This window comes from Arachis stenosperma, chromosome 10, assembly GCF_014773155.1.
Source record: "Arachis stenosperma cultivar V10309 chromosome 10, arast.V10309.gnm1.PFL2, whole genome shotgun sequence".
In the NCBI taxonomy this organism is placed as follows: domain Eukaryota; kingdom Viridiplantae; phylum Streptophyta; class Magnoliopsida; order Fabales; family Fabaceae; genus Arachis; species Arachis stenosperma.
The window spans coordinates 122,457,917-122,525,720 of NC_080386.1; the positions used below are offsets into that span (position 1 = coordinate 122,457,917).

Here is a 67,804-nt window from a genome sequence, read left to right on the forward strand (position 1 = left end):
TTCACCAATGCGTCTTCTTTTGGCTGTCAAAGTTGAGTTCTTTCCAAATGAATACTTGCATGTTAATATTAGACTCTTTAGATCAGACAAAGAATTTACTCTCTGAATGCACAACAGAATAGAATTATCACACTAAAATATAACCCCAATGTCACTGTTTATCATATGACAATTAGGATACACACTTACAATAACATATCTACTACCACTAGACATTTTTACTAAATTTATCGAAGAAAGGGAGGAGAAGAAGAAGACGTGAAATGTTTGTGGAGAATACAAATAGTTGCAAATCATTTTATAGTTGTTCAAAATTTGTCGTACTTTATCTTGTTTACAGTGCAAACGAGTTAATTTTTTTAGAAAAAGTATAGGTAACCAACAACATTTTTAAACAATGTGTGAACAATGTGAATTAATAGGGTTAAAAGAGTAAATTAATCTTAAATTTAATTAGTAGCATTAAATTAGAGTGTAGTGTATTTTTATTTAATTGGTGATTGTTCATGTTGTTCAAGATGATCATTGTTTACCTAGCACTCCCCATTTTTTTAATATCTCGTTTACTATGTAAATGAAATAAGCTTGTGCACATCTCGTTTACAATATAAACAAGATACGTGTTGATTGTTGTCTTTCATGTATCACGTGTACAAATATGATACGTACAACTAGAGACGTGGCTTATTTCGTTTACAATATATACGACATATGTACAAGCTTATTTCGTTTACACAATGAACGAGATAAATAAAGAAATGCAAATTAGTAAATAGGCTAGAAATTACTTATACCCGTAAATAAAATTTTAAATTATTTACTTAAAAAATTTCTTCTTTTCAAATTATTTATTTAGATGCTATCATTTTGCCACTGTAGTGCTTTTTTTTTTTTTTATCCTGACTGAAAGGTTCCTATCCAAAAAACGTTTTTAACAAGAAAAATACCAATCCATAAATTGTTTACTATACAAGAGACGCTGAAATTGAACACAAATTTTATCTCTTTTTTTTATTTGATAAATTTTTTAATATTTTTTACAAAAAACATCAGATATCATTCATATTTTAAATTTTATAATAAATATTAAATATTAAGATATAATTTATTTTAAAAAATTTTATAATTTTATAATATTATTACGGACAAAAGTAATAGCATACGTTATTTCGAAAACCAAATTATTGCATACACATGATTCAATTCCAGATTATTTCCCAATAATTAAGTAACTATTTGATTGAGACCTCTTCACTTCAAACAAAATTTCCTTTTGACCCGTAAACCTTTTTTATATTCTGGTGGGTAACGGAACCTTATTTTATTATTTTTTTTGTTTATAATAATGGATAGATATTGTGCAAACATAGATAAAAAATTTGACAAATTAGTGTCTCAAATAAGAAAAGATTTGTCTTAAAAAAAAACATAAAATCTTTAATATTTTACAAGAATTTATACATTAATTTTAATAACCTTAATATCGGTATACCTTCAAATAAACTCAATAAAAAAATAAATACAATTTTTTTAACAAATTAAACCTATACCTGAGGTTCTTAATTATAAAATTATAAGCACGCAATCCAATATAAATTCCATAGGGATATGTAGATTTTTTTTCTGTAAAATTGTCTGACTTATATAAATTAAAGCTATGTGTGGATGAACGTCGCCCACTTTTATATATTAATGCTAATTTTCTTATTCAATGTAATGGGCCAGAAAATTAAATATGCGAAATAAAGCACATATAATAAAGATAATAATATGTATCTGTTTGATTAAATAAAAGAAGGATTATGCTTCAACCTCAAGAATATGCTGGACGATGTTCCATCTACAGATTGTGCAAAAATATTAATTAGTATTGCATCGTTGTATAGTACGTGTATAATATATTGTCATTTTAATTGAAACAATTACTGTGAAAGGAGGGAATTAACTTATGTTAATTCAAATAAAAAATAATTGTTGGTCACTTAACATTTTTTTTAGTATATTACTAATCTGCAAATACCAATTTATCCTTTTTCTTTTTCTTTTGATAAAATTAATCCTTTTATTTTTTTTAACTCCAATTTAGTTTTTAAAGGACTACTAAAAAAATCAACTTTTAGTAGTATGGAGGATAATATAAAATAAAATGTAAACGTATCAGTTATAAAGGGAAAATTTTTTCACACACGTATATTAAAAAATGGTGTTCATAATATTGAATCGATCACTGTAATTTATCTTGAATGTAAGAAACATATTTATATAAAGTGTTGTAAGAAAAAACTAATAATAAGCTCAAAATAATAAAATAATGATATTTAAAAGAAACTAACAAAAATAGAAGGTGATAATTTTATCCTCCCTTCACAAGAGCTTGCATGATAAGATGAAAAGTATATATATAAAAGTTGATCTAGTGATTAGCTTACTACTTCATTTAATTAAGTGTTAAAAATTTAAATTTGTAATAATTTATTAGCCAATAATAAATTTTTGATAGAAGTCTGATTCGCAATAAATTAATTTTTGATTGGTTGGATTTAAGAATATCTTAGAAAATAAAAAATATATATTAACATGCTTTTTAATCCATTTCATTTTTCTCATATCCTTATTATATATAATAGATAAAAAATGACAAATGACATGCTATGTTATTCTGAAAAAATGGATTATTCATGATCAAAGGCAACATATTTCATAGAATTCTTTTTTAAATAACATTTAAAATATTTTCTACAAAAAGTTTGAGACTTTGAGTAGTACGAAATCAGGGCAACGAAGTCATCGGTGGATGAAAAGAATCGGTCACTTGCTGCAATTATTAATTATGAAAAATAAAATAAAATAAAATGAAGGATATAACGTAAGATAATTATTAATGAGAAGAGTGCTTAATGCTCTCAGCTAGATTGTCCTCAAGTGCATAAGTGGAAGTGGGTTCATCTGAACCAAATTACCAACCCACCAGAAACTACTTTTCGAATCTTAAAGCTTTGGCTTCTTTCCTTTTATATCATTCATGATCATCATAACATCATTGGTTTAAGATTAGGAATTCGAATTTTATCTCTGATATAAAAAATATTATGTAGTCTATCATTTGTCTTAGACGAATGATTTACGGTAAAAAAAATTAGGGTAAAATAATATTTTTGTCTCTAATATTTTTTATTTTTTTTAAAATTATTTTTTATGTTTAATTTGATTTAATAGGATAAAATACTAAATTGGTCCTTTATGTTTGAGTGTAATCCTGTTTTGGTCCTTAAGGTTTAAAGTGTCATATTTGAATTCAAAAAAGTTTCATTTAACTTCAATGTAGTCTCATCGTGAAATCAAAGTTAAATAATTAATGAAATGTCCTACATGGCAGCAGTATAAGAACAATGTCGATAATCTGGAGAACAAGTACAAGTTCTAGAGGCACAAAATCAACTATGGATGCATCAATACATTTATTTATCATTCTCCTTAGCTCTATATAAAATATTTCATTTAATTGTAAAAAAATGATAAATAAATGAATTGATGCATCAACGGTTGATTTTGCACCTCTGGAGCTTGTACTTGTTCTCCAGATTATCGACTTTGTTCTCATAATGCTGTTATGTAGGACATTCCGTTAATTATTTTAACTTTGACCTTACGGTGGGACAACATTAAAGCTAAATGAATCTTTTTTGGATTTAAATAAGACACTTTAAACTTTGAAGATCAAAACAGGATTACGCCTAAACGTAGAGGACTAATTTAGTAATTTACCCCATTTAATATTATCAAAAACGTTTTAACTAAATTTCAATTCCATTCCTGCCATTAATTTTTGGCATTCAATAATTAGTCAATATTTTTTTTATTTTATCCTTAATAAAAATTTTAATTTTAACTCTAATTTTTTATAAAATCTTAATATACTTCCTATTTCACCTTCTACCTTCTCATTCTTCTCTTATGTTACCATCACCATTAGCACCTCTCTTCTACCATAATCCTCCCTAACAAATTTATCTTTCAAATTGAAGATCATTGGTGGACGAAATTGTGATCATCAACAATGGCTCCAATGACTTGGTAGCTCTCACACGTGAATTACACTTAGTCACAACTCCGCACAACTAACCAGCAAGTGCACTGGGTCGTCCAAATAATACCTTACGTGAGTAAGGGTCGATCTCACGGAGATTGTTGGTATGAAGCAAGCTATGGTCATCTTGTAAATCTCAGTCAGGTAGATTTAACTAATTTAAGAGATTATTGGTTTAAATAAAAATAATAAAATAAACAGAAAATAAAGATAGAGTTACTCATGTAATTCAATGGTGGAAATTTCAGACAAGTGTATGGAGATGCTTGTCCTGTTGAATCTCTGCTTTCCTACTGCTTTCATCCAATCCTTCTTACTCCTTTCCATGACAAGCTGTATGTAGGGCATCACCGTTGTCAATGGCTACATCCCATCCTCTCAGTGAAAATGGTCCAAATGCTCTGTCACAGCACGGCTAATCATCTGTCGGTTCTCAATCAGGTTGGAATAGAATTCTGTGATTCTTTTGCGTCTGTCACTAACGCCCAGCCTTCAGGAGTTTGAAGCTCGTCACAGTCATTCAATCCCGGAATCCTACTCGAAATACCACAGACAAGGTTAGACTTTCCGGATTCCCATGAATGCCGCCATCAATTCTAGCTTATACCACGAAGATTCTGATCAAGGAATCCAAGAGATATGCGCCCGGTCTAAGGTAGAACGGAAGTGGTTGTCAGTCACGCGCGTTCATAGGTGAGAATGATGATGAGTGTCACGGATCATCACATTCATCAAGTTAAAGTGCAACGAATATCTTAGAACAGGAATAGATCGAATTAGATAGAAAATAGTAGCAATTGCATTAAAACTTGAGGTACAGCAGAGCTCCACACCCTTAATCTATGGTGTGTAGAAACTCCACCGTTGAAAATACATAAGTGATGAAGGTCCAGGCATGGCCGAATAGCCAGCCCCCAAACGTGGTCAAAAGATCAAAAATATGATCAAAGACGTCTAATACACTAGTAAAAAGTTCTATTTATACTAAACTAGTTACTAGGGTTTACAGAAGTAAGTAATTGATGCAGAAATCCACTTCCAGGGCCCACTTGGTGTGTGCTTGGGCTGAGCTTGATCTATCCACAAGCTGAGGCTTCTCTTGGAGTTGAACGCCAAGTTGTAACGTGTTTTGGGCATTCAACTCTGGTTCGTGACGTGTTTCTGGCGTTTGACTCCAGAATGCAGCATGGAACTCGCGTTGAGCGCCAGTTTACGTCGTCTAATTACGAATAAAGTATGGACTATTATATATTGCTGGAAAGCTCTGGATGTCTACTTTCCAACGCCATTTAGAGCGCGCCATTTGGAGTTCTGTAGCTCCATAAAATTCATTTCGAGTGCAGGGAGGTCAGATTCCAACAGCATCAGCAGTCCTTTGTCAGCCTTTTTTCAGAGTTTTGCTCAGGTCCCTCAATTTTAGCCAGAAATTACCTAAAATCACAGAAAAATACACAAACTCATAGTAAAGTCCAGAAATGTGAATTTAGCATAAAAACTAATGAAAACATCCCTAAAAGTAACTAGATCATGCTAAAAACTACATAAAAATAATGCCAAAAAGCGTATAAATTATCCGCTCATCAATCATCATCATCAACTTTATCTAGTTCTTCAAAAAAAAATTGCTCCACCATAAAAAAATTTTCTATAAAATTGGCAAACCCTAGTCAGATCTTACTATTGGTGCGGTAGTAGATTTGCAAGAAGAGCAAGTGGGGAGGATGAAGTGCGTAACATTGCAGCCGTAAGATAGTCCCAGCTCATGATAGAATTTTCCAACGTCGTCGAGGCAGAGCACATGCTCCGATTGTGTGGAGAGGAATTACTTGGATTTAGTGTCACATTGAATGGTTATTTTTGGTGGCACTAATAGGGCAGGGATTTTAAGGGGGAGGAGTGTAACACCCTACCACACAGTGCTTTACACCTAAGATGTAAAATAAAGGTGGCGAGGCGCTATGAACATTCATATCACAAATTTCTATCCCTCTTACAAAATTGATAAAGATAAAGGCGAGGAAAAATTTAACATCTAAAACAATACCAAAAATATCGTAAAACTAAACTAGAGATAAAGTCTCATCTGTAAGGGAGTGAGAACATCGTTCTCGCTGGTTCTCACTATAGGGTTACAGAATTGTTATAATAAGATACGTAAAATAAACTATTTATAAAGTACAATGATCATTGCTCGTCTTATGTGTCTTTTCAAAAACCAAAAATTCACATTCAAAAATCCAAAAATCCTTTTTAAAGAGAACTTGGTTAATTCCTCAAAATCCAAAACCTTTTTCCTTTCTTGTAAAATCTTAAAAGTTTTCCTAGACAGTATGAATGACCAACCTGTTCCAAACATAGATTCATTAAGTCTATGCTGAACCAGTTTGATTTTTCATACCTTACTAGACCATAAACATAAAGGAAGTTACCTAAGCTGTTTAAACGATCATCATATTCCAAGCATAGGTTCATTAAGTCTATGCTGAACTAGTTAAATATTTTATATAGAACTATACCTCAAACATACCAGCCCTGCCTCAGGCCCAAACAACTCAATCAGCATCCAAATCACCACAAACCAAACAATTTCAATCACAAACACAAGTAAAGAGGTTCAAACACAATCAAAGCAGTTGCATCAAATATGACAATTAGCAGTTAAACATAACTATTCACATAGGCAAACTAATTACAATATGCACACCCAAATAATATCACATAGATGCATATGATGAATGTCTGTCCTACTGGCTATGATACCACATTTCGGTTCAACAGCCAACTTTATATTTTAAATATAGAAAATAGCTCAATAATTCTAAAATTATATCTAATTCTAATTTAAAAGAAAAAAATATATTTATATAATACAGCAATGATATTTTCATCTAGGAGTCTTTTGAAGAAAAGTTATTGAACAAAATACAAGCAGAACAATGCAACACTCACGATCCGATAAAAGTAGAAAGGTAGATAAGATTGAATAGAAATGATAATATATGTATAAGATCAGAGTTTCAAAATGCAATTAACAAGCTATAGGCTCAGCTTGCGAAGTAAAGACTGATCAGAGTATACATATACATATATATACACCCCAAAGTAACCCAAAACAAAAAACCGACAACCTGTTTCTCCGAGTCAACCTCTAAAAGGGACATACATAAGATTCAATGTAGAGAATCTATATACATATATAAATATAAATATAAATAAATTACAACCCTGAGTCCCAAGAGTTCTTCGCTTTCTCAGAGTCTCCAGAATATACAGTGTGGTGCTTCTCAACCTACATTTGAAAAATAACAACACCTATGGAATGAGAATCGGAGGTTCTTAGCATGGTAGTGGTGCTCACATACATAATATATAAGGTCCCCGAAAAGCCAGAGGCAATTCTAGAACTCCGACACTCAGATCATAAAACTTAAGGATTTCAAACAGAAAACATAAACAGGGTAATCGTCAAAGTCTCTTAGTTCTAACTCAATTACTAACTTAATTCCAATTCATTCCCTCAATCTATCGACTTCCTCCAATCCTCCAAAACTCTGGTGGAACTGTCCTCGTCACTAGCTCCTCCACCAGACAAGGGGGATCTCAGTTGCACAGACAAACAAAGCAGACAAAGAAAATACAGGTAGTTTACAGATACAGCAAACAAAACACATAGCAGTTAAATATGAATATCAATTAGGCAAACCCAAGAATGAAAACCAAAGCAAACAAACAAATGCACATTATGTATGCCTGTCCTATGGCTGATGAGTCTCATCTGTCGATTATAAAGTCAAACACAACATGTTCGGTAGCTAACCCTGGACAGAACACCAAATACGGAGTAAGTGGAACAGCGCCGCAACCCTTGCATCTTATCCGCGTTCCCAGAGCAGGGAAAAACTTCATCCTGTCTCTTACTCAGGTGGTGTTATAGTTCTCAACTCGGAGCAAGCGATGTCAGAACGCAACCCTTGCATATTATCTGGAGTTTCGAACTCTTAACCAGAGCAAGTAGATAACACCACTGCATCTTACCTGGCAATATCGCTTCTTACCCAAAGCAAGTGGATAACACCACTGCGTCTTACCTGGAGGTATATCAGAATCAAATTCAAGTTCATTTTCATTATTATTCCAATTCATTCATAATCATTCAATCTTTAATTCATTTTCTATACATTATTAACATCTCAACACTTTTTTAACGTATACCCAGAGTGAGTGTTCATTGCCACCGCTTCTTACCCGGTCACCTCTATCTCATTCAATTCATTCAAATTCAGTCACCATCATACCTTAGTGTCATTATCCTCATCAACCCATTTCTATCTCAATTGAAATTCATTATTATCATCATCATCATTACATTAGTTCAGTCAACACTTTGCAAGCTCAAAATCACCACTACACAATCATAATTCATTACTCCGCAACTTGCTTTACTCTTAAGTTATTATCCCTTCCTAGCTTCACCTCATCACTAGGCATACCACTAAGGTCCAGGGGGCTAAAAGAGTAAAAATAGAGGTTTAGAGGTTTAAAATTAGGTTTTAAAACATAAAATTGGCTTTGCTAAGAATAGGGATCCCGCGTACGCGTGCAGGTGGTCGCGTACGCAACCCCTCAAAAATCACTGCTCGCGTACGCGAAGTTTGGCCAAAAATAAGATTTTTCACAAAAGTTCTTAAACCTCTATTTTCACCAAATCAAACTCAACACCAACGTTCTCTATATACAAACAGCACCACAACATACCATTTTCAGCACCAAAATTCCCACATCCTACCACAATCAATCATACCTTAATTTTGAATGCATTTCATTCCAACATGTTTAATCATACCAACACAAGCATTAACATTCATATATCTATATCCAATATTCTCAGTTATCACCATCAACATTATCATTCATCAATCATCTCACCACATCAACTACATTCATATCATAAAACTATTAAATCTATCATGCGTCATTAAATTCAATCATACGTTATCAACTAAACTACCAATCAAACTCCAACATTTTTAATTCAACTTATCCTAAGTCGTCTAGCTTAAGTTTTTACAAAATATTATATATTAAATACGAAAAACAAAAACTATACCTTAGCCGATTTCCTCGTAAAAACCTGGAACGTCACAATTTACTGCCGTTCCACAAAATTTGCGGCTCCAAATGCACACCAACAAAAAATTCAGCTACCAAGTTCGAAACCAATCTTCCAACTCCATAAATTTGCCACCAATACATCTAATATAATCTAATATCATATAAATACCACTAAATCAATATAGGGTTTACTATATACATAATTTCACAAGGGTGAAATATTTCTCACCTTACCAACGAGAAATTGGGGCAAAGCCTAGTGATTCCTCACCATTTGAGCACACCTAACATCATTAAGTCACAAAATCTCAAAGCCCAAGAATCTAATATTTTCAAATTTAAGGAGAGAGAGAGACTGGGTGAGAAATAGCTTATTCCTTGCCAAATTGTTGGATGAATTTTGTAAAGGACTCCAAGACGAACGCGTGGCCACTGACGGCTCGTCAATCAGAGCTCCGGATTGAAAGTTATGGTCTAAGGAAAGAGGAGATGAATAATAGAAAAGGTTGGATAAAGAAGAAGCTGAATTCACTTAAGTATGGGTTGGATTGGGTTGGGCCTTGAGCCCAATATGGGTTTGGTTCGGCTGGTTTGGCCCAATTTTGGGTCAAATTTTTTAAAATTAGTGTCAAAATTCTTATTTTAATTAGCTCTACCTCATTAAACTATAAAATTCTATTTTAAAATTTTTTGGATTAATAATTGATTTATTGGATAATTATTTACTAATTTTGTGGGTTTTACAGGGAGGAGTTCAATGATTGAGATTGAGGCAGATGGAAATTGAACGAAGTCGTTGATGATGATGATTTTGAATTTGAAAGATGAGTTGGTTGGATTGTGTAGGCAATGTCAGTGGTGGTGGAATGCGTGGGTAGAGGTGGTTGTTAATGTTGTTATTTGTTGGGGAGATGAACAGATGATGGTGATGGTAATCCAAGAGAGGGATGGTTGATAGAGGATGAAATTGATGGGATTGGGATTAAATTAGAAATTTTTTTTTAGCGAAGGTTAAAATTAAAATTTTTATTAAGGATAAAATTGAAAGAAAAAAAGTGACTAATTATTGACTATTAAAGAATTGATGATAGGGGTAAAATTGAAACCTATTAAAATATTAAAGATAAAATTAAATCAAGTTAAATGTTAAGGGTAATTTTTAAAAAAATTCAAGAATGTTAGGGGCAAAAAAATATACTTTACCCAAAAAATTATTAGTCATTGTATTAGATGATAAATATCCGAGAGACTAAACTACCATTCTACCTACGAAAGTTGAAAATGCTGACATATCTACCCATAGAAAAAAGAAGTTACCATTTGTACCCATAAAAAATTATTTTTATAGGAAAAATTATCCAAACCCTAGAAAATAAAAAAAATTCCTAAATTACCCTTCTCTCCACACTATCATCTCCTTCCTCCCTCTTCTCTCTCTCTCTCAATGTTCTCAGCAACCCAATCCCAGCATCAACCACAAACCACCGTCTCACCCTCCTCATCATCGTTCACCCTTCTTCGCTAGCAATGTCGCGGACCTCTGCCAGCCTAGGAGCACCACGCCAGCTTCTCCTCGCCACCATCACCATTGACCTCAAACCAGAGCCTACCGCGTCAGAGACCCTCCTCTTCACGCTACCTTATCACCGCCATAGTCAACCCTCTTCACCTCTTTCTGCATCGTAGAACCACCACCAAGAACTGCGTTTCCTTGAGGAAGCCGGCCCTGTCGGCAGTTTTGAGGCCCAAGAACTGCGGCAAGCGGGTAGTGTGGAGTTGGCGGACCTACTCCGGGATCACTGCAACAACGTGGGACATGGATTCTAACTTCTGGGCCTCTAAAGGTGAGAGCTTTGCTGAGAAGACGTGAAAGATAATGTCGTAAGTGTGAAGGACAGTGACGGAGGCGGCGGTGGTAGTGGTTTGCAGTGGCATGGCTGATAATAGAAGCGAGAGAGGATTCGTACCAGTGCTTGTGGGTTGGGAAGATGAAGGGCTTGGCTTCATGGTGGACTTGCACTGTGAAGGTGCTCTTCTTCTCTAGAGAAGTGGCAGCAAGTGTTGTTGTGACTGTGAGGATGAAAGAGAGGATGGTGTGGCAAGGAGCCATTGGAGCAGTGGTGGGGACTGAGTGGGAAGTAATGGTGAGAGTGTGCTAGAAAGGGAAAGAGGGGTGGTGATTGGGTGAAGAGGGTGGTGGTGGGATTTGAGATTAGAAAGGGAAAGAGGGGTGGTGGCTGGGTAAAGAAGGTTAGGGTTAGAAAGGTGATTGGATGAAGGAGGTGGTGTGGTGGTGAAGATAAGGGTAATTTAGGGATTTTAGATAATTTTTTAATATTTGGATAATTTTGTTATGCGAAATCCATATTTCATGGGTACAAATGGTAATTTCTTTTTTCTATGGATAGATTTGTCAGCGTTTTCAACTTTCGTGGGTAGAAATGGTAGTTTACTCTATCCGAGAAAAAAAAAAACAAAATCCATGATATGCAATGTATAATATAATTTAATTTTTATATAGTTGTAGTGTAAAAAAAATGTATACATATATTTAATCACATATCATTATGTTAAAGGGATAAGTATTATTTTTGGTCCTAAGATTTATAATCAAAATCAAAATAAAAATCGTTGCTAACTTTTTTTTATTCAAAATGATCCTCAACATTAAATTTATTTTCAAAATCATTATTTTGGACCAAATTATCCCAAATCAAAATAAATTAAAACGAAAAATTCTCCCAACAGGAGCCCACATCGCAATCACCCAAACCTCATCCTCACTGTAAAGTAGATGTCAATTACTGCAAAATTTGAAAAGGGGAGAAAATTGAAAGATGGAAAAGGTGAAAACCCCAAGCCAGCAGCGATGATACTTTGTATGACGCTAAATATGAAAAATAGTTAGGGAGCTTTATGTTCGTGGGCTCAAGGCAGGACGACCACTACAAGAAAAATGCATAATACCGTCAGATTTATTCATAAAATAAAAAAATAACCCGCCAGTAAAACCTCGCCAGTATAAACCTCGCTGATAACTGATTATCGCCAGATTTATTTTTTCAACTGTAATTTACAACAGAATTAGTGTTGGATTCTCATATTAAGGTTGTGAAAATCTGACGTCAGTTGCCGTCGGAAATTATTCGACGGTAAATTTGGCACACATTGTGATTTCGTGTCATGTTACCGTCAGAATTTTTTTGACAGTAGTCTTTCTTTCTTACTTTGATTAAATTAGATGATCGTTATCGTTAGGTAATTTCGATGATAAATTCGATGGTAGTTTTTTTAATTTTTTTGAACCTATAATAGACCCTAATATTTAATAATTAGGAATTATCTAAAAACAATGATCTATATAATGTGAAATATAAATATACAGAATAAAATGATGCTAAACAAATAAAAACAAAGCCCTAATGACTATGGGTCTTGATAGTCATCGTCGTCGTAATCAAAATAAGGTTTGCTCGTGACATGTCAACCTGCTGTCATGCCTACCTGAACAATGTAATTATATCATAATTTAACCAAAGTTTGATAAAGAAATACATAAGATAGAACTAAGGCTAGTGTGCATTGTAATTATATGATCTTGCTAAATAAAGTTTAAACATACAATAAACTAGTTAAACTATATTTAGATTAACCTTATTCAGATTCATCACCTTCTTCCTCTAGTTCACCCTCTTATTCTGAGGTAATTTTATGATATTCAAACCCGTCTTCTTCTTCTTCGTCTTTATTGATCCCCTTCTTCTTCTTGAATATCGTCGTCCTCTAGTGGTAGTGTCTTGTCATCTACCCTAAAGTCAATGATGTCATCATCCATAACAGTCAACCTAAGAGTGATAGGATCACTAGTATCAACCACCATTTTTGAAGGAATTTGGACATCAATTTGGTAAGGTTCCTGATCCTCTGTCCCATCAGACTCGATGCGACCTCTTAGATAAGTCTTAATCACAACCACCCAACTAGACTTGCATGATCCTGAATAAGGTAAATAGTATACTTATCATGCATTTTGAGGTAGAATAAAAGGATCGTAGTGCTTATATTTTCTAGTCACATTTACTTCAGTGATATTGTAATCATTGTGTTTCTAGTCATAAACTTAGATTATACTATTCACATTTAAATACACACACCTTGGATCATCTCTGTATGAAAGGTGCATCATAAAACTATCGTTTATCCTATTGTTACTATGTCAGGTCATGTGAGGGGTCAAACTCATCGAGGGATACAATTGTTTTAGCCTAGGAATTAGGGGGCAAGTAGTGCATCCTTTTGTTTGAAACTCTCTTTACCCTCTGTTTACCAATCTGTTCTCTCTCAAATTGATACCTCGGTGCTTCACAAAATCTACAAGCAGTTAAGTCTATATGCCCCTTGTAATACAATGTACAACCATTCAAACAACAATCAATTTTCACCAACTTTAGACTTAATTTCGAAACTAACTTCTTTGCCTCATAATGGCTCTGGGGGATGCCAATAATCCTGGCTGGTACTAATTCGTTGCAAATGGTGGCCTACTTATCAAAAGACTCTTAGGTATGATTTGACTCCGGCTTAATACTCATCATTCTAACACAGGCAGACAATTTTGAGTGAACGCATCCCTCGAACAAAAGTTTCACGGCAGATTCTAACAGATGATAAAATCTCTTTGCCTTCGGGTTAGTCTCTTGTTCAGTATCTTCCATATTAGTAACACCAATTGCATCGAAGACCATCTTTTTGTATCTCTCTTGGTTATCTTCCTAATTCATTTCTTCCATGTTTAGTTCTCTAACCACCCAAACCCTTGTTGATCGACTTTTGAACCTATTAGAATTTGATGCAGACTGGTTGATGGAATTTTGGAAACATCCACAACTGAATCGGCAAGTGCACTGGATCGTCCAAGTATTACCTCAGGTGAGTGAGGGTCGATCCCACGAGGCTGATGGACTGAGCAACAATGGTTGACTGATTGGTTTAGTTATACTGACAGAAAAGTTGGTTTGGTGGTTGGAAATAGCATTAAATAGTAATTAAAGAGTAAAAAAACAAATAAGAGAATTGGTGAGAAATCAATAAGAGAAAATAGTTAAGGTATCGGAGATATTTGCTTTTCTGTATTAAGTTTTCTTACTAACTATTTTAATCATACAAGATTCATTTCATGGCAAACTGTAATAATTGACTAAATCCTAATGTCTTAGTGATTTAGTCTCCTCTAACCTTCATCAACTGCCAATGTCTTGGTCACTTGATTCCGATTAGAGGGTTAAGTTCAAATCTAGTTTATGACCACAAAAACCCTAATTATTCAAAGCTAAACAGATTATATGTCATGTATCTAGATTAATTCAAGTAATTAGCAATTTAGGAGGAATTTACTTTCAAGCTGTGTTCAAGTGAGGGACCTCTTTCAAAGGTCACAAGAACACATCTAGAATAAGGATCATACTCTCGTTCCACCCAGATTCATAAAATGAAGAACAAAAGTAATTCTTGAAACTGAATCAATACATTAATTAAAATAGAAAAGCAATACTCTTAATCCATAGAAATAAACAGAGCTCCTAACCTTAACCAAGGAGGTTTAGTGGCTCATGACTTATAGAGAAAACAAGGGTTCTAAAAAGTGTAACGTGCGGAGGTTAGAAGATCCCTCCGGGAGAAGTCAGTCCCAAGGGGTAAATCTTTTTCCTTTTGTATCTAACCTAATTTTGATTTGAAACTAAAATAAAATATTAAATTCTAAATATAAAAAATTTTGTTTGTAAATAAAAATAACTAAAATAAGATAAAAGATAATAATTAAAAGCTAAATCCCACTAAGATTCTCCCTTGGGTGAAGTTGACCCGCACTTCTGGCGTTCAGCACCGGAATTGGTAGTGGCTTGGGCGCTGGTTCTGTCTTCCTGGGCGCTAAACCCCAGGCTTGGCATTTAGCGCCCTTTATGGCAATGATTCCAGAAGAAAAGTATAAACTATTATATATCATTAGAAAACTCTAGAAGTTGGCTTTCCAACACCATTAAAACTGCGTCAATTTGACCTTTATAGCTCAAGTTATGCTCGTTGGAGTGCAAGGAGGTCAGGGTTGACAACATCCACTTTCTTCCTCTTTTTTTGCACAAAACTCTGCCCAATTCACCCGAATTTTACCTTAAATAATAAAAACACCAGAAAAACTTAAAGTAGCATCCAAAGCATTGTTAGCAAAACTGGACCGGCCCAGCTGATTCAACCGGAAAATCGGTGAATCAGACTCTATACCGGTTCGGTCTGGTATTTGGACCGTACAAGGAATTGAACCGGTGCGAACCGATCCGACCGAACCGCTTGGGAGTGAAAATATTTTCAAAATGCTTGAGGTAGGATTTGAACCACTTGCCTCAAGGAAACCAAAACACTCCACAACCACTAGGCGAATATGTTTCCTATTAAAATTTATGCAAATTATAATACATATAGATATCTTTTATCAAATAGTTTATTTTTATTTAATTTATTTTCATTTTAATTATAAACTCACTTATTTTTTTATGATTATATAATATCTATTAATATTATTTTTTAATAAATACTTGTAGTATATAATAGTATAATAGATATAAACTAATTAATAAATTATTAAAATTTAAAAATAATAGTTACTTTAATATAAAAACAAAATAAAAATATTTATGATAGAGTAAAAATAACAAAATAGTTATTGTTCATGTTCCATATTATTTTAAAATAACTTGATATTTTTAAAATGTTAGTAAAAATATGTATTTTAAATTTTAATTTTAAACTTTTAACTATTTTTTATTTTTTATTTACATAGGACCGGGTCAAACGGTTCAACCAGTAACCCACCAGTTGAACCAGTGACCCAGTGACCTAGTGACCTGACCGGTTCGATCACTGATTCGGTTCTGACAACTATGATCCAAAGAGGATTTTAACACTAAAATATAGCTAAACTTACTAAATTCTAACTAAATTTAACTAAAAAATAAGCAAAAAATAGGTATAAGATATTCACGTATCAATTGATTCCCTTCTCATCCACTTTTTCATGTTCTGTTCACATCCAATACTCATCCTTAAACCCATTACGATAGAGGTGAAGTGTTATATCCGAAGTTCTTAACCACTTACAGCCGACACTTATAGCACGAATACTTAGATACTCCTTGAGATATAAACGATTCCATGTTGAAGACATATGCAACAAACCCGTCAACCTTCTCAAAGAACTTAGGTTTTAATCCCCTCCCCTATCATGCATCCACAAACGATGACTCTAAATTATTTTCTAACAAACAACTAAGAATACAACTTATTAAAATTTTTAAAAAATTTGACAGAGTTTTTTTTATATAAAATCTACCACTAAATCCAATTATATTTTCTCACAAATTAAACATATTTTAAACAATTTTAATAAAATTTTAATAAAATTTTTCTTTAATTTCGAGACATCCACCAAATAAATTTATCGCTTTTCTTAGATAAAAGCAGCTGCAAACATGAATTAGATTTTAATTTAGTTAATTATTTTATATTATATGACTTATATATGGAACGCCATATTTATTATTGTTTTAAACATCAAATAAAATACATTATTAATACTTTGGATTTAGGTCTAAGAACATAAAATCAAACATTCTATTCTTTTAGGTTTTAAGATTTTATGAGGATCATCCAAATATAAATGGTAACTTAAGAGTTTTGGTTCTTAATGTTGTATTTGTTTAGAAGCATAAAATATTAAAATATAAATATAAAAACATAAAATTATGTTCGATAAATTAAGAATATATAGAAATATTGTATTTCTAAGACATTGAATTAGTATATTTTATATCTTTTCATTTTTATTAAAAAAGACACAAAAACACTGGATAAAAACACAATTTATTTTTTATTTTTTTTATTATTATCATAAATTTTTTATAATTATATTTTTTATCATTATATTTTTCTTTCTAAATTTTGCATAAAAAAAATAAAAATAAAAATAAAATAAGTATTTTATTATTTTTTATTTTATATTTAATTTATCATTAAACAAAATATAAAAATACTCATTTTTATGTCATGTCGTACTTTATATTTCTGTTCTTAGTATTTAATTTTGTCTTATTTTCAAAATTAAATACAATCTAATATATGTATCAAAGTCGTCTCTGCAACCATTCTTCATCAAGTGAGTTGTTATTCTATCCTAAGAAAAATACAAAAAAAATTGATAGAAGAAGATTATTAATCAATATCCAATAATCAGAAGTCAATTTCAAGGTAACCAACTTTTTAACTCTTTTTATAAATTCAGATTACTTTTATATTAAGATATATTTTTTAATAATTTAACATGTATCATCACAATTCAAATTAAAAAATAAATTATTTATTCTAATATTTTCTTTTATAAATTTACTTTTTTAATTTCAATCATATTAAATATATATAAAAAATTAATCACCAAATCAACTATTTATATAACATATACATCAAATATTTGTTAAATTATATATATTTATTCTTAAATATATATTAATTAATTTGATAATTTTTTTTTGTGTACAAACAATTTAACTTGTATTGAATTCCTTGTATTATGCTTGAAACGGTTTTGGTGGAAATTTACATATTATATTTAAAAAAAAATTCACTCTTCTCTTTTGAAAAATACTAAAATAATATTTTCTTTCGTTCTATTTATAAAATATACATTATCCTCCCTTATAACTTTTAAAAAATCTTCTCTTTAATCTATTTAAAATTTTTTGTGTTAACTAATGTTAATTTTATTTATTTTTCAAAAAAAATAAATTATTTTTTACAAAAATATCCTTTAACAAAAATTTTATTTTTTTATCATTAAATTTTAGTTACTGAAATACTCTTTAATAAATTATTCTTTTATTGATTAAATTATATTTTAACTAAAATATTTTTTTAATTTAATAATTAAATTATTTTTTCTAAGATACCGTTCAATAATTTTTTTAATTATTAAATTGTGATTTTTCAAAATTTTTGTTAATAATTATTTTTATATTTTACTATTAAATTTTTAATATCAATATATATTATTTTAATATTAAATAAAATTTTTTTACCACTGTTAATATGTCTAATAAATAATATATATTGATATCGAAAATAATCTTACTAAGATTTTTTTATTTAACGTTAAAATAATATATATTGATATCGAAAAATTAATAGTAAATATAACTATAATTGTTAAGAAAATTTTGATAAAATTATAATTTAATAATTAAAAAATTATTGAACAGTATCTTAAAAAAAATAATTTAATTATTAAATTTTTTAAATAATATTTTGGTAAAAATATAATTTAATCAATAAAAAATTAATTTATTAAAGAATATTTTAGTAAGTAAAATTTAATGACAAAAAATAAAATTTTCGCTAAATAGTATTTTTATAAAAAATAATTTATTTTTTTTAAAAAATAAATAAAATTAATATTACTTAACAAAAAAAATTTAAAATAAATTAAAAAAAAGTTTTTTAAAAATTATAAAAAAATATACATTTTACAAATAAAGAAAGTATCATTTTAATATCTCACAAAAAAAGAAGTAGAATTTTTTCTATATTTTATAAACTGATGACGGTAATTAACGAACCACTCTCCAGTTCTCTTTTCTCGTCAAATAAAATTTTCTGTTAAAAAATATACAATATAAAAAAGGACCATTTCGATAAAGACACTTTAAATATATTTTTTTAAAGACGTTTATATCTGTTATTATAATATTAGATATTTTTATTAAACTGGTTAATAATTTATTTTTTAATAAATTAAAACAAAATTGGTTTATTATAATAACAATAATAAATGTAATTATTCATATTAATCTGATGATTTATACAATTTAAACCGAATCATATTTAAATTTTTGATAAAAAGATAAATATATTTTTAATTTTTGTTTAAAAAAAATAATCGATTTAAATAAATTGGTCAATTCGACCAGATCTGATAACAATTGAGTTTATTGTTATTATTATAATAAAATCGATTTTATTTTAGTTTATTAAGAAATTCAAAAATAACCAATTTATTAATACGTCCAATAATAATATGACACATAAATATTTTTACAAAAGATGTGTTAAGCGTGTTTATGGAGCTTCCTCCTATAAAAAAAAGCTTATCTTGATATATGAGACGTTATAGTAGTAACATTATTTTCTAAAGTCGCTATGGTGGAATTAATAAATAGCATGCATGCGCGTGGGGAATGAAAGGGAAACGATATTGGATTTCATAGACCATATCGTCATGCAGACGAAAACTTTACAAAATTGCTGCTATTGATAAAATTAAAAGATTAGGTCAATGCATTATTGTGGAACCCCCTTCTCATAAAATATTGTAATCATAATTTGTCGTAGCATGTAAAAGCCAATAATTATTAATTTATTCAAAAAAAATTATATCAAATTATATATAAATAAATTTAATATTTTCACTTATTTCCTATAATAACATAATATAAATTATTTCTAAATACTAAATTATTAAATATACCATATGTTTTAAAAAAAAGTATTGTAAACACTGCAAACTCTATTTAAAACACATTTCAAATATTTAATATTAATATTTTTATGATAAAATTTATAGCTAGCTCCATTTAAAATATTTAATAATTCAGCAAAATTAAAAAGAGTTATTAAATTAATTAATATACATATAAAATTATTTTTGAAACATTAATTTTCATGCATCATGGGACGATGAGGAATATATTATATATTCTGACCTTTTTTTTATCAATGTGTCACTTTTTTTAAATTTATTATTAAAATGTAATATTTTTCAATCTAATTATTTAAATGTAACTAATTTGTTAGAGTGACCGTTGATTTTGATTTTGATTTTATTTTTAATTATAATTAATTATAATAATAATATAAAAATATTTAAGTAAATAATTTCAACAGAGTAACATTTTGTTGTTAAGTTTCGAAAAAAAAAATTTACATTGGTAAAAAAAAAATCATATCCACCTCTAAAATTTCTTGCAAGAAATCTTTATTTTTATCTTTTTTTTTTCTATTCTTATAGAGACATATCTGTCCATTCTCTATTCTCGTTTTGGGATATTGCCAAACTGATTTCCTAATTGGAAGTCGGTGGATTGAAGATAATAATATCATTCATGTCAATTCATAGTACATTGATTAATTAATTAATTAATTAACGAATTGATGAAGTCTTAATGAACATAGTAATTAATTAATAATTAATTAACGACACGAAAATTTAGACGTGTTGCTTACCCCACACATGTACGACACACACTCATGATATCTCAATTTCCGTTAAGAAAAGTCAGATTAAGTGATTAATAAACCTTCTCAGTGGTAGTATGTTTTTTTATGAGATATGAATGATTAGTCAAAATTTTGGAATGCCTACAGAAAGGGACTAGCTAGCTAGTACCCTTTGTTCTGTTGTTTAATTTAGGCCAATTTTCTTATATTTTTTAAAATTATGAAAAATTATCAAATTTAGACTTGACATATAATTTTAGAAAATATTATCATTATGAGATCTATTAGGTAGTATTTGGTAGAGAGACAGAGATTAAAAGACTGAGATTGAGAGATAAAGACTAAGATATAGAAATTGAAATAAATCTCAGTATTCTGTTTAGTGTAAAATGAGAAACAAAAATTAAAATTAAAATAAAGCTCTAATTTAATTTACACAAAGGGCAAAATTGAAATTAATTAATTGAAATAATAATATTTTAGGTATAAAATGTTATTAAAGTTTCAGTTTCTATTTCTAAAAATTTCAGACCCCTATATCCTGACTTTTTAGAAGTATTGAAATTTTAGAGATATAAACAAAAATTTTAGTATCAATTTCTAATCCAACATATATGATATTGAGTCTTAATTTTTCAGTTTCTATTCCAATAGCTCAAAACAAACATTACCTAAGTATATATATATTAGGCAATTAATTTGGATAATGTAAACAACACTATTTAGTTTTCAACTGTATTTTTTATAGATTAAGAATTATTTTCTCACAAATTTGAGTTTTATTTAAAAATTTAGTATTAATTAATAAGTTAATATATAGATTATATAAAATTTAAATTCTCAATAATTATTTAAATAAATTAATAAATTAACTACTAATAAACTAACCTAACTCCATTAGTTACTTTACATAAAGTACACGCAGCATTATTTTTGGTTATCATGAAATCATCGTCATCATATAATAATAAGAAATTCTCGATAAGAATTATTGTTCAATCCTAAAACCATTCAAATACATTGAATCCTCTGTACATATATCTTTAGTACTGCAAAATACTGCTACTAGTAGTAGTATAATAAATCACCAATATCTTTATTTAAACTTCATTTTTGTTGTACTGACACCGATTATTAATGCTAATAATAATTATTCCAGTTTAAAAAACATTCGTTGTCGTTAAATTTTCGTGTTATTATTATAATTTTTGGCGGCTATAGCGTTTTCTCCATTTCTTGTAATTTTTTATTCAGACTAGCTTGTCCAAAAGATATGTTATTATTTTAAAAATAAGTCAGCAATAAATTTTTTTCACTAAAGGTGTTAGGTTCCTACCATTCTTCTTAAATTGTTATATCTTATATATTATACAAGATTAATGTCTAAAATTATAGTATTTATATTTTTATTATAAAATATTTTTTAAAAAAATTTAAATTAATAAAACAAAATACATAAATAATTATATTTTTAATAAATTATTTATCGTACAAAAAAATTATTAAATTTGTGTGATTCTTTTACTCTATCTTTTTTTTTATTTGTGTTACACTAATATTAATTTTTGGAGGAGATCGATTATATAAGATCTAACACTATATTATAAAATTATATATTTTTTTAATTTAATTTAATATATAAGATGAGACATATGAATAATTATGTTTTTAATAATTTTAAAAAAATTCATAACATTGCTTTCAAATGATAATTTAGTTTCTTAAAGTTAAATCAAAGTTATTAAATTAAGACTAGTTTTATTGGGGTTGAATTCAATTTATTATTATCTATTTATTTATATTTTTTAAAATAATATTCTATTATCTCAAATAACAAATTGAACTTAAACCTAAAACCAAAATTAGATCTTATTTTAAATAAATAAAATTTAACCTTAACAAATTAAATCATACTTTTTTTAAAATAAATTAAATTATAATTTGGCGTTATCCATAATACAAAGATCATTATTTTATTTACTAACATGAAACTCTTGCATGCTGGATTGCAATGCCAAAAGGTATAGCTACTAGCTAGCATAGGGTGAGAGTTTGAGAAAGGTAGCCAGCCATACCAATGGCAAAACCGGTAGTTATTATAAGTAATAAAATTAAATATTGTTATATAGTCGCCATTGTAATAGAGAACATCATCATATGATAACAACATTTCGGATATAATTATTGTTTCGTTTAGTAATTTTGGTAGACATTGTTATCGCAAAAAAATTATGTGCGCATAAAAATCGTATAAATATATATTATTTAGTTATATAATTTATTTTTAATACATATTTTATATTTTTATTATAATTTATATTTTAATATATACTTTATATTGATAATTAATTTAATAATTGATTATAATATGTATTTAACTATTTATTATGATAGTTATTATTAGAATTTAATTTTTTTTTTGTTTAAAAATGCATTATTATGTCTACTAAACAACCCGAATAATTGGATAAGTCAAACAATGTTAGTTAATGTGTTTGTTAGGGCATCGATTAGGAAAATTATTTTAAAATAACAAATTGTTTTCTTGATAGGGCAATATCTTCTAAAGTCTTCTCTGAGGCTGTGATCTATCTTTTAGTTTTTATAGAATTTTTTTTTCACATAAAGACTTATATAAGGATAATTACACAGCTTAATTAGATCTAAACTCTTTATTTTTTAAACTTTTCTTTGTGATAATTAGAGACTTATGTAAGGATAATTACAGCTTAGATCCTTAGTTTTTAACTACTAATTAAATGTGCTAATTAGAAATTTTCTATCATTAGATAAAATCAAGGTGGAAAAATAAAAGAAATCTGGAATATATATCCATTATGAACTTTTTTAAGAAAAATTCAGTATGTTGAGAAAAAATAATATACTGGCATAGATATTGTTCAGAATAATTTTTAAGTACATATAGAAAAGTAACATTTATTTTGAAAAAAAAATTACATCATAATTTTAACGAAATATTATAGATCTAATGCTTGTTTTCTAGCATTTTCTCTTAAAACATAGTTTTTCAATTCAAAAAGGCAAATACAAGAGCAACTTCTAGCTAGCAGGGTTCAGTTGATTTAATTTTTAGGATAACTACCTTTGAAATAATTTTTGTTAGTGAATTTTTAAGAAAAATTAATGTATTTTTGACTTGTGTATAAAATATTAATTAATACTGACTAATTGATGGTCCAAAATAATAAAATTTATTTGCTTTGTAGCGCTATTCCTTTTTTTTTTCTTTTGTAGTAGTGGTTTTTTTAAGATCTTGTAGTTTATTACATTGGTGTAAGAATGTTGGTGAATTGGATTGGATATAATAATCAAAGTTTTGATCCGATATGCATTAAACTCATTGAATTAGATCTAATTATGAATAATATCTGTATTTTTTATGTTCAGAACGAATTGAGCATCAGATATATCCGCTAAATAAAAAATATATTCAATAAATTTATTTCTATTAAAAAAGTTAATAAAATCCTTTTTTCACTCTAATAAAAACTTTTTTTATTCTTTTAAATAGATTTATTCTTAAAATATTATTAAACCAACTAACTTTTTAAATAAAAAAATAAAATAATATAATATATATACATAATAATTATTAATTGGAATAAAAAATATATAATACAACATTTACATTATTTATTTATTATTTTGTACGGATTTATAGATATACGAATCAAATTCACAGATATAAATATGATATTCGTGATCCAATCTGATTAAAGAACAGATTGAATTGAATTATATCTATAAATTATAAAATAGATACAGATAAAATACTACGAATTTGTAGAAATGATCCGATTCGTGAACTCTTCTAATTGGTGTCCTTGTTGGGAGTCGACCAATTGAAAAAAATTACTTGCGCTGAGGGTTTTGACCAGTAAATTATGTTGAAATTGTAATTTTTGAAAGTGATATTAATATACTGTTAGTATTATGAATAAATTATGACAGAAAAAATAATGGTCACTAAAAAAACATTATATCATCAAATATTTAAATTCAAACATATTACATCATTTTATTTGAAAAAGTTCAAACACATTCACATTTAAAAAATGATGATTCATGGTGGTGAAAAATAAGGTGGAATTTTTTATGGTAGATAATAGTAACAAAGTTACATACAAAGACATACTATATTTTAACCAAAGTCTTGATTTTAAAAATATTTCATCTAAGCAATGATTTAAAATTTCATAAATAAATATATAAAAAATGTTATATGCGTATAAAAAATTAATTATCAAATCAATCATTATAAATTTATGCATAAATATAAATAATAAAAAATTAGTGTCAAAGACTATTAAAAATTTTTAATTAATAAAAAAAAATCTATCATATCAAAATTATTAAAAAGGACCAAATAAATATTATATTAAAAAAAGACTAATAAATAAGACTTAAAATGACAAAATTATTCTATTATTCTCTTTTTTTTCTATGTGTTATTTGTTCTGTCATTTTATTGTCGCTTGCTTCTTCTTCTTTATTTTATTGTTATAAATTAGTAATTATCAGTTTTTTAGATAAAAAATAAAAACAATTTTAGACATGAGAAATTCACTATGCTGCTGAAGCAAGATTCATCGAGCACCTTGCGTGCATAACAAACTTCTCCAATATTTAAACTTCCATTAATAATTTTGGTCATGAAAAGTCTCGTTATGCTGCTGAAACGAGGATTAATGTTTAACACAATAAGGTTCTTCATAGAAAAGTGCTGGCGAAGAAAAAAATGTTTGAGAAAATTGAGAAAAAAAAAAGCATTTGGACAATAGCATACGATAATTGCTGAAATTGAAATACCATAGCCAACATGTTCTTCGTTGTTGGTTACCAGCACGGTGACGATAGAGATGACAGAAGAGGAGAAAATATAAAACAAGAAACAGAGAGAGAAGAGAATAATAAGATAATTTTGTATTTTTAAGTCTTATTTGTTAGTCATTCTTTAGTATAATATCTATTTAGTTCTTTTTAATAATTTTGATATAATTGATTCTTTTTATTGATTAAAGTCTCTTAATGATATTTGACACTAATTTTTTATATAAATATACATTATTTAATTTATTTTCAACGTGTATTTTATATTTGAATATATATTCTATACAAATAATTAATTTAGTAGTTAAATTTTAATATAAACATAACACGCAATTGTAAAGATATATACCTATCGTAGAGTTTTTTTTTTTTTCTTTTTGGGTATTCACCTACCAATCTATCATAGAGATAGAGTTTTATGCGTGAGTGCTTTAATTCTTTGAAGTGAAATGGACCGAAAATCCGAAAGAATGCGTAGTGAACCTTCAAACGGAAATACCGTAACTGAACAAACATATAGGTATGTAGCATATATAATTCATGAAGCCATCCAACCCTAAGATTCACCATTTTAGTTATAGAATTCTTACTAAATTAACGAATAAAAGAATATTATTTAAGTCTTCATTGTTCACGGGAATGGTTGCTTAAAAAAACTATAGCTATATATAATAGTTATATATTTTATGATGAATTATGATCATATATAAATCAATGAAAAAGGTGATATTGGTCAAATATTTTAAAAAGCGGCCAACAGTTGGACGATATAGTATTCATAAGATTTATTCCCTTTATTAACAAATCTTTTAAAAGATCAATTTTGATACAATATTAGTATTTTATATTGGCATTCAACTATATACATAAGACTTTTTTTTTAATAGATACATAAGACTTTGAGATAGTAGAATATTAAAATGAAAATTTTTTGTTAGTGTGAGAAGATGTATTAGATATATGTCTAAAGTGTCATTTGGGAATAATTTCTCAGTTTACTATCTTTTCTTTTTTTGAAAAAAAAAAAAACATTACAAGCCGGGTTATGTTAAACATAAAATTTTGAGTTAATCCCAAGTGCAAATACATTATTTTTAAACCACGCCCACATTTTCAGTTTTTTTTCTAAATAATATACTTAAGACTCCCAGGCAGCATTTCTTCCATTTAAAAAAAAAGACTCCCAGCATTTCTAAAGATTTTTTATTTTATCCCTCCGTAAAAGTTTTTGACAATTAATTGTTCGTCAAAATTTATTTTTTTCAATTTTATCCTTTTGTTTCTCATATTACAAACCCCTCTCTCTTCCTCCAACCCGCTATTGCCGCCTCCACAAATATTTTTGGACTGCATACACTTGTTTTAAAAAAGAAATATTAAGTTCTCCTAAGTGAGTAGTTGGATAAGGTGAAAAAATAATTATCTATTTAAGTTTGAATCAAGGTGTTGAAACTTATTGCACTCAAAGTTACAAATTGATTAACTCTTCACTTTTTTTTTCAAGGTATTTCCTAATCTGGTAGATTAAAACTAATTCATTACGGATCTAAATTTTATTTAAAAGTCTATGGCCAATAAATTATTACATATACAATGCATGATTCGAAAATTCTCAACATTTTTTTAAATAAACGAATGAGCTCTTTTAAGTAATTTTTTGTTTTTTTTTTAGGTAATAAATTCTAAACCCTAAACCTTTTTTTTTTGGTCATGGATAAACCCTAAACTTCTCTCTTTGTTATTTTACCAAATATGATTTTTGGAGGCAGCCTTAACAAGGCCGAAGCCCAGCCCAAGCCAGTTTCTCACTTTTTTTTTGTCAGGACTTTTACTATGATTTCCAAATAGCAAATAATGACGCTTCTTGGCCCAATAGAGGTCCAATAAACATTACCTCGTTTTTTGTTTGCCATGACCATTACCTCTTTCGATTGGTAAATTTATCCGATTTAAGCTCAAAAACTGCAGACTACGCTTTGTAATTGTCCAAAAATTTCATCCCCACAGAATCATAAATCATTCAAAGAAAAAAGCGAATAAAATGAAGAAAGCAACCAAAAAAAAAAAAAAAAACAGAAGAAAAAAGAAGCATCTGTTGTCTACCCGCCACGTAAACAGAGAAGAACCGCCTTAAAGGGAACCTTTTTATCCCTTCACCTCTCTTTCTCTCTTTGAATTTCTATTATTTCCAAACTGATTAACTGACCGCAAACACAAAAAAGTTAAAAAAAGATGCTGAGGCTCGCAGCAAAGAGACTTACCGGTGGAACGGCGTCGTTAGAGGCGGCGTCTCCGGCTGCTGCTACTTCAGTGGCACGGCGGTTTTACCACGAGAGGGTGGTGGACCATTATAACAACCCACGCAACGTCGGTTCCTTCGACAAGGACGACACCGGCATCGGCACCGGCCTTGTAGGTGCACCAGCTTGTGGTGATGTCATGAAGCTTCAGATCAAGGTTGATGAGGAAACCGGCAAGATCGTTGATGCTCGCTTCAAAACCTTCGGTTGTGGATCCGCCATCGCTTCTTCCTCTCTCGGTTAGTTTTCTTTTTCGTTCATATTCAGTCATTGATCGATTGAACTTTTGTTGAACTAGTTTGGTGCGAGTATGCGAGCTTAGATATAATTATTTTGGTTTTAAAATTTAAACTCGTTATTATTATTGTTATTTAGAAGAGTACGAAAGGAATATTGGAGTTACAAAGGCAAAAAAGAGAGAGGGAGGGAAACCCTAGGGTTCGTGAACTGGAGTGATGGTTGTGATCTTTTATGATGTAGATGAATATTACGTAGCTTCTGGAGTGAAAAATAATTGAATAAATAATAATCAAAAAGGGAAAAGATTCGGAGATTACTGGCGATGGTTCTGTTCTGCTCTGTTCTTAGGTTTTTTTTTTTTTTGCAGCTACTGAATGGGTTAAGGGAAAGCAAATGGAAGAAGTCTTATCAATTAAAAACAGGTAAATATCTTATCTTAATTGCACTTGCCTTGGCTTGTGTAGTTGGTGAAGTTTGTGCCAGTTAATTTTATCCTAATACGAGAAATGAATACGTACGTAATTGTGGCATGTTTATGAAATTATTAGTCACAAATAGTAGTAGTAGTATTATATATATATGAGTAAAATGAAGTATTATGTTCATCATCGAGACTTTTTTTAGTCTCTTCATTTTTGTTGAAGGGGTATGTTTTTCCAAAGTATGAAGAAAGTTATTGGTCATGGCAAATTTATGTGGTTTTGGTCCCGTATGATAAACAACTTTTTTCTGAAAATTGGTATAATAGCAAGATAAATTCCATAGAAAATGAGTTTTTGCTTGTTTAATGCTGAAGTTAACATGACTGGTCAAATACATCATAATATTTTTTGGTGGTTTGATGGTTGAATTGCTAGCTTCAGAGGAGGATCCTTGGTGAGTCTAATGGCTGCGTAAGAATATGTGCATCTTTTGCTGATTAGTGTTTTGAACCTTTTGGTCTGATGGATAATTTACCATCTTCAGGAGATTAGTTCTGATTTTTAACATGGTCATGCTTTCATGATTGTTAGTTTGGAGTCTTTTGACCCGACTTATGGTTATTGTCTACAGTGAAATTGCAAAGCATCTTTCACTTCCACCAGTCAAGCTTCACTGCAGCATGCTTGCGGAGGATGCCATAAAAGCAGCTGTTAAAGATTATGAATCAAGGCGTGCTTCCGCAAATGGTAGCGGAAAGGCCTCAACTTGAGATAAATCTGCTAGTTTCTCTGTTTCTTCACTGTCTAGACTCTAGAATTATGAATGATGATGGAATCCACCATTAGTGTGGTTTCTTGATGGTATCAAATCAATGAGTTACTTGTACAAGAAGATAGGAGATAATCTTGGTTAGAGCTAGCCACAGCTAGATTGTATTATATTTATAAGAAATAACGCCAAGGTAAATACCTCTGTTGATGGGTATGTATGTTATCTGCATGGTTTGTACGCAATAGAATAAAGTGGATACTCTAATAAAGACTATAATTGTCTTAATGTGAATATTTTTTTGACCCTTAGATGATAGATTGTAGGATTAAATTTTAATGTTATAAAAGTATTATGTTTATTTAAAGTGTTGTTAAATAAATAAGTAATACTTTTAAACAAAATTTTTTATGAAAATTGCTTTTGGCATCTTCGTTTAAGTAGGTATTATAAAATAAAGTAGAGCTACACAGTAATTACAGCATAGCACCACATTTTGACACTTTCCGGTTATACTGTCTTCCTCTCTTAAAGAAAAAAGGGAAAAAAATGCTGGCGGTGTGTGTATGAAAAATGCAGTATGCTTACAAGATAATAGAGCAAGATTACTATCAAATGAGACTGCCTGTCTAAACAAGACAACTAATTTTGGTTAAGATAATTTCTAATATCTTGTTAAATGGGATTATAATTCAACCAAAAAAAAAAGTCGCGTTGTCAATTGCTCTCCTTCAATCATCTCTTTATAGTTCAATAACTTATTTGTTATATACAAATATAACTAGACAAAAAAGGCATCTGATGCAAATGAGTTATAATTTAAGGAAAACTCTAGGGCGCAGCAGTTTTATTGAATTTTGGTTAGCATGCAACTAGCAGAGAAAGGTGAGTCATTGGATGAAATCTTACACCAATCTCACACTATCAAATTATCATTGATGGCTAATTGATGGCTAACAATCACAAAAATTACTGGCCCCTAGCATTGCTCATAATTTAAATAACTTAGTTTTTTTATACTCATGGCAAGTTCGAGTCTCTCTATTTTAATAAAAAAATAATTATATGCTTCGGGAAAGGTGCATCCCAAAGTGGGGAATTCATTTCAACGGTTGCTATTGCACTTACGATGATGTTTTTGTCTCTCATATGTCTAGAACATAGCCACCTAAACAAGGGTCAATTAACAATTATTCTTGAAAAAGACATCAATTATGACAAAGACAAACCAAACAAATCTGAAACGCCAAAAGAAAGTTCCAAAACTAAGCAACGCTAGAAACACAAGACAACACAAAAGAAGCTACAGCGTTTAACCATAAAGGTATGGTCCACACGGTCTGTAAAAGCAAAAGTAGAAGACCACAACAACATTCCTTCCTTCACTCACTTCCTAATTCTTCTCACACACACACAACCGCAGCCTTATTACGCACACAATCCAACAAGAAATCAGTGATAAAGGACTCATAACATGGCAGCTTTGCATAACCAGGAAAATAGTTGATATCAATCACAAGGTACCTCGTGCAATCCTTGGCATCTCTAATCACATCAATATTGAACAGGTTAAGCCCTGTTCTTTCCCTCAAAGCTCTTGCCAACTCCTTTATCAAACTCTCTTCTGGCATTTCAGCTCTCTCAATATTGCTCAAATGATTAGCACCATCCCCTATGTTAATACATAAGAATACACATATCAGCATTGTATTGTTAGAAATATAATCATTCCTATCTTTTTCTCTAATCGTTTTATAACCAAAAATCGTGTTAAATCTATAGTTGTGTTTCTGAAAAATTAATAATTGATATTTGTTAAATAACGTAACATATTTGATTAAATTATTATTTAACGATTTTCAATGGTAAACTTCAAGTCACTGCAAGAAACAAATACGTCAATTATTACCATTGTTATCTTGAATGGTGAAGTTTGATATCTTAGAGAATTTGAGGGTACCCTTTAAGGCCTTGGCCTTATCTTCTGGTATGTCAAGCAAGGACGTTCTCTTAACGCACCTTACATGTTCCCCAGCAACATAAACCTTGAACACAACGCCGCCATGGTTCACGAACTCTTGAAGCACCACCGGGGTGGCGGCGCCGCCGGCGGTGTTCTTGTTCAACGTTTCTCGGAGCCCTTGGGCGTCGAAAACCAAGCAAAGCTCGTGAGATTCCATGGTTCCATCAGCATACAATGGCTTTGCAATAACTGGGAACCTCAAATTCGAATCCATTACCATTTCCTCCACTGAGTTCTTAGTTTTCTTCTCATCATCAACGACCACTTGGTGCGGAACACCAACGGTAGCGTTTTGGAGCGAAAGTGGCAAGTGGGACGCGGAATCAAGCATTGAAACGCGGTTTTGGAGTTTTTGAACGAGGTGTGGGGGATCAATGATGATGGTGGTGGTGTTGGCGCCATGTTTGGACAGGTATTCGTGAAAGTTAAGGTTGTTCCAATGTTTGGGTTGGAGCTTTTGAATGATGCAATGGAAACGAAGATGAGGGTGTTGTTGGATCAAGGGCTTGTTGATGTCGATTGGAATGAGATGGATGCCTTGTTTTTTTGCGTGGTCAATTAGAGAGGGTCGTATCAAGTTCTGGATTTTTTTTGGTTCCAAAGCATAGCCTATGACATAGCTCTCATCATGAGTTTGAGTTTCATTTTGGGATGCTTGTTCTTGTGGCATGTTTGGGAAAATGAAGATCGGAAATTTGGAATGAATGGAGAGTTAAAAGTGGAGGAAGAAATTAAGATTGGAATGTGGGATATAACAAGTATTAAATAGCGGCGCACTTGCATATGAAGCTCAGAGATGGCTCGAGTTGGATGCAGAAAAAATATTCTATTTATTTTTTAAATTTAATTTTGATGTAATGTCTATTAAATTTTTATTTTATTTTTATTTGTTATCTTATTTTTTTTTAAAATAAAATTTATTATTATTATTTTTTTAAATTAATTATGTTTATCTTTTTTTAATAGAATTATCTAAAAATTTTAGTTGTTTTAATTTATTTTAAAATTTAAAATTAATTTAATGATTAATATAAATAGACAATAATATTATATTAAATGTATAAGTGATCATCAACAAATTAGTACATCAAAATTAAATTTTTATTTTTTTATTAGATATTATTAATCAATTTTTGAAAAACAATAAGCCAAATTCATTTAAAGTTATTTTATTATTTTAAATAAAATTATTTTAATTATTATCTCCTTAATATTATTTTGAGTTTTTGAAATTTATGAGATCACATTATAATATTTTAAATAAGGTAAAATTTTAGATACAATCAATTTTAATGAAGTTAATACTTAACAACCATTAGATAATTTAATTAATTTGATTAAATTTTTATTTAAAATATCAAAAATCAACTTCATCTAAATTTTCACCTTTGAATAATGTGAAGTGATAACTGAATACAGCTGTGTGATTCAGTGAAGGTGGTTTTGTTGAACACACTATGAGATTCGAAAATGAAGGGTCGGCGGTGCTAGATCCAAGGAACTTAACCTTGGAATAAAAGTGTAATAAATTTTTAGTGGAGAGTCAACGATGGCAGTGATAATGTCTACGTTGTTCTTTCAATCCGGTAACGTATACAATTTTTTTATAACTGATGTTATTTTAATATCAATATTTTTTATTTCATTAATTAAAAAATTAAATATATAACTAGTTAATAATAATGTTTTTATATAAATATAAAAAATTTAATGTATAAATAATATTATTGTTGTTTTTAATTATTTTCTTTTACCAATATTCATTCTTATTTGCGTTTAGAAATTAATATAAACGATGTTATTATAGATGTTTTGAACGCATAGTTGTTAAGAATATAAAGGAAAAATATTAGTAGTGATGTATTTATTATTATTATTATTATTGTTCCGTCCTGGATGAGCCGAGGTCTGCGTAGTCTAGAGTGATTACTGGATTCCCGGTCCGAGCTATAAGTCGTCAGGGAACAGCGTTGTGGATGACCTCGGAACCTTGAAACACGGCGACGGGAGCACCTGCAAAAAGGACTCCGACGCTCAAGTAAGTGTGTGAATAAAGAGATAAGAAGTGATTAAAACTGGAGTAAAGTTTTTTGTGACCTGCCCTTGTGGGTAGCGTTGGCTGATTTTTATAAGTGCGTCCTGTGTAGATGAGATCTAGTTTGTTTCGATGTATCTGGTATGGGCCGTTGTTAGTATCCTTGACCAGAGGCGTAATCTTGCTTCAGGAGTGGGTTCTGTTGTTACGGATAAGAGGCCGAAGATAAGAGGGGTGGCCGAAGATATCGCTGATCATGTTAATGACTTAGCAGGGTAGTGTTAATTCGTTTACTCAGGGCTGATTTCTTGGGCGAGTTTATCTTGTCTAGCTGGTGATAACTCCAATGCCGAGATATCGGGGAACACGTCATAGCCCCCAAGCTCGGCTGGTGTTGTGTTAGGAACATTAGCTGAGCTTTTGAGAATTTCGAGTTTTTTTTTTTGTTTGTTGTTCTTCGCACGATTTGAAAATGTATGGTGGGTTTGGAGGGTTTTTTTTTTTTTTGTAACCGGTCCTGTTTAGTACCCTGTGTCAATTTTTATTGCACATTAATGCTTGTTTTGGTTTCCCACGTTTGTTGCGGTTATGTTTTTAATGTTGCCCACTAAACTAGTGGGCTTTTGCAATAACCACATCTTTTGGAACTTACGCTTCTGTTGCTCTATCTTCTCATCGTTTTTTGTCTTTGCCATGTCTTCGAAAGGTCAGTTCTCTTTCTTCACTTTTTTACTGTTACTGCTTTTTTGTGGATTCATGGCGGGGGAAAAATTGAAAGAGAAGCTTCAGGCTGTTGAGGTTAGGGAGGGTGATCCTTACCATTGGGTTAATGAAGATGTTAGGACTCGTTCATCTTCTTTCGTTAGTGTCGATTCCCTTTCTGACCTGAAACGATTGAACTTCTCAAAAAATGGTTCTGGGGTTACTGTTGAGCTTCTCCCATGTTCTAGTGACGATAGGGTTTATGAGAGGAGGGGGGATTGGTTGTATTTTTACATGTACACCCCATGTCTGGTTGAACTTGGTTTAAGATTTCCGTTTTCGTTTTTCGAGTGTGTTGTTCTTACCCAACTGAACTGTGCTCCGTCTCAGCTACACCCTAACTCTTGGGCGTTTCTTCGTGCTTTTCAAGTTTTAATGGATTATCTTTCCTTCCCTTGTTCTCTGAATTTGTTTTTCTCACTTTTTCAAGCGAAAGCTACTCGAAAGGGGTTGTGGGTCTGCCTTAGTAGCTTTCCTGGTCGTTCTGTCTTCCTTCTCTATAAATCTTCTTTTAAGAACTTCAAGTCCCTGTTCGTCAAAGTCCGGTCTGTTGAGTCAGAGTACCCATTTTATCTAGATGATGAGCTTTGTGAAAGATTTCCTCTTTTTTGGTGTGCCGAGCCAAATCAGATACTTGAGGCGTGTGAGAGGAGTGAGGAGGAGGATTTTGTGTTGGATTTTTTAGTTGAAAGTGTTGCTGTTGGGGAGTGTATGTCTATTTCTGATATTTTGCGTTTGTATGATTCGGGTGATACCGAGGGTTTGAGGGCTTACATAGGTAATGTTTTTGTCTGTCTTTCGTCCATGTTGCTACTCGTTTTACTCTGCTGACGTTTGTTGACTTCTTCGTAGGTGGGCGAGTACCTCTCCTAGATCCGTCGAAGTTGCAATCTTTTTTGAACAAGAAAAAAGAGAAAGGCGTCGGGCCTGCTGAGCCTAGGGAGGGAGGTGATCAGGCTTTTTCATCCGTTAGTCGCCCGGCCTCATCGTTCAAAAGGAAGAGGGACGATGTTTCCTTGGAAGTTATTTCTGAGGTTGATCAGGAAGTTCATGGTGGTGATTCTGCTTTTGATCGGCAGAAAAAGCTTCACGGCTTTATTGCGGGGTCGAGTTCTCATTCGTTGTGGAGTGAGAACTACAATTTTGCTGAGCTTTCTGACCGGGCTTCCCAGTATCCGGGAGACATGCTTATGACTCGTCGGATTGGTATGGAGGGACTTTGCAAATTTATTCAGGTTTGTGCCGTGCTTATTTGGGATCTTCTTGGCTCTCTCTTAAAAATTTTTACTTATTTGTGATGCTTACAGATCGTCGGTTCTTGCTTGATGTGTGTTGGTCGTACCGGCGAATTGATTGGTGCCGAACAGCAAAAAGACGTGGATAAGGCTGAGACTATGGAGAAGTCGTACAGGTCAAAAATAGAAGCTTTGGAGAAGTCACTGAAGGAAAAAAATGATGCCCTTGCTAAAGTGAAAGAGTCGGAAGAGGAGGTAACTCGACTGAGGGATCAGATTCGGCAATTGCAAGGTGAAGTGAAAGAAAGTGATGTTGCGAAAGGGAGGCTCACAGCTCGTGTTCTCGAGTTGGAAGAGAATGGTATGGAGATGTTCTCCTATGGCTTCGAACGGGCTGTGAGTCAGATTTCTTTGTTGGCTCCCGAATTTGATACCGATCTGTTAGATATGACGAAGGTGGTTATAAATGGGAAGTTGGTTGTGGATGGGTCGGCGGAGGAGCATGATGAGAATGTTCCTCCCCCTTCTTAGTTATATTTGTAAGCGAATGTTTTGTAGATGGAATGTTTAGTTAGTTTGAACTGTATTCGCTGGTTCCGACCGTGTTTTAGGTCGGCTTTTGTTTTGTTTGTTTGGAACTTGCATGATTATGATAACGAATATATTTTATAATTCATAGTTGTGTATTGTAGAATCTAGAATGTTTGGATAAACTTTGAACACTATTGGAATATATTGTGCGTCAGGCCTCGTTAAAACCCTCCTTAGGCAAAAACCCCTTCTTGGGAAAAAAGCTCTAAGGGGGAAAAAGAGTACCTTCATCCGCCATTTGTACAGATCAAGATTGGTACATTTTCAAGGAGGAGATATTCCAAGTTCCGGCTATTGGGTTGTCTTGTAGTGTTTGCAATTGATAAGCCCCCATGCCGAGTACCTTTACTACTCGAAACGGACCTTCCCAGTTGGCGGCGAGCTTCCCATGTGTTGGGGGACGTCTGGCTTCTTCTGTTTTTCTGAGCACCAAGTCGCCTTCTGTGAATGTTCTAGGCGATACTCCTTTGTTGTGTTTCTTTTCCGCTATTTGCTTTGCTGCTCTTTGCCTTATGGCTGCTAGTTCCCTGGATTCCTCAGCTAGGTCAAGTTCGACATTTCGTGCCTGCAGGTTGTGTTGCTCGTCATATAGGTCAGTTCTTAGGGTAGGGATGCCGACCTCAATAGGAATCAGTGCCTCGGACCCATAGACTAGTTTAAAGGGTGTTTCGCCCGTGGTGGTTTGAATTGTTGTGTTGTAGCCCCATAACACTTCCGGGATCAGTTCCGCCCATTCTCCCTTAGCATCGTTTAGCTTTTTCTTTAATGCCTGCAATATAACTCGGTTAGCGGCCTCAGCCTGCCCATTAGTTTGTGGGTGTTCGACCGAGCTAAAGTGATGTTTTATATTAAAATTTTTCAAAAATGAGCGGAGCTTATTGTTTGTGAATTGTCTACCATTGTCAGATATTATCTCCCTAGGTATTCCAAATCGGCAAATAATGCTTTTCCATATGAATGATCGTACCTTTTCAACAGTTATCCTTGCTAATGGTTGTGCCTCTATCCATTTTGAGAAATAGTCTACTGCTACTAAAAGAAATTTTACCTGTCCTGGTGCTGTTGGAAATGGGCCGAGTATGTCGAGCCCCCATCTATAGAATGGCCAGCTTACCTCCATGCTGTGTAACAGCTCGGCTGGCCTGGTAGATATAGCTGCATGTTTCTGACAGTTGTCACATGCTTTGACTTTCGCGATACAGTCCCTTTTTACGGTCGGCCAGTAATACCCTGTTCGGATGATCTTAGCTGCAAGCGCTCGTCCTCCGATATGGTTTCCGCAGACTCCCTCGTGGACTTCGTCCATTACTTCTTTTGCTTCATCGTCGTTTAGGCATCTTAGCAGCGGTTGCGAGAATCCTCGTCTATAGAGTTTTCCTCCTATGTTCGTGTAAAGACTGGACTTTCGCCTGAAGTGTTGTGGCTTGAGCTCATGTCTTGGTATGGCACCTGTACTAATATATTCAAGAAAAGGAGCTCTCCAATCATGGAGGTGGTTAACATTTATCACATGTAATAGCTCGGTGCTTGGTTTTTCGAGTGAGAGCTGTGTTAATGCAGATGTTTGTGTGTTTGCTCTAGTGGCTGCGAGTTTGGATAGTATATCTGCTCTTACATTTTTTTCTCTTTTGACATGCAGTATGTTAAATGAATTAAATTTTGAAATGAGATCCTTTGCTAAGAGCCAGTATTGCTCGAGCAGCGGATCTTTTACCTGGAATTCTCCTCGGATTTGTTGGACTACGAGGAGAGAGTCGCAATATGTGGTCAGGCTCTGTACTTGGGAGTTGAGGGCGAGCTTGAGTCCTGCGATGAGGGCTTCATATTCGGCCTGGTTGTTGCTTGCTGGGAAGTGGAATTGGAGTGCTTGTTCGGCTATCACCTCATCCCCCTCTTTGAGGATTATTCCCGCCCCACTTCCTTCTCGGCTTGATGCTCCGTCAACATGCAGTTCCCAAGACTTGTCTCGTTTTTCGGTTGTCATTTCCGAGATAAAGTCGGCCAACACTTGTGATTTTAGTGCCGACCTTGGTTGGAACTGGACGTCGAATTCTGAAAGCTCGATGGACCATCTGGTGAGGCGTCCGGCCAGTTCTGGCTTTGTCAATATCTGCCTTAATGGTTGGTTTGTCCTTACTATGATTGTATGGCTCTGAAAATAGTGTCTTAATCTTCTTGCCGTGGTTATCAATGCCAGGGCGAGTTGTTCTATCTTCGGGTATCATTGCTCCGTTGGCTGCATGACTCTACTTACGAAGTATACTGGTCGTTGTATCTTTCCTACTTCGATCACAAGAGCCGAACTTATAGAAAAATTTGAAACAGATAAATATAAATATAAAGGTTTACCGATTTCTGGCTTTTGCAGCACTGGAGGTGATGATAGGATTGTCTTGAGCTCGGAAAAAGCTTTCTCGCCTTCTTTTGTCCAATGGAATTTTTTGTTCTTCGATATTGTTTGGAAAAGGTGATATGCTCTGTTTGATGCTGCGGGTATGAACCGAGATAATGCTGCTATTCTTCCTGCTAATTGCTGCGCTTGTTTTATTGTTGTAGGGCTTGACATATTGAGTACCGCCGAGCACTTCTCGGGATTTGCCTCGATTCCTCGCGAGGTAAGCATGAATCCGAGGAATTTTCCTCCTCTCACTCCAAAAGCGCACTTTTCCGGGTTCAGTCTCATATTATATGCTAGGATTTGTCTGAATATCTCGTTGAGGTCTTCACAGTGTGACATTCCTTCTGTGGTTTTGGCGACCATGTCGTCCACATAGATTTCCATGTTGCGCCCTATTTGATGATGGAAGACCTTGTCCATCAAGCGTTGATAGGTTGCACCTGCATTCTTTAAGCCGAAAGGCATTACTCGATAACAAAAGTTTCCATGTTCTGTGATGAATGCTGTTTTGCTTTGGTCCTCAGGATGCATGAGTATTTGATTATACCCAGAGTAGGCATCCATAAAGCTCAGGCTTTTGAAGCCTGAGGCGTTGTCTACGAGCTTGTCAATGCAAGGTAAGGGGTAGGCATCTTTAGGACATGCTTTGTTTAAATCTGTAAAGTCGACGCACATGCGCCATTTACCTGAGTTTTTTCTTACCATTACCACGTTTGAGAGCTACGTGGTAAAGCGAATTTCTCTAATGAAATTGGCTTGGAGGAGCTTATCTGTTTCTTCCAGGGCTGCCTTGGATTTTTCTGCTCCTAGCTTTCTTTTCTTCTGGGCTATAGGTCGGCTTGTTGGGTTAGTGGCGAGTTTGTGGCAAATGACATCGGGACTTATTCCTGGCATGTCCGCTGGAGTCCAGGCGAATAGGTCAGAGTTGTTTCGTAGCAGTTTTATGAGGTCCGACCTTTCTTGTTCCTGTAGCGCTTGACCAATGTATGTTACCTGTTCTGACTTTGATGTCAGTTGGATTTTCTGAAGCTCGTCCGTTGGTTGAGGTCTTTCTTGTGTGTCTTCTCGGGGGTCAAGCTCGGCGTGGGACAGGACCTCCTTCCGAGTTTGTACTGTTTTGACCTCGTGCTGCTTTTGTTTCGTGTCCGACCTTTTTAGGCTGGAGTTGTAACATTGCCGAGCTTGTTGACGATCTGAATGAATCGTTGCTATTCTACCGTCCTGTGCCTGAAACTTAACACACAGATGAAAGGTTGATATTACTGCTCTGAACATGTTCAGAGCTGGTCTCCCGAGAATAATATTGTAAGGGCTGACGCAGTCCACTATCAGATACTGTATATCGAATGTTCTGGATAGTGGGTGCTGACCCATTGTCGTTTTTAACCATATGTATCCTTTTATTGGTACCCTTTCTCCGGAGAATCCCACGAGTTCTCCGGATGAAGGTTGTATTAGTTTTTCAGACAAGTTCATTTTTAAAAAGGTAGAATAGAAAAGGACGTCTGCACTACTCCCTGGGTCCAGAAGGACTTTTCTTACCAATAGATCTCCTGTTTGGATGGAAATTACCACGGGGTCGTCTGCATTTGGTGCGGCCGAGTACACGTCTGATTGATTAAAGGTGATTTCGAGGTCGTCGACTTCTGTATGGCTGTGTGGGGTTGTTTGTTCGATTGCCAGCATGGTGCGGTAGCTTCTTTTCTGTGCCGACGCTGTTTCTCCGCCACATGCGAATCCTCCTAATATGCAATTGATGATTCCTTTTGGGGGGTTGTTATTCGGCCATTTGTCACTTTCCTTGTTTCTCGGAGTTTGCTGCTCATCCGAATTCGTTTTTGCTCCTTTATGTCTTGTACCCTCGATGTATTTGTCCAGGAGTCCTTGCCGGGCTAGTCTTTCCAGCAAGTCCTTGGCTATGATGCACTCATCGGTGGTATGGCCGTATTTCTGGTGGAAAGCGCAGTGTTTGGTTCTGTCCACGAATCGTTGGTCTTGGTAACTTCCGGCTCTGACAGGGGGTTTGATGATTTTGGCGTTGAGTATTTCCTTTATGATCCTTTCTCTTTTAGTGTTGAATCTGGTGTAGTTGTCAAACTTTGGTGTGAGTTTAAACGTCTTTCTAGCGCCTCTGTCTTCCCCTGATCTGATTGCTCGGCTCTCTTCCTTTCGTGGCTGCCTTCTGTCCTTGTTCTCGGCCTCCCGGAGTTCTTCAATTTCCATCTGCCCCGCGGCCCTTTCTCGGAATTCCTCCAAGGTTTTTGGCTTTGTAACAGCGATTGTTTCTCTGAACTTTCCTGGTTTGAGGCCGGCCTTTATGGCGTGGAGATGGACAGCAGGATCCAGGTCAGGTATTTCCATCGTCGCGTCCGCGAATCTGGTGAGGTAGTCCTTCAGGCTTTCTTGTGGACCTTGGCGGATGGTGCCGAGGTAATCTGATCCGTGCACGTAGATGCGGGCGGCAGCAAAGTAATCTATGAAGGATCTCGCCAATTCCTCAAAAGAGGAGATCGATCCTTCAGGCAGCTTTGAGAACCAGAGGAGTGCCGCGCCGTCCAGGTAGGTCGGAAAAGCCCTGCAGAGAATAGGTTCGTTTTTAGGTCCGTTAAAGAACATCATAGACTGGAATTTCTTAATGTGAGCCCGGGGGTCACCAATCCCCTTATATGGCTCGAGCGAGGAAGGTAGTGTAAAATGTTTTGGCATTTGGTAGTTGGTAATCTCCTCGGAAAATGGGTTATCCAAGGTTAGTCTCTCTTTCGGGGGGTTGGTGATCAATAGGTCAGTCCCGGCCACGGACGAGCTTTTGGGGTTGCTTTCATCCCGTTTGTTGGCTTGATTTTGTTGCGATAGTTCGGCTAGCCTTTTGACCTCTGCTTGGAGCTCAGCCATCTGGGTCATAAGCTCGGCTTGCGTGAGTTGGCGGGCTCCGTTGTCTGTCATGGTCGGGGATCGTGTGATCTGAAAAAAGGAGATCAACAAAGTAATAATAAAAAGAAAAAAGTGGGGTTAATCGTCGGGCCCCACGGTGGGCGCCAAATGTTCCGTCCTGGATGAGCCGAGGTCTGCGTAGTCTAGAGTGATTACTGGATTCCCGGTCCGAGCTATAAGTCGTCAGGGAACAGCGTTGTGGATGACCTCGGAACCTTGAAACACGGCGACGGGAGCACCTGCAAAAAGGACTCCGACGCTCAAGTAAGTGTGTGAATAAAGAGATAAGAAGTGATTAAAACTGGAGTAAAGTTTTTTGTGACCTGCCCTTGTGGGTAGCGTTGGCTGATTTTTATAAGTGCGTCCTGTGTAGATGAGATCTAGTTTGTTCCGATGTATCTGGTATGGGCCGTTGTTAGTATCCTTGACCAGAGGCGTAATCTTGCTTCAGGAGTGGGTTCTGTTGTTACGGATAAGAGGCCGAAGATAAGAGGGGTGGCCGAAGATATCGCTGATCATGTTAATGACTTAGCAGGGTAGTGTTAATTCGTTTACTCAGGGCTGATTTCTTGGGCGAGTTTATCTTGTCTAGCTGGTGATAACTCCAAGGCCGAGATATCGGGGAACACGTCAATTATTATTATTATTATTATTATTATTATTATTATTATTATTATTATTGGATAACAGATATTAATGAAAATTTCTATCTTTTGGTGACTTAAAAAGATAAAGCAAAGGAAAAATATACAAGAATGTACTTGAAGGGTTTGAGTACATGTTTAGGTGAAGAGGAATAGAGTATTTGTTGGTATGGCAGAATGGCGAGATTAGATTTGAGGAGTATGAAGGTAGTATTTGCAAAGACATTCGATACTTAATTTAGAGAACTATAAAAGTAAAGATTTAGTGTGTAAGGTTGAATGATCATATATGAAAGAATAACTAAACTTATTTTTTATAATTGGCATAGGTTATTTTATCCAGCAGATTCTGCTATTCAAGATTTTAATGAATTTGTTGAGATTTGGAATTGTTATAGATGGGCTGGTTGTAGAAGGCTCATGAGAGATCCGAATAGTCAGATCCGTAACAGTTATTCCTAGAGTAGGAGAGCATGTTAGCTTGATCTTATTGCTGATGTTGGTGAGTTCGGGTTCCAGCAGGTCAGGGTCTTGCGAGTCTATGGTCAGAATGTGGGGTTGTCTCTGTTTCTAATCGTTGCGTTTTTCGATGATTGCTTTTCAAGGCATCATGATGACACATAGTGGGAGAGAGAAGAGCTTGTTTTTCCATTTTTTCTCCCTCATTCCTCTGCATTTTCTTTTTGAAAATGTCGGGGGTTTTATTTTTACCCCTTTATAATTGCTTTCTTCATTTCCATTTTTCTTTTCCTTTATCTTTTCAAACATTCCTGCTGCTTTCTGTGATCATTCCATTGGTTAATCGTTGCTGTTGTTGAAGGGCTGTAGTGCTGCGTTTTCCTGAGTCTGCATTGTTTACTGCTTTTTTTTCTCTTTCGGCTCTTTGAGAACAGATTGGTGCCTTTTTCCACTTATTTTTACACTTCGCTCTTTTCATTTTGAGAAGTTCTGGGGTTTCTTTTGCGTTGTGACAAGAGAAAATTGGGAGGGGGTGCCACTATTTTAATATTGGTTTATAAACTATAGATTTGGTCTTGGGATTGTCCTAGGATTTTGTGTTTTATGCATTTCTAGGTGGCGGGCTAATGGTAGTGCCTCCTTTAGATATAGGTATGGTGCGGCGGATTGCGGTTCAGGAAAATCTGAGTCCTATTTTTCCGACTGGGGGCATAACGGATCGTTACCAATGGGTGACTTATGACGTGTCGGGTACACCTTCTAGGTTGGGTGAGGATGACCTCCAAAGGCTTCGGGAGGAAGGGGTCGTATGCGGAGGCGGTGAGGCGGAGCGGCAGTATGAGCTTTTGCTTGCTGATGAAAATGAGAGGGTATGCTATCTCAATTTAGAATTTTCCTGAGTTCCTAATTGGATGTGGGTGTATGAGCCCTTGTTCATGAAGGTAGGGGTTCGGTTGCTCTTTTCCAAGTTCACTATGGCTCTCTTGAATTGGGTTTTTGCAAGCCGAGCCAGTTACATCCAAATAGCTAGGCTGCTATTCTAACCTTCGAGTTAGTGTGTAACTTTTTGGAGATCCCAACTCGGGTGGAGGTTTTTCTTTTCTTCTTTATTTGTACCATTCTTCATAAGGAGGGGAAACATCAGAAGGGTTATATCTCTTTTAGATCTCTGTCGAATCATCGGATCTTCGATCTGTTCAAGGATTCGTTTCACGTGTTCAAGGCGGAGTATTTCAAGGTCTGTCCTGTTCGAGGTCATCATCCTTTTTAGTTGACCATGGAGGGGAAGTGCCAAATCTCCACTTATTGGAATTTTGGAGCTGGGACTTCCTATCTGACGAGGATAACATATGAGGGTCTGTCTCCCGAGAAAAGATATCGCCGATGTTTTGTTGGTGGTATTTGGGGACAGGCCGTTGAATCCTCGAGATGTCACGGGGAATCCCGAGGCGGGCCGGTTTTATGTTTGGTAGGTTATGTTTTTTTACTTCCTAGTTTATATTTTGATTTTTGATGTCATAACTTATAGTTTTTAGTGCTATTGTATTTTGTAGTTGGTATGGCTGATGGTCAGACAACCTTAGCGAGGTTGAAGGCTGCCTTTGTTCTTGGTTCGGGGAGCAGGGGTGATAGGACTTCTCGTTCAACTCCTCAAGCTACCTTTCTTTCCAGTTCTCATACCATTTCTTAGGAGGTTGTGGCTGAAGGAACTCATGGGGATGATGATCACTAGGAGTTCCCGATTCTCGAGCCTGATAGAAAAGGTAAGAGGCTGGTTGAAGGGGGCAGCAGGTCACGATTTCTTACGTGATGAATCGTTCCTTTGATATGCCTGGGTTCATTAATCAGCATCTGCTGCTCGAAACCAAGGACTTTTTAAAGATTGTGGTGTCATAGAACAGGCTAAATCACTGTATCGCGCCCTCCTATGAGTTGATGCTCTCTTAGAACCTTCTTTTGGATGGCAAGCTTCATCAAGCATAGGCACGGTATTCTAAAGGCTCAGTTGGAAGCGTCTGTGGCCGTTAAGTTGAAGGCAGTGAAGGAGGCTGAGGATGCCAGTTCGAAGATTTAGTTTTTGTTTGACCAGGAGACTGAGCTCATGACTCAAGTGGCTGCGGCCAAGGTTGTCAAACTCGCGAGTCAATGTAAACTCGTGGCGCTGACCTAGACTCGACTCATAGACTCGTACGAGTTTACCTGTTATACATTTTTTTATAAAAAAATATATATATCATGTATAAGATATATATATATTTACTCAGATATAGACATTCAAACTTAACAATTTCAACATCAAAACACATAATAAATTAACATAATACTACAATTACAAGTTACAACAAGTACTCTAGATCACACATTTAAATCCTTCACAAGTATGTATCTAGTTCAACATAAAACACACAATCACACAATCAAAGCTTCATAAGACACAACCAAAACACAAAAGAAAACAACAAAGCAACAATTAAATGTTCTAATAAAGTCTAAAACTTAAATCCTCAAATATCTTCATCTTTCATGGCATCAACATCATCATCTTCACCATCTTCATCAGAAACATCATTTCTTTCAGGCTCAGGTTCAACATGTCCAACAAAATCATCATCATCATTCACATGTTCATCTTCTTCCTTTATTAAATTTTGTTGTGGATCCCCAATAAACTCATTGTCACCTCCCTCACCCATGTTGAATTCATTACTATTCATACTTGGAATAGCAAATTCATTACTATTTGGATCATCATTAGTATTGTCATTCATTGGCAAGTGAGAATGCTCAACACTTTCAGCAATATTTTCATTAACATCTTCAGTTATCCACTCATCATCAGAATGCACTGCATCAAATTCAAGTTCTGGAGTTTTTCTAATTTGCTTGCCCTTTAACTTCAAATTATACATCACATACACTAAATTATTCAGTTTCTTTTGATGCAATCGATTTCTTCTCTTTGTATGAACCTACAAACATATAGTGCCAATAGTTAATAAATATACAAAAATTAAAATTAAAATTAAAATGAATAATGAATAGTTCTAACATATAGTGCCAATAGTTCAAATGCACTCCAATTACGTTCACAACCAAATGAACTACAAGTTAAGCTTAGAACTCAGATAGCAAACTTCTTTAGTTCTGGACAACTATCTCCATAGAAGTCCCACTACTCAGCAGGTAGCATGGTCTTCCTACTACTCTTTGTAGTTTCATTACCAAAGAGGCCTCTAGCATAATGAAAGTCAGAAAGCTGTAGACCAACCTTTTTCCTTTCTTCCTAGTTAGGAACCGGTTTTTTCAAATAACTATATAGACCAATCTTAATGTTAACATCATCAACCATGAAATTAGGTTCATAGTGATAATGAGGATTAAGATAATACGCAGCAGCATGCAATGGTCTATGCAGTTGGCTTTCCCACCTTCCATCAATAATTTCCCATATAGGTTCATAACTAAAAATAACAATGCAAATGAACAAAAATAAGAAAATTAAATAAATAACTGAATATAATAAAAAAAAACATAGTAACATGATACATTGATAATCAAATATTAAAGCTTTCAATTAGTCAAGACTCAAGATTACCTATTTTTAACACAACTGAAGTTAGTCTTGATTGTTTCTTTGGCTTTTCTCATGCCTTCAAAGATGAAACCCATGGCTGGTTTTTCATCTGAATCAACCAAGTGAAGAACTGTAATGAGAGGAGCAGCAGCCTTGAGGCATATGACAATATTCTTCCATAGCCTTCTATCCAAGGCCATGTTTTAGACTCTTATTCCTTCAGGCGTTGATGCAACCTTAGTTGTCTTCCAATCATCAGAAATAAACATAGTCATCAACGGTTCTTTATTATCATGAAGACAAGTGAGAGTCAAATAGGCAGTGGCAAATCTTGTGGCACCTGGCTGAACCAAGTCCTTTCCTTTTGTAAAATTCCTCAACATGCTAATGAGCATACTTCGGGAGTAGATAAAAGTGGTTATTTTTCTTCCCTTTTTTTTGGTTGTTTCATGTACCTTTAGCTTCTTTTCAAAATTCTCTAATATCAAATCAATGCAGTGTGCAGCACATGGTGTCCAGTACAAATTTTTCCATCATTTTTTCTCCAGCAGCCTTATAATTAGCAGCATTATCTGTAACAATTTGGCCTACATTCTCTTCGCCAACAAATTCTACAGCATCTTCTAGCATTTTAACAACTTTATCTGTTGTTTTTGATATGTCAGAAGTGTCCAATGAACAAAGGAAAACTGTTCCTTTAGAGCTGTTCACCAAGAAATTACAAATACTACGCCTTTTTTAATTAGTCCATCCATCCGACATGATTGAACAACCAGTTCTGTTCCACTCTGCCTTAAACTCGGTAAGCATTTCATCAACATTGGTCACTGTTTTCTTTAATTGGGTTTCTCTTAACTCATGGTAAGAAGGGGGTTTGTAGCCAATTCCATATCTCCCAACCATCTCACTAAACTTTATCTCGGGATTCTTAATAACATTGAAAGGAATAGCACTTGTATAGAAAAATATGGCACATTGTTGATCACATTGTTCCTTTAGATCCTTCTTCATCATTTGATTTATTGTTGATTGAACTTGAGCCCCTTTTCCTTTTGTGATAAAGTTGTGAATATCTTTTCCCTTTTGTTGAGAATTGTCCTTCTCCTTTTCTGTTTGTTCAGGATAATCCTCATCATCACCGAATCTTCTCTTTTTCAATGATGTTTCTTTAGCCTCCACACAGACTTTCAACATCACAGCCTTAACTTCTTCAGGTACTGAAGCACAAGGCTCTGAATCCTCTTTAGTACCGGCAAGATGATGCTTGAATCTATAAATCCCTCTGCTTATAGTTTTTGAGCAATAATTACACTTCACTTTTTTACCATTTCCTTGAACATCAATCCCATGTTTCCATCCTATATCACTTCTATTTCCAGTTGCATTTTTCCTCCTAGAAACAACAGGTGTAAGTCTAGGAATACTAGGAAGCGAAGACCCTGTCCCTAAACCAACATTTTCAGACATTTTGTATTTTTATCCCTAAAAATCAACAACTCAGATAACAAATTTAGATTCAAATTATCCACTAACTAAATTGAGATTCAGATTATCCACTAACAAATTCATATTCAGATTATCCAGTAACTAAATTCATAACTAATACTAACTAAACTAACACAGTAACACTAACATTTCAGACTTTAGAGTTTCAGTCAGATATTCAGACACATTAACAAAAAAACCACTAACTAAGTAAGTATTAAGTAACAGTTTAAAGTTTAAACCAGACAACCAGTAAACCACAGTACCACACATTTTAACCATGAAGCATGAAGCATGAATCAGCATCAGTTTACTAACTTATTAAAGCATGAAGCAGCATCAGTTTAATTTTTTTTCAACATATCAAATCTCATTAACCAATTCTGTGTATGATTTAAACTAAACTAAAAAAATTTAAAAAGTTAATATCAAAAGTTCAGAACCAAAATTGCAAAATTCATACCAAAATTGTTAATATTTGAATTTGTTTAAAACAATTACCTTGGAAAATAGGGCAGAATTGAAGCAGATCGGCAGTGAAGAACAAGAGTGACAAACAGGGGAAGGGAGGCAAACGCAGTGAAGCAGAACAGGGGCGAGTGCAACGGCTGACGAACGCAGAACATGGGCGAGTCTCACGGTCAACGAACGAAAAACAGGGGCGGTGAACAGCATGCCGTGAATCATCGAGTACTCCGACATGGGTGGTGGGCTGGTGTCGACGAGGAACCTTCACTGCGTGGTGGTGGGCTCTGCGACCCTGTGTGGGATGAGGGATGAGAGATCCGTCCAGCGTCCGGCCTTTGCATGGCGGCGCAGACAACGGTGCCAGTAGATGGTGGCGATTCAGCGAAGTTGGAGAAGAAGAAGAGAGTGAGCAGTGAGGGCTTGGTGGAGTGTGTACTGACTTACTGGGTCTGGGTTAGTGGTTGCTGTTGGTTTTTTTGGGAGGGGGCCAAAACGATGCCGTTTTGGCGAAAACGGCATCGAATTCAAACTTGCTGACTCGCTAGCAAACTCGCGAGTTTGAGCGATTCTGTCCGAGTCTAGCCGAGTCCACCCAAATTTATCCAGAAACGAGTTTATATCCGAGTCAACTCAATTTCACTACCTAAACTCGTACGAGTTTATAAGTTAACTCGCGAGTTTGTCAACCATGGCTGCGGCACAGAAGTTGGCTGCCGATGCGGAGAAGGCTGCCACTACTGCCTAATCTGAGGTCGATGTCGCGAGGGCGGAGGTGAAGAATCTGAAGAGGCAGAATGCGGACTTGCTCGCTGATGCCAAGGCTGCCATTTTGCCACCGAGGAGGCTTTAAAGGCTTAGGTCTAAGTGTTTGCTTTAGATGTGGATGTGTCCGTCATGGGAGCCTTCCAAACTGTAAAGGATGGACAGATCGTGGACCTTGAGTGATTTTGCTTCTTTTTTTTTTATTTTGTGCAAAAATTTGCTAAGTTTGTAAGCCATGTGTTTAGCATATACATTGTTTTTATGGCCTCTTAGGGCCGTTTGTGCATGATTTGGCCTCGTGGTTGGTCGTTTTTTGATTAATATGCTTTGTTATTTTTGGATATCTATTTAATTGGCCTCGGAGGTGATCGATTGTCGGGGTATTCGCTTTATTTTTTCTCGAGTTTCCATTTTATTCGTTTTTGGATTTCACTCGTTTGAGGACGTATTGAAAAAACTTTGTCGGAGAAATGAAAAATTTTATTAGAAATTGTTGAAAGAAATTTGGGCCTCGTTAAAACCTCCCATTGTTTGTGGTAGAAAAGAATGCCCAAAAATTGGTCTAAAACAGAAAAAATGGCTGCATAAAGAAAAGAAAACTAAAACTCTATCGATATTTAGAAGTTACCAATCCAGGTATCCCCGTTCATGAGTAGTAGCGTCGCACGTTCATGGTGTTCCATAATCTCGGTAACTCATTCCCGTTGAGTCTTTCTATCTTGTATGCTCCCTTTCCAATTACGAACTTAATTTGGCAGGGTTTCTCGTAGTTGGGAGTTAACTTCCCTTCTCTTAAGATGTGGGGACCCATGTCTTGGCGTCGCAAGACCAGATGTCCTTGTTTGAACTCACGCTTTATCACGCCACGATTGTACCTTAGGCTTACTCTCTATTTTAGGGTCAGCTCTTTCAAGTGGGCTATGCTTCAGTCCTTGTCAACTAGGTCCCTTTTTACTTCTTCATTGGGTCCTCCCACAGTCCTTTTTGGTCTTGGCTTTTCGACCTCAACAGGAATCACAACTTCTATTCCATAAGTTAGTCTAAAAGGGGTTTCTCCGGTTGAACTTTGTGGGAAAGTTCGGTAAGACCAGAGCACAGAGCCTAGTTCATCTGCCCATAGTCCTTTGGCCTCATCCAGCCTCTACTTTAGTCCTTTCAAAATGACCTTGTTAGCTGCTTCGACTTGACCGTTCGTTTGGAGGTGTTCTATTGAGATAAACTTTTGTGAGATGCCTAAGCCTTCTAGGAACTTGTGAAAGTACTTGTCCGCAAATTGAGTTCTATTTTCTGATATCATGACCTCCGGAATGCCGAACCGGGTTATGACTTACCTCTAGAAGAATTTTTGGCATTGGGGTATTGTGTTTGTGGCTATGGCTTTCGCTTCGATCCACTTGGTGCAGTAGTCAATGGATACGATTAGTAACTTTACCTGTTCTGGTGCCGTGGGGAAGGGACCCATGAGGTCGATTTCCCAGGTCCCAAATGGACACTCAGCCGATATGGTGCTAAGTTGCTGGGGGTTGCTTGGAGGAAGTCGGCATATATTTGGCATTGTTTGCAATGTTTTACTAACTGGAGTGCATCTCTGATGATTGTCAGCTAGAAATACGTGGGTTGGATGACCTTTTGTGCCAAGATTTTTCCTCCAACATGGTGGCCAAAACATCCTTCTTGAATTTCGCAAAGGATGTAGTCCATTTGGTGGGGTTCTAAGCATTTTCAAAGGGGTTGGGAGAGTCCTTATTTGTACAGTTGCCCAACTATCCAGTGTACTTAGCAACCTCCCATTTTACGCATTTTGCATCCTTGGAATTTGTCGGTAACATGCCACCTTCCAGATAGGTCGTGATGGGAGTAGTCCACGAGGGTTCTATGGAGATTGGCAAGTTTGTTGGGCCTTCTGGAAGAACTGCAGGCGTCCTTACGATCTCTTGTTTCAGGGATCGATTCCTCGTGTATGGCTTAGTGATTTCCAACTTGGAAAGTAGGTCTGCTCTAGCATTCTTTTTTCTTGATATGTGTTGGGTTATTACCAAAGTGAATTCAGCGGTAAGCTCCTTTACCTTAGAAAGGTACTTTTACAGCAGGGGATCCTGTGTCTGGTAATTGCCCTTGAATTGGGAGCTTATGACTTGGGATTCACTACAGACTTCCAAATTTTTTGTGCCGATCTCCTTTGCTAGTGATAACCCGGCAAGGTGTGCTTCGTATTTGGCATAGTTATTGGATAACGAGAACTCGCAACGGATCAATAACTCAATCGTTATTCCATTATGACATTCCAAAATTACTCCAGCTCCGTCGGAGTTATTGTTTGAGGATCCGTGGATATGGAGTTTCTAGAGGTCTGGTATTTCATTTCCCGGGGTCATTTTAGCAAGGAAATTCGCCATTGATTGGGCTTTGATTGCGCCTTGGGCTCAAAACAGATTTCGTATTGGGAGAGCTTGACAGTCCATGAGAGCATTCATCCGGGGGAGGTCTGGCTTCTAGACTATTTCTCAACAATCCTTTTTTCATGAATTTAAAGAAGGAAAGTGCCTTCTATGCTGAGACTCCAGGAAGCGTGATAAGGCGGCCAAGCGACTAGTTAGCCTTTGGACGTCCTTCAATTTTTTCAGGATGGTTATTTCGAGGATAGCCTGACATTTTTCTGGGTTAGTGTAACACCCTCACTATCAGAATGTCACGCTTCCGGCTGCGCCACTCTGATAGCTTGGATATTACGAAAACTCTAAACATATTTAATACTAATATAGGAGCCTATTTAAACTTAAAATCGCATAACCTTTCTAAAACACTTTTTCGTTGAAAACATAAACATATATGTACATACAAACCAGATACAATACCTTAACTTATATATATACATAACACTAACTTACAAACATACATATCACAAATTCAGATCCCTCTTCCAAAATTAATAAAGATAAAGGCGAGGGAAAAATAATAACTAAGATAATACAAAAATACCGAATAACCAGAAAATGAACATAACTCTTCTGAAGCTTTCTTGCCTATATCCTGAAAAGGAAAAACCTGTAGGGGAGTGAGAATGTCGTCTTCGCTGGTTCTCACTATAAGGTTACAGAAATTGCTATAACAAGATACGTAAAATAAAACTATTTTTAAAGTACAGTGATCAATGTTCGTCTTACGTGCTTTTTTGAAATCTAAAGAGTTAACATCCAAAAATCCATTTCAAAAGAGGAAATCAGCTAATTATCCAAAGCTTGGAAAACTTTTTCCTTTGTTATAAAAATCTTAAAATCTTTCCTAGACAGTATGAATGACCAACCTGTCCCCAAACATAGGTTCATTAAGTCTATACTGAACCAGTTTGATTTTTTGTACTTTACTAAGACATAAACATGAAAGCAATAACCTATGCAGTATAAATGATCATCCTGCTCCAAGAATAGGTCCATTAAGTTTATGCTAAACCAGTCAGATACTTTATACAGAACTAGACCTCAAACATACCAACCACGGCCATAGGCCCATCCAATCCAACACGGCCCCTGGCCCAAACAGCTCAATCATCAACCAACTCATCACAAACCACTTAATCAAACACAATCATAATTCATGTAGTTCAAACACAATCAAGAGCAGTTACAACAAGTATAATAGTTAGCAGTTAACATAATTATTCACATAGGCAAACCAATTATAATATGCATACCCAAACAATGTCACATAGATGCAAATGATGAATGTCAGTTCTATTGGCTGTGATATCACATTGTCGGTTCAATTGCCAACCCGACACATTTCCATGGAAATATTGTCTTTCGGTCACGAATAAATGGGAACCCCTTGGGATAACATGCCCGGCACACAGTCCAGGATGTCAGTGCCTGCACACTCCTGTGATCCGAAAGGATGTGAGAGGGATACTCTACCTCCGACCTCACATCTACACATAAGCGGGATTAACCACCGTCCTTAGGCAGGTGCCACAACCTCGACAAGCGAGATTAACCACCGTCCTTGCCAGGCACAAGCGACTTATCAACATTCTCATCAATATCAAATCTCTCAGTATAAGCGGGACGAACCCGGCCCTTATGCCTACCAAATAATAACTCGTCAATCTTGATGATATCCACAATAAATCACGCTCAATATCTTATTTCAAATCATTCTTGGCCCATTTACTTTTAAATAACAAACGTATTCAATTCACATCTTCTCAGGAATCACTTTTCAAAACGGAGCCACTTTCCACATCTTTCCAAAACTTCCAAATAATCTCAAAACCATGCCAAATTCAAAATCTCTTTTAAATTACTCAAAATCATTCATTTCTAAATCAGAATTTGGTCATAAAATTTCTCAGTGGAGTCTCATGACTTCAGGGGAGAATAACCTAACTCATTTCCTTAAATTCATTGAAAACTTCTGAAACCTTAACTTCTTGATTTGAACAAATAAAATAGAATTTAAATCAGGACTAAGTCATGTATCCAATTATTCCGAACCAATTTCAAAACCAACTTACTTAAACCAAAACTAAATCAATTAAACCGAAAATCAATTTCAATTTCATTCTTAAATTTGTTTCCAAAGGCTCGGAAATTGTTTCAATTTTACTAAATCAAAGTTTTAGAGAATACTTCAAACTTTTCCTAAAATGTTGTAAAGTGAAATTAGTTAATCAAAATCCAGTTTCTTTTAAATCCATTAAAACTCCTCCAAATTTGCTTACTTAATCAAATTCCAAAACATAATTATTTTCATCTTTAAATCGACTTTAAAACATAGTTCTTTTTCTAAAATAGTTTACATTCAAAATATAATAATTTTCTTAATAAAAGAGTTCAAACCTAATTCATTTATCAGTAATTCAATTCAAAGCATAATTCATTCTTTTAAAATATCGTTTCAAATAAAGTCTCAGATTTTGTAGAAATTTCGGCTACATTTTCCCTAAAACTTGGACTTTGCCACCCTTTCCGGGTCCCAACCAAACCAATCATCAACCCTTCTCAGCGGGTTTAAAACCAAATCAGTTTCCAATAAACAAAACTCGGACTATTAAAGTCATTTCAAATCAACCAATCTAAAAATCTCAAATTTATCAAAATCAGACATTATTTCACTCAACAAGCAACCGTATTCAACCAAGACATAATCAGACAATTCATAAGACTCACATAATTACCGAAAATACATTTTGCACAGCATATCTATTTATAACAAATTCCAATTTAAAATGAATTAAATTTTATAAACAGACCCTACCTCAACTCGTTAAAACCATAACCCAAAACGTGTCAATGAAACCTTTTAGCTCAACCCGAAACCAACAGCAAACGCAAACTCAGTCCCTGATCACTTTTGCAGCACTTACAGCAATTTAATAACGTATGCAATGCTCAGAACACGACCCTACATTAACAGAACCTCAAAGTTTACAACCAAACATAACAGAATACTAATGCAGGGGTTTCTGAAACATAAATACTTACCCAACTAAGAAAACGAAATAGTGGTGGTCACTGAACTGGTTTAACGGCAGTCTCGACAACCACCTCGAGCGGCAGCGGTGACTAGAAGTCCCGTGACAACGACTGTAACAAACATGCAGTGATGATAAAGCTCTTGAAAACTCAAAGGAAACGAAAACCAACTTAAAACCCTTACTGGTAGTTGCTATTGGCAACAACAGTTTTGTTCACTGGCAACAGGGGCTTGCCCGGCGGCCAGAGGTTCAAGCAACAGCGGATCTGGTGGCGACGGGTCCTTCAGCGATGGCAGAATGTGGCAGCTCTTCTCTCTCGCATTTTGGCTCCTGACGGCGATTCACTCCACGACGGCAGAGCAAGCATGATCGGCGACGATGCGGGCTGGAGGTGACGGTGCGAACGGCGGCGAAGCGGGTTGGAGGGGACGGCGCAAACGTCGATGAGGCCTTCCTCTTCTCCCCATCGCTCTCCTCCTCCTCTGGTGTGTGACGACGACGCGACTGTGGTGGCTTCTCCTCTGCTCGCGTCTCTGCTCCATCGACGACGGCCAAGGCGACGCGATGGCGTGGCCCACCAACTCTGGCGCCCCTCCACCGGCACTCCCTCACCTTCAGATCTCCCTCTCTTCCTCCCCCTTTCCTTCTTTCCCTCTTCCTTTCTTTTCTTCTTTCTTTCTTTTCTTTTGTCTGAAGCTGATGAATGTTAGGGTTTAAGGAAAGGGTTGTTGTGCTGAGAGAAGAGTGAGGGTGGGTTAGGGTAGTAAATTAAGGTTTGTGTATAAATTGGGGGTTTTTAGGTTTAATTTGAGTAAGGTAATTTTAAATAAAATTCAAGTATAAAGTATTGATTTGAAAAACTAATTTAAAATTCTAAAATTACTCTAAAATATTATTTGTTGTATAAAAATACTAATTGATTCTCAATCAATTTCTCTAATTGGAAATACATAGTAATATAATTAATTTTATTTATCCCTAAAACTTTAAGTATTGAATTATGAAAATGTAAAATATTTAAATTAAGTCATATATAAAATTCTTATCATTTGACGACTACTAACTTTATAATTTAAATATAGGGAATAACTCAATAATTATAAAATTAGATAAAATCCTAATTCATTATTTTTGAATTTCTAAGACTTAAAATTGTAATTAGGAGAATAATCCATAATTATAGAGTTTGGATGAAAACTTTAGTTTATTTCAAATCCAATCAATCAAATCTACCTTTAATTATTTTTAATAAAATAATTTCTGAAACTAAAACTGTAAATAAATATATATGACTTGAAATTAGTTCGTAATAACTTTTCAAAAGTTCTAGGACTTATAGTTAGCTTCCATACCTCTTTGTGCGGTCAAGAAGCCCAAGAATTTTCTAACCTCCATTTCGAACTCGCACTTGGCTGGGTTAAGCCGCATTCAGTGTTTCCTTAGTATTACGAATATGCTCGTGAGGTTAGAGATCAGTGAGTCATCTGATTCTGTCTTCACGAGCATATTGTCAATGTATATCTCTAACTTTGCCCTTATGAGGTCTTGGAAGATTTTGGTTACAAGTCTTTAATATGTGGCCCCACGCGTTCTTCAGTCTGAAAGGCATGACTGTGTAACAGTATGTTCCTTCGGGGTTGATGAAGGTCATTTTCTCTTCATCGGGTTTGTGCATGGGTATAGTTATACCTGGAGTATTCATCCATAAAGCTGAGGTACCAGTGTTCGGAGGCGGTGTCCACTAGTCTATCGATGTTTGGCATCGAGAAGGCTTCTTTTGGACATCCTTTGTTCAAGTCTGTGTAGTAGATGCACATTCACCATTTGTCGTTTGCCTTTTTAACCATGACAACGTTGGCCAACTAGGCAGTGCAAGGTATTTCTTGGATGAAGCCGGCCTCGAGTAGGCTCATGACTTGTCTTTTAAGTTTTCCCGCTCTGTCTGCTGACATTCTTCTTTTTCTTTGGCTAACAAGTCTAGCCTTCAGGTTAATGGCCAGACGATGTGACATTAGGTTTAGATCTAGTCTTAGCATATCAGCGAGTGTAAAGGCGAACATGTCTATATTTTCTTTAAGCATCTTGATGACTTGTCCTTTCAAGACAAAAGGGAGGTTCTTGTTGACGAAGGTGAATTCCTCCTCTGTTTGTCTAATTTGAAGGTTTTCCATGTCCCATTTCAACTCCGGTCTCGGCTGGTAAACCTGCTGGGAATCTAGGTCGGTAAGAAAAATTCTAGCTGCATCACGAGATCCTTTTCAAAGCACTAGGCCGGGGTTGCTGCATTCTGCTGCTACCATCCTATCACCATAGATGGTTCCGATCGTTCCATCGTCAACCTAGAACTTCATGATGAAGAATTTTTTGAATATGACCGGTGAGAGGTCATTAATGGTCTTTCTCCCGCGGATAATGTTTTATGTCATGGAGTCTTGGAGTACCATGAATTCGGAGAAAACTATTTTCATTTGGTTTTCGGTTCCTATATATGGTGATCGAAAGCATGATTAAACCGTCTGATTTGGTGAAGTTATCTCCAAGGCCGGTTACCCTGTTGAGGTGGTTCTGTAGGTTTTCATTTCAGAGCCCTAACTTATCAAACGCTCCTCTGAAGAGGATGTTGGAGTTAGTTCTGGTATCTATTAGGATGTGTTTCACCGTCCCTATCCCCACCTTTGTTGATATGACGAAGGGAGAGTATTCCTCTGACGTTCCCTTTTGGCAGTCTTCCGGGTGGAAGGTGATTGTCAATGGGTCAGGGATTTTTCTTGGGGCAACTGCTAGTAGTCGAGGGTCTTTTTTAGTGTGAATTTAGATTTTTCTTACACATTTTGCCCGTGATAACGTTGACCACTATTGTCGGGTCTTCATCTCCACTATCTCAAGAAACAATTTTTATCGCCCTAGGGTTTTGCCCTTCATCTGCTGTGGATTTTTCTCTTTCGGCTCATCGGGGTTCCCTGATGATTTTGGCGAACTCAGGGAGTTTTCCATCTCTTATGGTTTGTTCAAGAGCGTCTTTGAGGTCGCAAGAGTCTTGGGTTATATGCCGATATCCCATGTGGTAATCACAGTATATGCTTTTGTTACAACCCGTGTGTTCCTTCAGTTGCCTAGGTTTTGGAAGTATGCCCCCTTTTTCGCGATCTGTTGGTATACTTCAGTAAGTGGAGCGGGCAGGAGGGTGTAGTTTGCGAATCTTCATACCTGTGGTAGTCGGTTGTAAGTTGGGGGTCTGAATTGTTCTTTGTTGGATTCTTTGGGAGGTGGGTTGGTTTGAGGTGCCGTGTTGCCATGATGCCATTTATTGGCGGCCACGACTTGGCTTACCTCCTCGTCATTTATGTATTTCTGTGCCACGCTTTGGATTTCATGCATTGACCAGACGGGTTTCGTTATGGGGTGCTTCTGAAAGTCTTCATCCATCAAACCATTAATCAAGCACAGGTTGGTTACCGAGTCCATTAAACCGTCAATGGTTAGTCACTCATCATTGAATCTATCTAAGTACTTCCTAGTGGACTCTTTCGGGCTTGTATAACGCCTAGCAAGTTAATCAGGTACTTTTCTTTGGCTATACGTGTGGTGAATTGTGCCAGGAATTTCCAAGAGATGTTGTCGAAACATGATATCGAGCCATTTGAGAGCGCATTGAACCACTTGATGGCCGGGCCGGCTAGGGTCACCGGGAAGGCCCAACATCAGACGGCGTCGACTATTCCTTCCAGGTTCATCTTGGCCTCAAAGGCTGTTATGTATTCTTAGAGATTTTTGGTGCCGTCATACTTCATGTTGGTTGGCTTGTCGAACCCTTTTGGTAGCTTTACTCTCAGGACTTTCTCGGTGAATGGGGTTGCTCCCATTACCACGGATTCAAGTTGCCTTCGCTTAGAGTCTTTCTCGGGATCGATTATGATTCCTATGCCTCTCGTGATGTAGATTTAGAGTTCTCGATCTGTGCTCTCTTTTGGGGGTGGTTCGGGAGAGCACTTTGCCCGTGTGCTCTGGTTGGAAGTGTTGGTTTGTGGCAATTCGACCTTCTAGAGTTTGAACGCGGTGGAAAAACTTCTAGATTATGCGATTTGTATCTTATAACGACCCGTATTTTTTAAAATCTAAATAAAAAAAATTATTTTATTGATTTGAGCTCCTTATTTTCAGAAACTAATTTATTAAGAATAAATAAATTGATTTTATGAATATTTGGGTAAAGTACTAAATTGGTCCCCTAGGTTTGGGCGTAATTCTGTTTTAGTCCTTAAGGTTTAAAGTGTTCTATTTGAATCCAAAAAAGTTTCATTTAGCATCAATTTAGTCCCACAGTGAGATCAAAATTAAATAATTAACAAAATGTCCTACATAACAACAGTACAAGAACAAAATCGATAATTTGGAGAACAAGTACAAGCACTAGAGGCATAAAATCAACCATTGATACATCAATACATTTATTTATTATTTTTTTATAATATAAATAAAATATTTTCTATAAAACTAAAGAAAATGATAAATAAATGTATTGATGCATCAATGGTTGATTTTGTGCCTCTGGAGCTTGTACTTGTTCTCCAGATTATCGATTTTGTTCTTGAATTGTTGTTATGTAGGATATTTTGTTAATTATTTAATTTTGACCTCACTGTGGGACTAAATTGATGCTAAATGAAACTTTTTTGGATTCAAATAGAACACTTTAAACCTTAAGGACCAAAACAGAATTACGCCCAAACCTAGGGGACCAATTTAGTACTTTACCCTTAATATTTTTATAATTTTACTGTAATTGAATATTTTACATAATTAAAAATAAAATTTGAGTAATAAAAAAACGATGAAAATTATATAATTTAATTGGAGTAGTTAGTGTTTTGGATTCAAATTTATATTTTATAAGGAAGATTAATTAGATTATTTTAGATTTTAAATTGGAAATAGTTAGTTAAATTTATTAGTATGTTGATAAATAAAAAATTGTGTTTACAAAATAATTTTACGGATTATATTTCAATCCTAATTATTATATTATCTCAAAGATTTTGTAAAATTGCTATACTACTAGTGTGTATTTTACTCTGATCCTAACCCGAATTTTATCCTAACCCACATTCACTCACAGCCATTCTAACCTTTTACCCCACCCACACCCACGCAGAAAGAAAGAAAGAAATCAGATAAGAGGGAAAGAGAAACGAAGAGGGAGAAGAAAGGAAGAGGAGGGGGAAGAGGGAGACGGCATGGTGGGAATCACTGCCACCAGCGCTGCCGTCGAGTCACCACGGGGGAGAAAGAGAGAGAAGTAAAATCGTGAAGAGAGAGAGATTGATGGAGATGTTTGTGCCATTCATCCTCGTCACTGTCATGCGTCGCCGCTGCCGCCGTTGGGTCTGTTGCCGTCAAGTTCAAAGGAGAAAGGGAGAGCGACGCTGAGAGAGAGATATCGACGGAAGCCAGTGAAGCGCGTGAGAGAGAGAGGAAGCCAATTCTGTCACCACAACCGCACCGAGTCATCATCATCATCGTGGGAGCTCGCCACTGTCGTTGGCGGGTGTCGCTGCCGCTGCTGTCGCCGAAGCCACTGTGTTCGTCACTTGCTCAGTTTTACCCTGTTTTTAGTTCCCCTTTTATGAGCCAAAGTTGCTGCTGCCATGGTGATGGTCGCGAGGATTGTTTGTGTTTAACAAAACTATTACCGTTGCTTCTCCGTTCCCCTATTTCTTTTGAGTTGCAATTGTTGTTGAACCACCAGAGCTTCGGGCCGCCGTCGTCACTTGCGGTAGCTGTCGAAACTGTTGCCGGATCAATTCAAAGGCTACTGCTTTGTTCTTTTATTGTAGGTCAAGTTCCTATAATTGTATGATTGAAATAAAAGTTGTTGTTGTTGTTGCGGAAGTAAATAGAGCCGTGGATGCAGCTGCCGCTGTTGTGGGCCGAGGAAAAAAAGGGATCGTTGCGTTTAAATTTGATGGTTTCGACTAACTGAGGTAGAAAATTCATTTTTAAAATTAAAAGTTTTTAATTTAAGAATGCCCAAAAAACTTATTAAGTAATTACAATTTTGATAAATGTTTTGTATGACTAATTGATGAGAATTAGTTGAATTGTGGCTGTGAATGGTGATTAATTTGTTATTTGTTAAATTAAAATATGATGAGTTAATTATTTAAAAAACTGTCATTTTGATAATTGATGAATTGAGTTTGGATTATGGCTATGATTGTGACTGGTTTCGTTGTTGCAAGTGATTAACTAATGAAATTGATTTTGGTTTGAGGCTGTGATTGTTATTGATTTTCTGATTGCTTTAAAATCACCAGAAGTTTTGATTTGTAATTGATGGTAGAGTGTCAGTTGCTAAACTAAATTATGATAAACTGATTATTAGGAATATGTTGTTTTGGTAACTGCTGATGAAAGGTTGGTGAATTGTGAAAAAAGAGGGAACCCGTAAGGGTGGTTTAAGTCCAACTTTAGGAAAAGTTATATCCGAACTTTTTTTAAAAATATAAGGATTTAATTAAAATATAAAGATTAATTAAAATGAATTATGTGAATTGCGTCTTAGATACTTAATTGATAGGTTTGGTATGTTGTATTTGAATTTCATTTGACTTCTTTTGTATTATTTATTATTAATAGTATTTATGTGATTATTATTACTTGTAAATCTTTGATATATGATTTTAATGAATAAAAACAAAATTTTCTAGAATTTTCTTTAAAACTGGAATGCGATATCGATATGAAGGCTCAATATTAAATAGATAATAAAAGAAAGCAAGTCAGTAACACCTTAGTTTTTGTACGATCATGACGTGTTGGAAGTTGGGTTGTTACATATCTTCTCCCAGGCCACCGAATGGCCTGCTTCTGTTAGACCGATGATCTTCTTCTCGTGATCGCTGTCTCGATTGACTGTGTGTCACGCGGTTGTGGACCACGCTGGCCAACCTTTTGTGGTTTGGGGGGTTACTATGGTTCTAAGGCTCAGGCTGGGTGTTAGGTTCTAGGTTTTGGTTGGGTGGCTCCTCTTGGACATCTGCCATGTTGTCGGGGTGTCAACGCTCCCCATAGACGACACCAATGTACAAAAATGTACCTGAAGAGTCAGAGTGCTTATTTAAGTGAAAATGGATTGGGTATTCATTGGTCTGACAGGATGACAAGGCTAGATTCAACGAGCGTGGGGGTGGTACCTGCAAAGGTACTCCGACACCTAAGTCAGAGAGCTATGGAAGGAAGGGTTTAGTGTGTAAGGTTAAATGATGGGTTAAATACTTTTTTCGTCCCTAACGTCTTGGGTCAAAATAAAAATCGTCCTGACCTTATTAATATCATCTTCAAAGTTACTGAATGTTTTAAAATCATCCCTTTGAATCTAAAATTATACTTAATGGTTGCTGAAGTGTTATTTGATCTGAAGTTTCTGTTGATTTATTTTGTGGTTGTTGTTGTTGCTGAATTGTTGCACAAAGAAAAGGGTTCAGGTGGAAAGAAAAGGGTTGGGGGTAGTGGGTACATGGTAGTAATTTAGGATGATGAACTGGTAATAGAGAGAAAGAATGTGTGATGGTTATGATGGAAGTGGTGATGACGATAAGGAGAGAGAAAGAGAGAGAGAGAGAGAGATGCGTAGCGATGGTGATGATGATGCAGAAGTTAGTAGTGAAGGTGGAAAGGTTTTTTTTTATTTTTGTTTAAGGGCAAAATTGTCTGAAAAATATCGTTTATAGACAAAAAAAATGAATTTATAACGTTTTATAACGTTGAGGATGATTTTAATAAAAAAAAAAGGTCAGGAACGATTTTGATTTTGACCTAAGACCGTAGGGACAAAAAAAATACTTAACCCTTAAATGATCATACCTGAGAGAGCAACTAAGCTCTCCTTTTATAGCGAGTGTAGGTTGTCTTATCTTAGAAAGTAGGGGTCCCGCTATCCAAGATTCTAGTGGAACTGTTGGAATCTAAAATTGTTATAGATGGGCCGATTGTAAAAGGCCCATGAAGGACCCGGATGGTCGGGTCTGTAACAAAAAAATTTAGGTAGAATTATATAGATTCTGTATAAGATTTACATAAATACTTGCTAATCAACAGGAGAAATGTCGATAATGATAAATCGAAGGCGGTTATATAGTTGCCAAGATCAAAGGAAGATTCAACACAAAGGGATGTGGAAAAGAATTTAACACTTCTTCATCTACCTCTCTTCTTCTTCATCTTCTTCCAAGAAGCTTGATGTCAACAACAATGACGACACTTCAAAGGTCTCTGCAAGCACATCGTCAGGTTCAGGGTTGATGATCACCAAGCCTACTGCCACCAGGAAAAAGTGCATGGTGGCTGTTCATTTTTCTTCTACAACAATAACCGCAACGACAGTTGGCAGCGGTTTGCAAGAAACTAGCGATGTTTACATTTCTGTTTGTTCTTCGTTTGAGTGAAAGGTTTCAAGATCCAAATCTGTTGGTTGTGAAAGCTTTTTCAGTGACTTCTTTAACAGAATCTCAAACGGCTTCAGTGATTGCACTCTTAGAAATGTTGAATGAAGGAAATCATCACAAACAACATGATGATGCCTAATTCTTCTTCTTGGGTTTCTTCCGATCATGCAAGCGTTAGAAGTTGAGTAGTTGGCCATTTGCAAGTCCCATGAGAGCTTTCACCAGCAGCAACAAAGAAAATCGTTTTTGGCTTAGGATTTTGTTTCTGGTTGATTTATTATAACTCTGTACATGAAAGTTCATCAAGGGCTCTTTTTTATTATTATTATTATTATTATTAAATGAGTCTATTTTTTATTAAGATTTTTGTTCACTGTTTATATTTAATTTTTATTCCGGTGTTTGGTTATGTTTTTTGCAATTTCTTCATAGAATTCGGTTCTTTTGAAGGTAAGATTTTTTTTCTGTTACTAAAATTCTTGTTAAGATTGTGCCATTATTGATAAAATCGATTTCTCCTTGGTGATTTTTGCTGGAACTGAAAATTATTTTCAGGATTAGAGTTTCGTTCTTGTCAACTACACATTTTTGGTACCTCAGAGTTGATCATTGGCTTTACGACAATGATAAATGTTTCTTCTTCTTCCCCTCTGTGACGTCGAAGCGGAAGTGAGGAGGAGAGTGTTATGAGAGCAGCAGATACTACAACGGCGTCGTTTCATTCAATGCCACTCACAGTCTCACCCTAAAAAAATAACGTTGCTTTAATGCTGACCTAGAACTTAACGTGGCAGGTCAGCTTTTGTTAACGCCGTCTGTAATAAAATTAACAGAAAGACTAACATGACTAAACTAAAATTTTTGGAGGATATATTTGATTAAAAAATATTTTGGAGATCAAATTAGAGATCGTGTTATTTTTTAGAAACTAATTTGACTATTCTACGTTACTATTCAAAAGTGTAGAATCTCTTGATGCTAGAAAAGCATCCATATTTGTTATGCATATAACCTCACAAAAACCACAATTTAAGTTAGGACAAGAACACACCAAATAGCAAAGAATTCACAATGAACCATAGAAGTATAAAATTTTTATTTACAAAATGTATTTTCTTTTTCAAAGTTTAATAGTAAAAAAATTTGTATGCGTGTGGTGAAAAAAATATCATAAATTATTCTGAATCAGTAGGTGAAATTGTTATAAATGAAATTTATTTGAGATATATTCTCATTTGTATTTTTATTTTTTTTACCAAAAATAAGAAGATTCAAATCTGTAATCTTTTAGGTGAGTATGAGGAGACTATGTTATTTAGGGTGTGTTTGGAGTTTACGTTGAGGAATAGAAAAGCCCGTTTGAGCGTCTTGAACGTCTCATTGTTAATATTTGGCAACTTTTTGGAACCCCTAACCCGCTTTCACCTCTGAAGGTACGTTCACGTGAAGCTAAAAATTCTAGCTTCTGCGTCCACGTTGGGAAGGTTAATTATCGTTGGAGGAATTAGGTAAGAAATTTATTCCTTATCTACCAACTGTACCCTTCATTTCTTCTATAAAAAAGATGAACATAACCACATAATTTCACAGTAGTTCTCTATATGTTCTTGTTACAGATCTTTTTTTCCATCAAACTCTTTCAGATTTGTTTCCATCAGATTTGTTTCCATCACTGCCAAGGTAAAGATTTTAATTTTTTTATTATTTTTAGTTCTTTCTTTCCTATTTTAATTTTTATGTTTTTTATTGTGTTTTTTATTTATATGATAAATATTTTTCATATTATTTTTTAGTGTTCTAATGTTATTTTTTTATTTTCTATTGTTATATTTTTATTATAATTTTTTATTTATATGACAACTATTGTTGATATAAATTTTTATTTTTATTAATTTTATGATATTTTTATTTTTTTATATAAATTATTTTTTCTATCCTTTATTGTACTATATTTATGTTGTGTATAAAATTTTTTATTATTTTATTTGATTTTATTCATATAAATTTTATTTACTTTTTATTATAAATTTTTTGTTCATATGATATATGTTGTTGGTTTTAATTATTATATACTATGTTTGTATGAATTTTTTTTGTTTTTTTATTTTTATTGTACTTTTTACTGTACTTTATTTTTGTTTTTATTATATATTAATTATAAGTAACAAAAGAGTTATAAATAATAAAAATTTATAGTCCAAAATGATACTAAAAAATATTTTCTTTTTGTTTGAGATTATAAAATGTATAGTACTCTCTTTTATATTTTTATTTCTCATTGCTTTTTAGTTTATATAAATTTTTTTATCATTTACTATTCTTTATGTTTAATATGTAAAGTGCCTTTTTTATTTTTATTTGACTTTGTTCTTTTTTATTTTTTACTTATTTTATTATTGACCTTTTTTATATTAGTTTTTTTATGGTTCTAATCTCTCATTTATCTTATTAATTTTTTATGATATTTTTATTATTTATTATTCATATGAATTCTATTTTTTTCTCTTTTATGCACTGTGTTTATATCTTATACGAAGTTTATTTTATTTTTCTTATTTGATATAGTTTATATGAATTTTTTTTATCTTTTATTATATTTCTTTTATTCATATGATATATATTGTTGGTTTTATAAAATTTTTTATCGTTTTTTATTTACGTGAGTTCTTGGTTTATATTTTATTATATTTTATTTTCATTTCGGCTGAAATTTTATATTTTTTATTTGACTACGTAAAATTTATAATTATAATTTTCATATATTATATTTTATTGTAACATTTTTTATAATATAGATTAATTAATCCCATTAAAAAAAATAAACTAAATAAAAAATTATTCATAAGTATTAATAAAATTATGAATGTTGGATGCCAAAAGAATTTTATAAAAATAAAATTATTGTGAGTACGATATAAAAATAATATTAAATTAACATTCTCACGTTATTACTTGAAATTAAAAAAAGTAACATATTTGATTAAATATTTATATATATATATATATATATATATATATATATATATATATCTTTAAAATTTATATTTTTTAATAGAATAATGAGTAACAATGAATCTCTAAAGACAAAAGCAACATGGGACATGGAGACTATTAAACAATTTATCCAAGCATGCATGTTTAGATCAAGTTGCTAAACAGCAAGAAACTACTCTTATAAAAAAAGGTTGAAAAGATGCTTTGTCTCAATTTAATGAAAAACTGGAAAACAATATGATAAGATTCAATTAAAAAATAAGTGGGACAATCTTAAGAAGGAATGATCAGCATGGTACAAGCTTTTTGGCAAAGAAACGGGTTTAGAATGGAATTATACTAAACATACCATTGATGCACCAAATGAATGGTGGGAGAAAAAACAATTGGTACATAGTAACTTATTATTAAAACAAAAATTTTAACTTTAATTTTGGTAATAAATCTTGTGTTGATTAGTTGTACACATGCAGAAAAATCCCTTCTATGAAAGATTCAGAAATAAAGGACTTCCTTTTAAATATGAGTTTTTGTTTTTTTTGAATAAATGAGCTCAACACAGTAATGTGGAGCGACAGAACAAAAGAACTCAAATAATCAAGCAACAAACAACCTGAACACAATCCCTATTGTTATCTTTGGCATTGCCATCAACAACAGAAGGGATCAGCACTACGCCACTCTCTATAATTGGTCAAAGATTTGTGAAACACCTCTTGAACACCTGTTTCCTTGTTGTTAAATATCTGCTTGTTTCTCTTAAGCCAAACATTCCATATGACTGTAAAAAAATATATAAGCCACTTGTTGCACTCCTCTTTCTTGCTAATGACTCCGTCCAACTCTCAAAGTGCTCTTTCAGTGAACCCGGAACACACCATAACCTCCCAAATTTAGATAGCCATTCACACCACACTTGCCAGGTAAACTCACAACCAAGAAACAAGTGGTGAATATGTTCCACATCTTTTTTACACAAGATACACATGTTATCATCGTGGTTAATAATACCCAGTCTATGCAATATTTCTTTAGTATTTACTCTTCCTATTAAACCAAACCAGATAAATAACTCCACTCGTGGCGGAACCAAACCTTTCCATATGGTTCTGGTGAAACTGTAGCTGGTAATATCCTTTAGTAGCGTTTCTGACTGCAGTACCTGCACAAAAGAGTTAGTTGAAAAAATGCCTTCTTTGTCAAACTTCCAAACAACTCTATCTTGCGTATCATGTGCTATCTTTATTGGTCTTAAAGTCTCATGTAATTGATCCACTAGTTCCAACTCCCATTGATATAATTCTTGCCTCCACTGGAAGTTCCAAATCCACTCTAGCCCATCCCAAAACCCACAATCCCCTATAACAGATCCTATTTGGTTTGAAACAGAGAAAAGCCTTGGAAAATGCATCTTAAGCGAACCATTTTGTAGCCAAACATCTTTCTAAAATCGAGTCCTCCTTCCATCACCCACCTCCATAGCTAACCCAGCAATCATCTTATCTCTCATATTATTGTCCTCAAACTGCAACTGACAGATATCCTTCCATGGTCCTCCTCGACTAGGCAATGTCTGAGCGGACAATATCCTATTGGGGTTCAAGTTATGACAAGAGCATACAACCTTCTTCCATAACAGACACTCTTCTTTTGAGAAACACCACCACCACTTGAAAAGGAGAGCTGTGTTCCTCATCACGGCATCACCCACCCCCAATCCTCCCAACTTTTTAGGAGTCTGAACCACTTCCTACTTGACAAGTGCCATTCCATGTCTGCCTTCCTGCTTGCTCCATAAAAATTTTTTCTGCAGCAAAATTAACTTTTCTGCCACTGCCTTCGGCATCTTGTACAGACTCAAATAGTACACCGGCAAGCTATTCAATATAGACTTAATCAAGACTAGCTTACCCACTTTGTTAAGGACTTTTGCCTTCCATAGACTAAGCTTCTCCTCGACCTTATCAATGATCGGTTTCCACGTGCTGACCCGCCTTGGGTTTGCTCCCAGGGAAATGCCAAAATATCTGATTGGAAGGTTCGTCTCCTTGCACCCCAATAAATTGTACATATTGTATGTCCATGGCTGTTCGCAATTGATTGGGATCAGACGGGACTTATCGAAGTTTATACTTAATCCCGACATCATCTCAAAGCACCTCAGCAATCTGGCAAAGTTTCTGATGGTCTCCTCCTCCGGCGGACAGAATAATATAGTGTCATCTGTAAACTGAAGATGTGACAGCTCTATATTATCCTTGCCAACCAGCAAAGGCGAAATACGTCTGTTCCTAACTGCCTCTCCCACCATCCTATGCAAAACATCAACTACCAGAACAAACAAAAATGATGACAGTGGATCACCTTGTCTCAGACCCCTCTCCATCTTAAATGGTCTAGTTGGTGAACCATTTATCAAAATTGACATC

At 34.4% G+C, this 67,804-nt stretch overlaps 3 protein-coding genes and 1 long non-coding RNA gene across 4 annotated transcripts; 1 reads left to right on the forward strand and 3 right to left on the reverse strand.

Moving 5' to 3' along the window:
- The first annotated feature begins 27,509 nt into the window (after window positions 1-27,509).
- Window positions 27,510-29,408, forward strand: LOC130955254 (uncharacterized). The gene is made up of 3 exons (XM_057882078.1): window positions 27,510-27,905; window positions 28,274-28,328; window positions 28,960-29,408. The coding sequence occupies exons 1-3, from the start codon at window positions 27,599-27,601 to the stop codon at window positions 29,096-29,098; spliced, it is 501 nt and encodes a 166-aa protein (XP_057738061.1). The 5' UTR covers window positions 27,510-27,598; the 3' UTR covers window positions 29,099-29,408.
- Window positions 29,409-30,141: 733 nt separating this feature from the next.
- Window positions 30,142-31,860, reverse strand: LOC130955253 (inositol-tetrakisphosphate 1-kinase 2-like). Its single transcript, XM_057882077.1, has 2 exons — window positions 31,007-31,860; window positions 30,142-30,769 (listed from the first exon to the last, which is right to left on the reverse strand). The coding sequence occupies exons 1-2, from the start codon at window positions 31,788-31,790 to the stop codon at window positions 30,501-30,503; spliced, it is 1,053 nt and encodes a 350-aa protein (XP_057738060.1). The 5' UTR covers window positions 31,791-31,860; the 3' UTR covers window positions 30,142-30,500.
- Window positions 31,861-44,531: 12,671 nt separating this feature from the next.
- On the reverse strand, window positions 44,532-47,936 carry LOC130957608 (uncharacterized). Its single transcript, XM_057884456.1, has 2 exons — window positions 47,736-47,936; window positions 44,532-45,144 (listed from the first exon to the last, which is right to left on the reverse strand). The coding sequence occupies exons 1-2, from the start codon at window positions 47,934-47,936 to the stop codon at window positions 44,680-44,682; spliced, it is 666 nt and encodes a 221-aa protein (XP_057740439.1). The 3' UTR covers window positions 44,532-44,679.
- Window positions 47,937-48,753: 817 nt separating this feature from the next.
- On the reverse strand, window positions 48,754-54,678 carry LOC130957186 (uncharacterized). The gene is made up of 4 exons (XR_009077239.1): window positions 54,120-54,678; window positions 53,945-54,046; window positions 53,718-53,864; window positions 48,754-51,509 (listed from the first exon to the last, which is right to left on the reverse strand). It is a non-coding gene; the product is annotated as an uncharacterized LOC130957186 (long non-coding RNA).
- Between the last annotated feature and the right edge of the window lie 13,126 nt (window positions 54,679-67,804).

Bases quoted from the DNA above. Each gene is read 5' to 3' on its own strand.
- LOC130957608 (XM_057884456.1), bottom strand. From the start codon at position 47,936: ATGTCGGAGTACTCGATGATTCACGGCATGCTGTTCACCGCCCCTGTT. The intron at 45,145-47,735 runs GTAATTGTTTTA...ATATGTTTGTAG, and splicing joins ATTCTGCCCTATTTTCCAAG to GTTCATACAAAGAGAAGAAA.
- LOC130955253 (XM_057882077.1), bottom strand. From the start codon at position 31,790: ATGCCACAAGAACAAGCATCCCAAAATGAAACTCAAACTCATGATGAG. The intron at 30,770-31,006 runs GTAATAATTGAC...GTATTAACATAG, and splicing joins CACCATTCAAGATAACAATG to GGGATGGTGCTAATCATTTG.
- LOC130955254 (XM_057882078.1), top strand. From the start codon at position 27,599: ATGCTGAGGCTCGCAGCAAAGAGACTTACCGGTGGAACGGCGTCGTTA. The intron at 27,906-28,273 runs GTTAGTTTTCTT...TTTTTTTTGCAG, and splicing joins CATCGCTTCTTCCTCTCTCG to CTACTGAATGGGTTAAGGGA. The intron at 28,329-28,959 runs GTAAATATCTTA...TATTGTCTACAG, and splicing joins GTCTTATCAATTAAAAACAG to TGAAATTGCAAAGCATCTTT.